Below are 72,089 nucleotides of genomic sequence, written 5' to 3' on the forward strand. Positions count from 1 at the left end.
CTCCTGTGGGCTCATGAGAGCCATTTACTAAATTTTCAGGAATTTGTAGGTTGTCAAAAATTAAATGACATACATGTAAAATTAAAGAACTTATACTGGGGCACCTGGGTGGCTCAGTGGGTTAAAGCCTAGGCCTTCGGCTCAGGTCATGATCCCGGGGTCCTGGGATTGAGCCCCGCATCAGGCTTTCTGCTCGGCGGGGAGCCTGCTTCCTCCTCTCTCTCTCTCTCTGCCTGCTTCTCTGCCTACTTGTGATCCCTCTCTGTCAAATAAATAAATAAAAAATCTTAAAAAAAAAAAAGAACTTATACTAAAAATAAAGGTGAAAAATACTCAAATTCATTTTGTTCTAGTAATTTCACTATTTTCTATGCTATTGTATCTGTACAGCGGAAAACTATATACTGTGCATTTCTTCCTAACATGTGGTCAGTGACATCATGTTTGTAGCTTGAAATAGGCTATGTTGGGATTATTTACACTACAGGAATCAGCAAATGCTACAAATTGGGGCTTGTTTTGTCCATTGTCTGGACTTGGGAAAGTGACAGAAAATATGTTAATAATGCCAGTTAAACTTAAAAGTGTGTCATTTCTGTAGCTATTACACTGTGAAGGCAGCAAAATTAAATATTTTTTCCAGTATTCCAAAGCTGTTATTATTCAATTCAGCAAGGAAGTTGCTCACTTAACTGATGAATAAGTGAAATTCCTCCACTTTCGCCTCACTCTGCAGTGTAATAAGGTATTTATTTGCTCTCTGATTCCTGGCACAGAGCTCTAAAACCTTTGTCATTTCCCAAGTAATAGAAATGTCTTTTGTTATTCATAACAAGCCTTTTCTTTTTAAAAATATTTTATTTATTTGACAGACAGAGAGAGGAGAGAGGAAACACAAGCCGGGGGAGTGAGAAAGAAAGAAGCAGCCTCCCGCTGAGCCTGATTTGGGGCTCGATCCCAGGACACTGGCATCATGACCCCAGTTGAAGGCAGATGCTTAAGACGACTGAGCCACCCAGGCACTCTCATTCTTTTCTTTAAGATTTTATTTATTGATTTGACAGAGAGAGGATACAAGCAGGGGGAGCAGCAGGCAGAACAGGAAGAAGGAGAAACAGGCTCCCCACTGAGCAAGGAGCCCAATACAGAACTCATCCCACCACCCAGGGATCATGACCTAAGCCTAAGGGAGTCACTTAAACAACTGAGCCACCCACATATCCCGAGCCTTTTCTTTCAACTGAGTTTATGCTAATGGTGAGTTAGGGTGGGGTCCTTAAGTAGCCTGAGGATGGGGCTGGTTACCAGAAAGACCCAGTGACGAGGGGGTTGGAAATTTTAGCTCCACCCACCGACCAAAGTGCCAAAGGGAAGATGTGATGAGCTTCATCCATCTGCCAGGAAAGGTAGCACACTCCAGTTGGCACTCGTTTACTCAAGGACCCTTCTGGACTACACTCTGTGTACCTCTTCATCTTCTTATTCATCTGCATCCTTTAAAACATCTTTTATAATAAACTGATAAATGCAAGTAAATGTTTCCCTGAGCTTTGTGAGCTATTCTAACAGATCACTGAACCCAAGGAAGAAGTCCTGGGAACCTCCCATTTATAGCAGAAAATATGTTAATAATGTTATATAGCAGAAAATATGTTAATAATAGCAGGTCGGTCAAAAGCAGAGATGACAACTTGGACTTCCAGTTGGCATCTGAAGTAGGGGCAGTCTTGTGAGACTGACAGAGCTAGATAGTGTTAAAACTGAGTAAGTTGTAGGATACCCAATCTGTATACACCTGAAAATCAGAGAACTGCTTGGTGGTGGTGTAAAACACTCCACCTGTAAGTGAAGATCTCAGCCACATTTATGTTGAAACTACACTTATTAGTTGCAGAGATAGATTGGCTATGGTTACAAGAATTTGGCAAATAACAAAAGCATTAAGAGAAAATAGGGAATTTACAATAAAGAGTACGTTTTGCGATTATTTGCAAATTGTGTTGTATACATCTTTATATCAGTGAAATTTATAAATACAATTATGCGTGTGTATCTATGCATTCATACTTTCCAGAGAGCTGGTTGCTAAACATTTTAACAGCACAACCACTGGAAGAAACAGACAATAAACAAATATAATGTGAGGTGTTAGGCACTAGGAAGAAATCATAAAGCATGCTGTCTGGGGACAGAGTGTCAGAAGAGTATGTTATTTTGCATGGACAGTCAGGGAAGATCTCCTTTTTTTTTTTTTTTTAAGATTTTTATTTATTTGTTTGACAGACAAAGATCACAAGTAGGCAGAGAGGCAGGCGGGGGGGGGGGGGGGGGGGCAGGCAGGGAGCCTGATGTGGGGCTTGATCCGAGGACCCTGAGCCGAAGGCTGAGGCTTTAACCCACTGAGCCACCCAGGTGCCCCAGGGAAGATCTCTTTAAGAAGATAGGAACTAGGCAGAAACCTGAATGGACTCTGCCACGTGCAGAGTGTCTTAAGTAGAGGAACCAGCAAGGACAAAGGCTGTGAGATAGGAATGTGTGTGTTCAGGGAAATAGCAGAATCTGGTTTAGCTAGAGCCTGGTAAGCCAGTGAAAAGGAGTAGAGTGAGATCCAAAAGATGGAGAGGACCTTGTAGGCCAGTAATAGAGACTTTGAGGTCAATTTTACTCTAAGAGACAGTAAGCCCTGGAGCGTTTTACATAGTTGCATCCTGACCTGAACATGCTTTTTTTTTTTTTTAAGAGAGCAAGCACATATGAGTGGGGAGGGGCGGAGGGAGAGGGAGGGAGCATCCCAAGCAGACTCCATTGCAGTACTCTGAGATCATGACCAGAACTGAAACCAAGAGTCAGATGTTTAACTGACTGAGCCACACAGGTGCCCCTGAACTTTTAGATCTTTAAAAGATCACTCAGGCATCTGTGGGAACAGACTGTACGGGTGGAGCATGTGAATGTGAGGAAGCTGGAGACCAGTCAGGTGAGATGATGTGGCTTGGACCACAGAGACAGCAGTGGAGTTGATGAGAAGCAGATTTTTCAATTTTATTTATTTTATAAATAATATACATTATACATTAATATATATTTCACATACATTTATATATTTATATACATTTATTTTTATATATTATATTTATATACATATATTTTAAATATATGTTATATATAAATATATTTATTTATTTATTTATTTAAGATTTTATTTATTTATTTGACAGAGAGAGATCACAAGCAGGCAGAGAGGCAGGCAGAGAGAGAGGAGGAAGCAGGCTCCCTGCTGAGCAGAGAGCCCGATGTGGGGCTCGATCCCAGGACCCTGAGATCATGACCTGAGCCGAAGGCAGCGGCTTAACCCACTGAGCCACCCAGGCGCCCCTAAATATATATATTTAGCAGCTAGTTTTTTTTTAAGATTTTATTTATTTATTTGACAGAGAGAGATAGCAACAGCAGGAACACAAGCAGGGGGAGTGGGAGAGGGAGAAGCAGGCTTCCTGTGAAGCCGGGTGAGCCGAAGGCAGATGCTTAATGAGTGAGCCATACAGGCGCCCCAGCAGGGGTACAGTGAGATTTTAGATATATTTTGAAATCTACCTAACAGGAAATGCCGATGGTTTGGATGTGGGATATGAGAGAAAAAGATGAGTTTGGATGTGGGATGTGAGAGAAAAAGATGAGTTAAGGATGACTCCAGGGTTTTTGGCCTGAGCAACTGGAAGACTGAAACATCATTGAAAGAAATAAAAAGTGGTTGGGGGGCACCTGGGTGGCTCAGTGGGTTATAGCCTCTGCCTTCGGCTCAGGTCATGATCTCAGGGTCCTGGGATCAAGCCCCAAGTGGGGCTCTCTGCTCAGTGGGGAGTCTGCTTGCCTTCCTCTCTCTTTGCCTGCCTCTCTGCCTACTTGTGATCTCTGTCTTCAAATGAATAAATAAAAATATTTATAAAAAGAAAGAAAGAAAGAAAGAAAGAAAGAAAGTAAGTAAGTGGTTGGGGAAGAGCAGGTTTGTAGCCATGGTGGAAATTCACTGGTTAGAGGCTTGAATGAACTTTCTGTGGTCAAGGAAATGTTCTATGCCTTATCTGGAGAAGTGGTTGTCTGTGTATATATATACATTGTGAAAACAAAATGAACTGAATATTTGATAGCTGTGTATTATTTTACATAACTTATGCCTAAACACAGCCCCACTGGAATTTACCAATTATTGATACGAGGAAGACTTAAGAAAAATATGGTTTTTTTGTTTTTTGTTTTTTAATATTCTCTATACCCAACATGGGGCTTGAACTCATGACACCAAGATCAAGAGTTGCATGTTCTTCCAACTGAGCCAGCCGGTACCCTAAAAGGATTTTACTTTTACACATGAGGGCGCCTGGGTGGCTCAGTCAGTTAAGTGGCTGTCATTGGCTCAGGTCATGATCCCAGGGCCGCAGGATCAAGTCTTGCATTGGGCTCTGTGCTCAACGGGGAGTCTGCTTCTCCCTTTCCCTCCGCCTACCGCTGTATCTACTTGTGTTATCTCTGTGTATATAATAATAAATAAATAAATAAATAAATAATAAAAAATAAATTAAATCTTGAAAAAAAATTAAAAAGAAATAAAGGTTACACGTGTGGGAGTGAGTGCCATCCATCTGGAAGCTATTCAGATTCAAGGCTGTTTTGGGGGTGATCCTCCCATCTTTTTAATGGGGTCTCTGCATCTCCCTAAGCCTCTTCATCTACATCACTTTTTTTTTTTTTAAGATTTTATTCATTTATTTGAGAGAGAAAAGGAACCAGGGGAGGGGCAGAGGGAGAGGGAGAAGCAGACTCTCTGTTGAGCACAGTGCCTAACAGGAGCTTGATCCTAGGACCCTGAGATTGTGACCTGAGCCAAAATCAAGAGTCCGAAGCTTAACTGGCAGATTCATCCAGGCACCCCACATCACTTTTTTAAGACTTGATAATCAAGAAAACAAGCCCTAATTTGTAGCATTTGCTGATTTTTGTGACATAAATAGTCCCATCCCACCTATTTCAAATTATAGGACACATCAAGCTACATCAAGTTATAATATAATCCTGGTGGTGATAAAGTGAGGTAATAGAGAACACAGATTCCAGTGCAGGCAAGTTTCTTTGCCCAGTGAACCTCAGTTTCCTCATCCGTAAAATGAAATGATAATAATGAATGTTTCCTCTAGGGAGCTGTTGTGAAAATTTAATGCACATGAAAATTTAATGCATATGAAAAGCACTCAGAGCAGAGCCTGGCATTACATACCTTTTAACTGTTATTAGCTCTACTCTTTTTTTTTTTTTTTCTTTAAGATTTTATTTGACAGAGATCACAAGTAGGCAGAAAGACAGGCAGGGAGAGAGGAGGAAGCAGGCTCCCCGATGAACACAAAGCCTGATGCGGGGCTCAATCCCAGGATCCTGAGATCATGACCTGAGCCAAAGGCAGAGGCTTTAACCCACAGAGCCTTCCAGGCGCCCCAGCTCTACTCTTGATTAATTTGTGTGACTTTAAGCAAAACCCTTCCTCTCTCTAGATCTTAGTTCCTTTATTTGTAAAACAAAGAGGTCTATTATATATAATCTTTGAAGTCCCTTCAGCTCTAGAAATCTTAGGGCAGCCCATGACTCTAGTTAAAGAGAGATCTCAGCCTCCCTTTTTGCTTTTTTATTTTTGTTTTAAGATTTCATTTATCTGAGACAGAGTGAACCAGAGAGGGAGAGCATAGTGGGGTGGAGGGGCAGAGGGAAAGGGAGAAGCAGGCTCCCCACTGAGCAGAGAGCCCGATGCAGGGCTCAATCCCAGAGCCCCAGGACCACGACCCAAGCCAAAGGCAGACTCCTAACCAACTGAGCCATCTAGGCGTCCCATCTGGTTTTTAAGCAACTTTTCCTGAAATCACAGGTATAAGGCACCTGAGTGGTGCGAGACAGCCAGGTGAATTCTGTCCAAAATAAATTCAGACCAATGTGTAGAGTTAAAGTAAATGGTCAACCTTGGTCTTAGCCTGGGAAAACTTCTTCAGGGGGAAGTTTCCAGCATCTGGGACTTCTTCACTCTAACTGGCAGCTCCAGGTGCTGGTCAGTTCTGGCTGTCACATTTGTATGCCTGCCAGGTGCCTTTGTTTAAGAACTTCCTGATTCTCACCTGCTAAGGAGGTGCTAAGGGAAATGTCTTTTTTTTTTCCTTTTGTTTAATGGAAAGAAACAGAAATAGAAAGAAGGAAACAAATACAGAGAGAGATCAGATATATAGAAACAGATTAAAAGAAATAGTGAAATTGAGAAAAAAGCAGTAGGAGAAAATTTCTCTGCATTTTCCTTTAAAAAAAATATGGAGGGGCACCTGGGTGGCTCAGTGGGTTAAAGCCTCTGCCTTCGGCTCAGGTCATGATCCCAGGGTCTTGGAATCAAGCCCCACATCGGGCTCCCTGCTCAGTGAGAAGCCTACTTCTCCCTTTCCCACTCCCCTTGCTGTGTTCTCTATCTTGCTGTGTCTCTCTCTGTCAAATAAATATATAAAATATTTTTTAAAAATTTAAAAAAAAAAATAAGGACTTTATTTTGAGAGAGAGAGGATGTGAAGGGGGAAGGAGCAGAGGGAGAGGGAGAAGACTCTCAAGCTGACTCCATGCTGAGCACAGAGCCCCACTCAGGGCTCAATCACAACTGAGATCATGACCTGAGCCGAGATCAAGAGCCCAACACTTAACTGAGCTGATTCCTCTCATAACTCTAGAGAATTTCTTGAAAGACTGTTTAAAGTAAATATATGCAGGGGTGCCTGGGCAGTTCAGTGGGTTAAAGCCTCTGCCTTCAGCTCAGGTCATGATCTCAGGGTCCTGGGATAGAGCCCCACATCGGGCTCTCTGCTCAGCGGGGAGCCTGCTTCCCCCTCTCTGAACTCTGCCTGCCTCTCTGCCTACTTGTGATCTCTGTCAAATAAATAAATAAAATCTTTTTTTAAAATTTATTATTATTTTTAAAGATTTTATTTATTTATTTGACAGAGAGATCACAAGTAGGCAGAGAGGCAGGCAGAGAGAGAGGAGGAAGCAGGCTCCCTGCTGAGCAGAGAGCCCGATGCGGGGCTCGATCCCAGGACTCTGAGATCATGACCTGAGCCGAAGGCAGCGGCTTAACCCACTGAGCCACCCAGGCGCCCTAAATAAATAAAATCTTTAAAAAAAAATAAATATATGCAGCATAGATGGAGGCATTTCTTGACTTTTTCCCTACCAACTCCTAAGTCTGGGGTAACCCCCCAACCCTTATACCGAAATGCTCAATGCAATAATTCTACGTAATTTTCCATTCAGGTCCATGTTTCCTGGTTGAATTCTGTAGCTACACTTATCACCTTAGAACCAAAGATTTGGAGAGATCAAAGTGACCTCAGAGCACCTCTTCACTCCCTGTAGTATTTTAAAATTATTTATGTATTTATTTATCAGAGAGAGAGACAGAGAGAGACAGAGAGAGAGAGAGAATGGCAGGCAGAGGGAGAGGCAGGCAGAGGGAGAAGTAGGCTCCCCACTGAACAAAAAGCCTGACGTGATGGGACTCGATCTCAGGAGCTGGGATCATGACCCAAGCCAAGGGCAAAAACCTAACCAACAGAGCCACCCAAGCATATCTCCCTATAATATTTTATATATGAAGAAAATGAGGCTCAGAAAGGTTGGGTTACCTGTCAAGGTCCAATGGACAAGTGACAGAGCTAGATTAGGTGGTGAATTATATATCTCTGTGGAATCTGTCCTATTTTTTCAGGGTTCCAACAAGAAAGGAATAACTGAAGAGGTTTTTGTTTTGTTTTGTTTTCTGAAGAGAGTTTAACAAAGGAAAGGCAACTAGAGGTGGTGCAAGTATCCCAAGGCTAGTGACCTTAGGGAAACGTAATCACTGCATAGTATATGGGAAGGGATACCTGACAGGGGTCTGCAGGGACCCTGCTTTTTAGGAGGTGGACTGTATGGTGGAGAATAAACACTCTCACATCCCTCTCCTTCTTCCTCCTTGTCTCCATTGGCTAAACATAATCAAAAGCTAGGGACAAGGAGCACTGTTACTAAGAGACCAGACAGAAGCACTCCTCAGTGCTTCTGAGATTGAGGGGTACAAGGAAAGCATATCTCTCATCATTTTATTTACTGGAATTTTTCTTTTTTTCTTTCTTAAGATCTTATTTATTTTTTTTGTCAGAGAGAAACAGAGAGTGTACAAGCAGAGGGAGCAGCAGGCAGAAGGAGAAGCAGGCTCCCTGCTGAGCAAGGAGTCCCTATGCAGGACTTGATACCAGGACCCTGAGATAATGGCCTGAGCCAAAGGCAGACATTTAACTGACTGAGCCACCCAGGCACCCCTGGAATTTTAAAATAATTCTGTTTATGACCCCTTAATTTGTCCTGAAAGTGTGCAACACAGCAAACCATCAGGAACATAGGATAAAACAGGAGTCAAGAAAGCTAGAAGTTGGGCTCCTGCTCAGAGGGGAGTCTGCTTCTCCTTCTCCCTCTGCCACTTCTCCCACCAGGGTTCTTCCTCTCTCAAATAAATAAATAAATGATCTCCCTCTCTCTCTGCCCACCCCCTTGTGATCTCTCTTTCAAATAAATAAATACAATTAAAAAATAAAAAATAATTTTAAAAAGCTCAGTTCCTGACCTTTAGGAGCCTGAATCTAGTCTTACAGAGAGTACTGACCATAGATGACTGCTTCTAGAGAGCTGTGCAATGGTAACGTGCATGGCAGTCTTCTCTAAGAGCACAACTTTATGGAGAATCAGAAGTGATGCAAACTATAGGAGGCTGGAGTCTCTGTTCTGGGACCCGTAAGGCGATAGGTTGGTGGAACCTCAGGGAAGCCTGAGGAATCCTCCCGTCAGAATAAAGTTACCTGTCCAGGGATTTCCAGACTTCGTGGTTCCCTTTGGCTGTATCTTGTCTCCTCCTCCCCCCGCCCCCCAAACCTTCTTCCCTGAAGCTAAAGGAGTTTGGGGTGGAGTCAAGACTCTCAGAAGCCTGTTAAGCCAGTTCCTACAGGCCTGAACATGCCCTGCTGAGGAAGAGCCCCTGGCAGAAAACTGCGTCCCCAGCTGTAGCCACAGCCAGCTACAGAAGGTGAGACCTGGGCTGGGAAAAGAACTCAGGAAAAACACAAACACAAATCAGCACCTACTCCAAACACAGGTGGACCCAACCTGGACCTGTAGATGCCCAGTGGGACAAAGCTGGTGCTGGTCACTCCCTAACCCTCATCAGCAATGATGTATGAGAAGTATGAGTACCAAAGTCTGTCTGTCTGTCTTTTTTTTTTTTAAGATTTTATGTATTTGTTTGACAGACAGAGATCACAAGTAGGCAGAGAGGCAGGCAGAGAGAGAGGGGGAAGCAGGTTCCCCGCTGCTTCTCCCCGAGCAGAGAGCCGGATGCAGGGCTCCATCCCAGGACCCTGGGATCATGACCTGAGTCAAAGGCAGAGGCTTTAACCCACTGAGTCACCCAGGCGCCCCCCTCAATGTTTTTCTCTAATTCTCCCATTTCAGCTCTTAGCAGAGTCTGTAGTGTTATCTGAGAAGCTGCCTCTCCATCATCTCTCAGAGAGCCCAGAGCTCTCTCCAGCGTTGCTTAGACTACCTGTGTATTGGGGGAAGGGCCACACATGGATTCGGACTTCAGCATGGGCAGTCGGGCTAAGCCTCTCACCTCTCTGGTTAAAAGGGGAGGCTGCAACCAGGAGGGATACAGAGGCTCACGGTTCCTGCTTAGGTAAAAGCCTGGCTGGATGCTTGAGTTGAAGCTTTTTGTCAAAGTGAACACCAGCTAGTCCCCATGCTCCTGGCTGCCCCACAGTCACAATTACTCAGACTGAGCTTAAGTGAGGGAGATCTGCTACATCCTGGGACTGTAAAATCTCAACAGATGGCTCAGGCTGTTGGGAGCCATGGGAAAGCTTTACAGTTGTGCGCTATTTCAAAGCATCTTCATATCCCTTATCTGTGAAGAGAGATTCAAACAGCTTAAAGCCAACAAGCTGGTTAATCATTAGAGACAGGATTTAACTAAGAACAATGACCTCAGATCCAGAGCTCTTTCTCCAAGCTGCCTCCTACCTAACTTTAATCCAGGTATGCCTTTTACCCAGGTCCTGATCCTAGGTCCTAGGATTGAGCCTCACATCAGGCTCTTTGCTCAGCGGGGATCCTGTTTCTCCCTCTCCCTCTGTGCTCTGTCAAAATAAAAAATGTTAAAAAAAAAAAAAAGCCACATACACATATACACACACTTTTTAGAAGTTGAGTGCATATCATTTTGTAAATAACCTGTTCATAAATGTAAAGGGGAGGTTGGTTCAAGGACTGCTACTCTGAAAAGTTCATTATAGCAAACCCACCCCCAAACAAACAACAAAACCCTCCTTCAAGACTGATATTAAAGCTCTGTCTGCCCCTTTTCTTTCCCTCCTCAAAAATCACATAGTGTACGTGTCTTTGCTTACACCATACTGAGTTTAGGTGGCAATGATATCTCCTGAGTTCGGGAACTAAGTTCTGCTCCCCCTACTGGGTGGATGATGGATTCACTGGCTCAAAGGAGAACTTACCCAGTCTCCCTAGAAATTTCTGGGTTTCTCAGGAAAATCCTGTATTTGCATGTAATGGCATGCCCATTATACCATTAATATGTTCCTCTAGCCACTGTATTTTCTTAGAAATGATAGATCTGTGTTTGTTTAAATCAAGTTTGGTTTTCTAGCAGGAACACTTCTTAGGTACTTCTATTAAGTTTGTGTCATGAGGGCACTGGGGTGGCTCAGCTGGTAGAACATGTGACTCTTGATCTTAGGGTCATAGGTTCAAGCCCCATATTGGGTATAGAGATTACTTAAAAATATAATCTTAAAAACGAGCTTCCTTTTGCAACCCATCAGGAGGCATATAATATCTAGTGGTCTTTTTGTGATGAGATTGACCTGCAAAAAAATTTAAGATTTATTTCTTTGTGAGAGAGAGAGATCACAAGTAGGCAGAGAGGCAGGCGGGGTAGGGGGGGAAGCAGACTCCCTGCTGAGTGGAGAGCCTGATGTGGCCCTTGATCCCAGGACCCTGATATCACGACCTGAGCCAGGGGCAGAGGTTTAACCCACTGGGCCACCCAGGCCCTCCTGCAGATATTTTAAGTAGGCTCCACATCCAGTGTGAGCCCCACATGGAGCTTTAACTCACAACCCTGATTTAAAGACCTGAGCTGAGGACGCCTGGGTGGCTCAGTGGGTTAAGCCGCTGCCTTCGGCTCAGGTCATGATCCCAGCGTCCTGGGATCGAGTCCCACATCGGGCTCCTTGTTCTGTAGGGAGCCTGCTTCTCCCTCTGCCTCTGCCTGCCACTCTGTCTGCCTGTGCTCGCTCTCTCTCTCTGACAAATAAATAAATAAATAAATAAATAAATAAATAAAAAAGACCTGAGCTGAGATCAAGAGTTGGATGCTTGGGGTGCCTGGGTGGCTCAGTCTGTTAAATGACTGATTCTTTTTTTTTTTTTTTTTTTAAGATTTTATTTATTTGTCAGAGAGAGAGGGAGAGAGAGCGAGCACAGGCAGACAGAATGGCAGGCAGAGGCAGAGGGAGAAGCAGGCTCCCCGCCAAGCAAGGAGCCTGATGTGGGGCTTGATCCCAGGACACTGGGATCATGACCCAAGCCGAAGGCAGCTGCTTAACCAACTGAGCCACCCAGGCGTCGCTAAATGACTGATTCTTGATTTTGACTTAGGTCATGATCTTATGGCTGTAGGATTGAGCCCTGCATCAGCCTCCCTGCTTGGTGAGGGGTCTGCTTGAGATTCTCTCTCCCTCACTATGCTGCTTCCCCTGCTCATATGTGTGTGCCTTCTAATAAATAAATCTTAAAAAAAAAAAAAGAGTTGATGTTTAACCGAGCCACCCAGGCACCCGATGACCTGCAAATACTTTACATTTTCTTTTCCTTTTTAATTTTCATTTAACCATTTCCTTATTAACAGACTTAGGATACTCCCAGGTGTTTTTGTTTTTTGTAATTAATGCCATGACAAACCATCCTTTTTTTTTTTTTTAAGATTTTATTTATTTGTCAGAGAGAGAGGGAGAGAGAGAGAGCACAGGCAGACAGAATGGCAGGCAGAGGGAGAAGCAGGCTCCCTGCCGAGCAAGGAGCCCGATGTGGGACTCGATCCCAGGATGCTGGGATCATGACCTGAGCCGAAGGCAGCTGCTTAACCAACTGAGCCACCCAGGCGTCCCATGACAAACCATCCTTATACATCTATATTTGCATGCTTGCCTAAAACATTTCCTAAAATTCCCAGAAGTGAAACTGCTGGGTCAATAATAATTTTTCAACACAATACATCCATTTCGATAGGCTAAGGGTTCCTTAAAAAGTCCACAGGCACAAGTTAGATTAACCGGTAGCCTAGAAACAATAAAGTCAATAAATGCCAGCTTTATCTAATGACTCATGCATCCTCCATCCTTGACTCATGCATGTATCCTTGATCTTGGGGATCTTTTCTCACACTCTGGGTAGTAACCAGGTCTGCACAGGCAGGTACAAGGCAGATCCTACAGTAGAGCAGATTTAGGTATGATGGGCCTCAGTTAGATCTATATCTTCTACAATGAAGGGGGAGTGCAGATAGCTGTATGTGTTACTGGCCAATAAACTCAGGATGGAAAAGCATCCTGACTCTATAGTCTGCACTGTGAAAAGATGACCTTGAGTAGAAGTTAAAAATATTCAGACAGTTTGAAATAGGTAGGAAAAAAGAACCAGCAGTGAGCAGTTTGGGGATTACTGCCTTGGCCCTAGAAGGAATGGATCTTCCAGGCAGAATCAATTCAAGTGTGGTTCTGGGCTTTTTCTTTTCTTTTTTTAAATTTTATTTATTTATTTGACAGAGAGAGACACAGCGAGAGAGGGAACACAAACAAGGGGAGTGGGAGAGGGAAAGCAGGCTTCCCACTGAGCAAGGAAGCTGACTCACGGCTCGATACTAGGATCTTAGGATCATGACCTGAGCTGAAGGCAGACGCTTAACAACTGAGCCACCAAGGCGCCGCCTGGGCTTTAATTTTTCTTTTACAAGTCTTAGCACTATTATGTGAGTACTGTTCATCTTTGTATTATCAGAAAATTTTTTCTTCTGCTGGCTACTGGTCTTCCTTTGCTTAAAGAAATATCACCCCAATCTCTGCTTCTCTCTTCACATTATCTTCTTTGTATATTCCTGTATGTCCTTTCCTTTTTTTTTTTTTTTTTTTTAAGATTTATTCATTTGAGGGCTCCTGGGTGGCTCAGTTGTTAAGCGTCTGCCTTCAGCTCAGGTCATGACCCCAGGGTCGTGGGATCGAGACCCACATCAGACTCTCCGTTTGGCGGGAAGCCTGCTTTTCTCTCTCTCTCTGCTTCTGCTCCCTCTCTTGCTGTCTCTCTCTCTGTCAAAAAAAAAAAAAAAAAAAAAAATCTTAAAAAAAAAAAGAGATTTATTCATTTGAGATAGAGAAAGCGAGCACACATGTAAGAGAGGGACACTCATTGCAGTTAGGGCCTACCCTAACCCAATATGACTCCATCTTGATTCTTACCTTAGTTACATCTACAATTCCAAATAAGCCACATTCTGAAGTTCTAGGTAGACTTGAATTTTGGAGAGACACTATTCAACCCACAATTCTCAATGTTTTATTGGAAGTCACTAGGAAAATAAGAAATTTAACAAGCCCTGCTATAATATTTACCTGCTTTGAGGACAAACAGCTTGAGGAGAGGGATTGCTTCCTATTCTTCTGAGACTTGCCTGCCCTAGAATAGTTGTGGATGTTAAAGACCCAGGAAATCATCTAATGTCTAATCTCAATTCTTCTCCTCATTGTAGAAGATGAAAAAACAATCCAAAGAGAGGAAAAAACCTGTTCAGTCTTGGCCACAAGCAGCTGCAGTATAACTAGAAAAGAACCCATACCCTTCCCTTTTGGTTCACACTTACCCTGAGAGGTTGGTCAGCACTTGGGGGGTGGCATGGATCCCCCTTGCGGAATAACAACTTTATCTCTAATCAGTGGTAGACTATTCCTCTTCCCCAGCTGTGGGTGAGGTGGAGGGGGAATCTAATGGGGGAAACTAAAGCATGGTGGTTGATGCAATAATCTTTTGTGTTTTCAGCAGAAGATCCTAGAGGAGCAGAGAGAGTGTGGTGGTGGTGAAGATGGAAGGATGTTTCTTACATAAGAGGTGCACTGCCTCCACACCTCAGGCCATGGTACAGTGTTATTATCTGCAATAGGCAAATGGCCTTGACCCTGGAGCCTCATTATTATTTCCAGTCCTCTGGTTAGGCTGCCACCAGCTAAGGAAAAAAGTAGCTACAAGTGAGGGAAGTTTGTTTTCTTTAAGACTGAAGTTGATCATTTGTTTTCTTCCTGTCCATAGCACTAGGGATGTTAATTACAGCTCTGAATGGTGCTTAACAAGAAATGCAATAAACATGTGGCTCTGAGCTCAGTTAATGAGTATTATTATCCTTTAAAAAAATTCTGACTTCGGCAATTACACACTAATCAAGAGGAGTGTTCCGATGTGAGGCTCAACCCAGCAGGAATTTGAGAGGACAGCTCACAGCCCTATCTTGGAGAGCTGAATCATAAAAGGGCTTATAGCCCCATTTGGAGCAGCTTGGTTCACACCTCTCTCTCTAGTGGTAGCATAGAAACAAATTTCTCACGTTTCTCTGGATTATTGCTTGAAAGAGTTGAAGTAAGGGCAGAAGAACCAAGCTAAGAAACCCAAACTTTCTTGTTTTCATTGGTGGTTCCAGACTTAGTGTATGTCTCTACCCTTCCAAAGCTTCAAGCCATCTCAGCACACTATCATGAAATGAGATATGGTTAATGGCAAGTAATATTGAGTGATTCTTCCCCAATCCTGATTCATTCACTCCCAGACATCAGCCAACTGGAATGGAAAAAACACTTGGGTCATAGGCTGACTCTTGTAATTGACCCCAATGCTAAGCCAAGGGTCTTGACACCCTGACTTGTTATTTTCTGTGTGGCAGCTGGAACAGAGAAGCCTAGCTTGACAGTCGTTATTAGAAATACTGATCGGGACACCTGGGTGGCTCAGTTGGTTAAGCAGCTGCCTTCGGCTCGGGTCATGATCCCAGCGTCCTGGGATCGAGTCCCACATCGGGCTCCTTGCTCGTCAGGGAGCCTGCTTCTCCCTCTGCCTCTGCCTGCCATTCTGTCTGCCTGTGCTCGCTCTCTCTCCCTCTCTCTCTCTGACAAATAAATAAATAAAATCTAAAAAAAAAAAATACTGATCAAGGGCGCCGGGGTGGCTCAGTGGGTTAAGCCGCTGCCTTCCGCTCAGGTCATGATCTCAGGGTCCTGGGATTGAGTCCCGCATCGGGCTCTCAGTGGGGAGCCTGCTTCCCCCTCTCTCTCTGCCTGCCTCTCTACTTGTGGTCTCTGTCAAAAAAATTAAAAAAAAAATAAAATCTTAAAAAAAAAAAAAAAGAAATACTGATCAACATGGCATGGGTAGGGAACCTAGAGCACGAATGTTTCCAGAGCCGTCTGTAAAAGGATCCACAGGACGATGAGAGGAGCGAGCAGACCATTTGGAATGAGGCATGTGGCCTGAGGGAGAACAAGGAAGTTCTTTCATGGCTTGGGAATAGGGACTGCAGCAGGAAAGGGAGGGAACCTATCAAGTCCACGAAGTTTTTCTGTGAGATAAATACTTTGCTGCAAAGTCTGGCTAGAAAACAGGAGCAGGCCAAGATTGCACAGAGGACAGGAGCCTAAGTCAGGTCGCTCCTGTATCCCGTCACCTTTCTTGGAGCATATTCCATAAACGTTAAGTCCCATAGTAACCAAAACTTGAGGTTGGGAAGTAAAGCAGCATGTCTTTGCTTAAATCTGCATTTCTCAGGAATAACTTGACCATGGAACATTCTGCAAATACCCATCACTATACCATGGATTGGGTATTCTAAAAATCTCATTTTGGGAAAGGCTCTTTTCCTCCAGGAAGCCCTCTTGATCGCTTAATTACTTCCCCTTTCCCGTTTTATGGCCTTTGATCATACAGGCAGATACCTGCATGAATTACTCTGAGGTAGTCAGCCTCCAAGGCAGGTGCAAAGGGCAGCTCTACCTAGCTTGCCTAAAAAGGAACAAGTACCATGTGACAGAGGAATCTACTGCCTTGCCTGGCTCTGTGGCCCAGTACTGATGGGTCTTCTAGAATCAGCTGAGGAAGGTGGTATGATTTAGCAGTCTGCGTTTCTCTCAGCTACAGCCCCAAACAAGCTCTGGGAAGAGCATCATTCACTATGGTCACTGTTTCCTCCTCTTATAAAGGGCAGCTAGGAGCTGTGGTGCCAACTTAAAAAAAATGATATCCTATTCCCTAGGCACTGTGCAGCCACCTTTAGTCATTCCCAGGGAACCCTCCACTGAAGCAGATAGAACCTATCACCAACCCTTTTGAGGGAGAGGAGCTGGTCACCTTACTCAAATCCAGTCATTCAGAGCAAGGACTAGCAGCCTTCTTGCTCATCTTCGGCCTGGGCATATTCATCTTCCACTGGTCTCCAGAGCAACTGATCTTGGGCCAGGGCTGGGGACCAGAAGCAGGCAGGTCTTAGTATCTGTGTGTTTGCACTTGACATGTCTTTAACTGTGAGGGAACTCTTGTTCCTCTTCTGCTCCAAGCAATCCTACCCCGCCAAGGTAAACCTCCAACCATCATTTGGGATCTTTTTTCTTGCTGTCCCTTGGCTATACATGCTCACTCAAACCAATTTGCAACTGGAATAATATTTATTTTTACTTGGCAAAAAGTCAAGTGCTACATTTTTAAAAACAAAATCTCAAACAATCAAACATATTACCCATCACAGAAGAGGGTCTGGCAACAGTACAAAACATCCTACTTAAGATCTTTTTTTTTTTTTTAATATAGAAGTTGGTTTAAAATGATAGAAGTTCTGTGAGAACTAAGAAATCTACAGACTGTAGTTTAATAGAAAAAAAATTAAGACAATTAAAAGATCTATAGTATCCAGCATTTTACTTAATTCCCTGTTTATAGCACCTATTTCTCTAGGTTAGATGAGAATTCTAGAACCTGTGGTGTGCACCTGGTGTATCACCAAGATAGGGTGGATTTGCTGTCTCCCCCACCAGCCCCCATTATCAAGGAGAAGGCACTCTTTTTTTCAATCACCCCACTTAGACCCAGAGCAGAGGGGGATAACTGGGAGAACAATTTAGAAACTAGAGTGCAGGAATAAATATGACTTTTCCTTTCCCCAGGATAGGTTGCTGACAGAAGCAGAGTATGTGCTTAGAATGGAGGAGGAATCGGTGGGTGGGAACAGCTGCTATCTGCAACATGATGCATAAAAAGCAAGGAATAACTGGACATCACGGTCAGTCGCCTGCAAGTTTCAAAACCTCAGACTAAACACAGTTCAAGGGAGGAACAAATTACTAGTCACATCAATGCTTTTACATGCACAATGTTGCTGGCTATAGGCCACCCACCACCATCCCCAGGGCTGAGCCAACAGAGAGGGAGAGGTGGCTTCAACCCCAGCCCCACTGTAATAAGAAAATGAACATTCCACACATGAAGTACTCGCTACACACAGATAGACCCCCCTGCTTACCCCCACCCTCCTGGACTGAACCCAATTTAGAAAAGCAAAGCAAAACCCATTGGGGAGATTAGAAGAAAGGCAAAGGAGACGTTTCTCCCCAAAGCCAAGGGGGCTGAGTATGAGAATGTTAGCAGACTTAAGGCCCGCTGCTCCAGGCCCCTGAGATACCAGATCAGGTCTTGTTCGAAGAAGGAAAAGGAAGACTGGGATGGGGATTCTCTTTACCAAGTTCTACCAAGCCTTCTGCAGCCTCCAGAACTGCATCCAGATGGAAACCCTGATGTTTTAGGGGAGTGGCCACTGGCTAAGCAGATGGGAAGTTAAAGTGGAAATGACACACAGAAGTATTCTCACCTGGGCAACACCAAGTTGGGAAGTTAGATAGGGGACGGATCACTCTGGAGTCCTGGGATGAGCGTCACTAGGAAGCCTGCAATCTAACTCAAAGGGTTTTCCTGGTGGTGATTGTTTTTCTGTTTTTAATTCCTATAATCAGTGCTGTTAGACTTTTACAAAACAAGATAAAGACTAGTCCCAAAGCTGACTCTGTGAATAAAGTTGTTTTTTTTTATAAATATTTTAATTACAAGTAATTCTTACTCCAGGTACTTTCAGTGACACACAGTGTTTGCAGGCATCCAAGTTCTCTTTCTCACACAGACACACACACAACAGACACACACACAGCCCCCAAACTTTCACAGAAAGTCTGACAGCAACCACATAATTATAAAGGAGCCCTACCTCTCAAGAGTGAAGTAAGGGTGAGAATGAGTACGCCAGCCTAAAGAACCAAAAGGGGAGAGTGTGTGTCACTTAAGGAAAAAATAAGAATTAACAGTGTTTGGTTGAGAAGCCAGAAAGAAAAAAGACAGTAAAATTCTGATTACCAAAAGCTGAAGAAAAAAACCAACAACAAAAAAGGCTTCGGATTTCTGTACAGAGCTTCCTGTCAAGTGCCTAAACCATAGGCAAACTCTCCTGTTTCCACTAACATAAGGGCCTCACACAACTGGAAGAAAATAAAAAGAAACAAGAAAACTAAGAATGGAAGTTAGTGTAAATCTCTGCATTTTGGGAGAGAGTTAGTTGTCATTAACTCCAGAGCCCAGCATAGTTTCCATGGAGCCCTGAAGGGAGGGGTCCTCCTGCCACAAAGAGTTCGTTCCGGACGAATCGTAGCAGTGGGTGTAAACAGCATTGGGGAAGAAATCAATGTCCGAAAAGTAATTCCTCCAGGTTTCATCATGATTCTATGGGAAGAAAACAAGACTCTGTTAGCACCTCTAGGCCATGGGGCAGAGAAGAGGACAGAAAGGGACAGGAATGCCTTCTGGTCTTAAGAGGAGAGGATCCTGCATTTAACCTGATGCCAGGAGACTGTGATTGGTGTTCATGGGAAATGGAGCTTCATGCTCCCAAATGAACATGAGGTAGGAACAGGCTGAACAACTGCTATACCAACCCAAAGTCTCAGGACAGCCGGAACCGAACTCTTTAGTAATTCAGTGGCCACCACAGTGGGGGGGGGGGGGGGGTCCTTCTCCTTCCGGATCTATTATCACCTGGGGGGAATCCCGAGTCAACTAGCTTATCTTACCAGGCTTCGGTTTTCTCATGGACATGTAGACACAGAAGCAAAATCAAGGGAGAGTGCCTTTCTCTGCTCTAAGGAGTGCCTCTTACCATTGAAAAAGTATGTGGGTGGCTAATGTTATCAGTGGGGGTGGGAAGAGGTGGGTAGACTGAAGGCAATTTTTCTGTCACTATTCAGTAACCATGTCAGTAAAGGGCTTACTCACCAGCCAGCCTTTGCCAGTGGTCAGTTTCAGATTCTCCCCTGCTAGTCTGGGCTTCGACCCATAACAAGCTGAGAGCCTCTCTTCCAGGAATCTCTGAGCTCGGATGTCATAGAACAGCAGGGAACCCTGCCCTGTACCCACAGTGATGATGTGCTCATAAAAGCTCACTGACCGGATCCCTGAGAGAGACAAAAGTAAAGGGCAATGAGTAGGGAGAGCACACACTGACAATCTGCTAACCTGTATTTCTCTGGCACTGAGGTCACATGGCACCTCCACCTACTAGACAGTGGCTTTCCCAGGTGTTTATGGCAGGAATAGCTCATGTGAAAGCCTGAGAACCCTGATGGCACAATGCCCATTCAGACACTAACAGGAACCTTTCCATAAGCCTTAGAGAAGTGCCAGAGGCCTGATGATGCCTAAGATGCCTTTGGCCTAAGATCCTAAGTATACCCAGAACCTCCCTCCCCTAGACTCGTTGTGGAGTCATCTTTCTGAACTCTAAACTCTCTTTCAGTATGTTTCCAACCTATACTGAAACAGGGTAATCTGCTATTTACAAATCATTATGTTAAGAAGGACTTCTTCCTATCTGACCTAAAACCACTACCGTGCCAGAGGTCTTTATCGGATACTGCATCTGTGGATCAAATAAGTGCATGGGATACAAAGATGTCTCTTGGCACATCAGAGGGGCTCAATAATATCTATGGAATCAGTATTTCCTTATTAGGCATGAAAGCTACTCCTGTAATAGTAACCAAAATCTCATGAAGCCTTTTTTTATTTTTTATTTTTTTTTAGGGGTGCCTGGGTGGCTCAGTTGGTTAAACATTAGACTCTTTGACCTCAGTTCGGGTCTTAAATCTCAGGGCTGTTAAGTTCGGACCCTGCATTGGGCTCCATTTTGGGCATGGAGCCTACTTTAAAAAGAGATTTCATTTGATTTTTAAATTACATATTTTAAAAGATTTATTTATTTGATAGAGACACAGTGAGAGGGGGAACACAAGTAGGGGGAGTGGGAGAGGGATAAGCTGACTTCCCGCTAAGCAGGGAGCCCCACTCGACTTGGGGCTTGATCCCAGAACACTGGGATCATGAACTGAGCCGAAGGCAGACGCTTAACGACTGCGCCACCCAGATACTTCAAATTTTTAATTTTTTAAGGATTTTTTAAGTAATCTCTCTATCCAACATGAGGCTCAAACTCACAACCCCAAGATAAGAACTGCATGCTACTGAGCCAACCAGGTACCCCTAAAGATTTTATTTTTAAGTAATCTCTACACACAATATGAGACTTGAACCTATAACCCAGAGATCAAGAGTCGCATGCCCCATCGACTGCGCCTGACAGGCGCCCCTCTTAAAGCTTTTCATTGCAGACATTATTCTAGCCAAGCCTATTTATTCTTCCCCTTACAACTCTCACTGCACACATTATTCTCTGGGGGCTGAAACATGAGTGTCTTAACTATAACTGAAAACCAACCCCAAACAAAAGCCACCTTTGCAGTGTCTGCATGAAAATAAACAATACGGGGTGCCTGGGTGGCTTAGTGGGTTAAGCTTCTGCCTTTGGCTCGGGTCGTGATCCCAGGGTCCTGGGATCGAGCCCCGCATCAGGCTCTCTGCTCAGTGGGGAGCCTGCTTCCTCCTCTCTCTCTGCCTACCTGTGATCTCTGTCAAATAAATAAATAAAATCTTTAAAAAAAAAGAAAATAAACAATACTTGGAAGAGAGAGGCTAAATTGTAATCCATAGTGTGTCTTTTAGGAATTCCAGGATAATGTAGCTACATTTTTTTTTTTTTAAATATGGAACGCTTCACGAATTTGCGTGTCATCCTTGCGCAGGGGCCATGCTAATCTTCTCTGTATCGTTCCAATTTTAGTATATGTGCTGCCGAAGGGAGCGCAATGCAGCTACATTTTTGCATGAGAAGGGGAACAGTGAGATAAAATATATTTTGTTAACCTGAATGATCTGGATTCTAGTCTATGGCTGTTCTCCCACCCATCTGTATGATGTTGAGCACGTTATTTTAACTGCTCTGGGTCTCGGTCTCCTCATCTATAAAAATGGGTTAACACAAACCTTACGTTTTTCCACTCGCTTCCCACAGGGTTCCAGGTAAGATGAAGTAAGACCGCAGATAAAGGTATTTTGAAATCTTAAGGTACAATACAAACTTAAGTCTTTTTATTCCTTGATAAATAAAGAGTCCTCTCAGAGAAAATATATGGTAAAAGATGGGAGGCTGGGTGCCTGGGTGGCTCAGTGGGTTAGGCCTCTGCCTTTGGCCCTGGTCACCATCCCAGGGTCCTGCGACGGAGCCCCACATCTGGCTCCCTGCTCAGTATGGAGTCTGCTTCTCCCTTTCCCTCTGCTGTGCCCCCTGCTTGTGCTCTCGTTTGAGCGCTCTCTCAAAATAAATTAAAAAAAAAAAAAAAAAAAAAAAAAGATGGGAGGCTGAAGCTGAATTCACTCCCAGTGGAACTAAACTAAGTGGGGTGCCTGAGTGGCTCAGTGGGTTAAACCTCTGCCTTTGGCTCAGGTCATGATCCTGGGGTATGGGATCAAGCCCCGCATCGGCCTCTCTGCTCAGCTGGGAGCCTGCTTCCCCTGCTTCTTTCTCTGTCTACTTGTAATCTCCCGCTGTCAAGTGAATAAATAAAATCTTTAAAAAAAAAAAGCAAAAAAAGGGGGCACCTGGGTGGCTCAGTAGGTTAGGGCCTCTGACTTCGGCTCCGTCATGGTGCCAGGGTCCTGGGATCGAGCCCTGCATCCGCCTCTCTACTTGGCAGGGAGCCTGCTTCCCCACCCCCCCATGCCTGCCTCTCTGCCTACTTGTGATCTCTCTGTCAAATAAATAAGTAAAATCTTTAAAGAAAAAAAAAGAACTAAAAAAAAAAAAACTAAACTAAGTATTTTCTTCAGTTTTTACTGAGGTATAAATGAAAAACAATACACATCACATATTTAAAGTAGGATCCTGGGATCATGACCAGAGCAGAAAGCAGCGGCTAAGCCCAGTGAGCCACCCAGGCGCCTCCAATCTGAAGTTTTAACATATGTATATAGCCACGACACTACCAGAACGATCAAAGTAACGAATATATCCACCACCTATCCGCCACCCTCAAAAGTTTCCTCACGCCCTCAGTAAACTCCCTCACTGCACATCAACCCTTAGCATAAATGAAGTTTACTGTTCAGGCAAGGCACCAGCAAAAAAATGCCAAAGGACAGAAAGTCAAGATATGTAAAAGAATATGAAAACCACCAATATCCTACTGGTTTCCACTAAAGGCTTCACGTGGCCACAAATTTGCCTCTGGTGGCTTGAGGCTCTGCTGCCATTTGCAGGTTCATAAGCTCCCTTCTTCTGTCACCAAATACCTCCACCAGGTTTCATAAATATCACTATACTTGTTCTGCAACCAACGTAGAAACTTAAAGTCAAAACCCATCTGCAATGCACTTCTAAGGCGGGGCCCAGTGGGACACTCTTTTTGTTTCTTCTTCTTTTTTTTTTTTGGTGCAAATTGGTGGTTTATTAAAGCACAGGGACAGGACCCATGGGAAGAAAAGAGCCACTGCCCCAGGTCTTGAGGAGTGGCTGATTATAGACTCCTGAGGTGGGGGAAGTAAGGAAAAGGGAGGTTTCAAAAGAACTTTCATATGCTAAAGAGGACCCATCTACAAGATACCCAAGATACCCAGGGTTTTGCCATTGTCAAGTTGTTTTCTCCTCTAGCAAGGTATTAACATTTAGCTCGGAGATCCCCGGAAGAATGCCACATAGGTCCCACCCAGGAGTGAGGAGTTGGGGGTGAGGAGGAGGTTGCAGGGTGTCAGCTTGTGCTTTGTCTTCGGCTAGCCTTCGGATTCCTCATCATCTACCCCTGAAAAATTATATGACCCTTCAATCTTTAAGGCTGTTTAAGGTGGAAGGTCTCATCTTCTGCAATATCTTCCTACTGAACAGGGGCCATACCACGACTCTTACCACTGCCTCGCTCCCTGGAGCAAACAGACTTGACGTTGTATGACGGCTGCCGTGGATCCAAGAAGGAGACATGAGCTTGGGAGCCCACTGCATATACTGACCATTCACTACCATAGGCCAGGCACACATTCTCACGGCAATATGGCAGTTTGGTGGAGAGGAGCTGAAACAGAGAAAGAAGCGAGGCAGGGGAGTGTTCTTAGTTAGATGACCAATTCCGTGGGCTTCCTTCAAAAAAAAAGACAAAAATAATGCCCTGTTTCACCACTAAGTAAGAGAAAGAGAGGGTGACTAATATGCAGTAAGATCTCAGTAATGGGAAGGACTGATTAGGGAAAAAGACTAATTTGGAATTAAATAATTAGAAGCAGAAAGGCTTAGACCTACAGGTTATTTCCAGCCATGGTCACACTGTTCTTTGCCATGACTCTCTCGGCTACCACCCTCCTCACTGTTCTTCAGATAAAGGGGCTGATTTCTGGCTACTCTCAGCCTAGCTTCCCAATTATACGTATGGGAGTTACATACCACAAACAGCACACTCATGGGACTGGGTCAACCTCAGCTAACAACACTCAGCCTTAATCCTGGATCCTTGTCATTCACCCCATCCTTAGTGGGTGCCTATAAGGCACCAACCAAGGTCAGTGGAGCTCAAAGGCTGCTTGACATGAAGGAACTGGAACTCTGCTTCCTCTTGAGAAAGAGTCTATCACAGAAGTAATAAGCAGCAAAAGTCTTTGGGACAAGAGGGACCCACAGGTAGGTTTCACTCTGTGCAAAAGTTGCTTGTAAAGATTGTAAATATTCTCATTACTTATTATTTCAGAGATAGTTTATCTTAGTTTAATTGATTTTCAGTAGCTGGTAATTCTAACTTCTAGGTTTTCCTGCCCTTTCAACAGGATAAATGGCCAATAATCCATAAGCTAATACTTAAATGCCTTGTGGACTAGAGGACTGCTTGTAGACAGCAAGTCCTTGAAATGTGAAAGATTCTCCCCCTCTGATCTCTTTAAAAGACTTTTAAGAGAGGCATGTTAGACTCAGAGTTCCATGCACTGTGCATTAACATGCCCAGACCCTTGGAAAACTGGTGACTTAGATAAGAATGAAAAGGCTCAGGAAGAATAAAAGTATTTTAACCAAAAGGTGAATTTTCAGGTAAAACCACTAAGTCATGTTCATCACACCTTAGACAGTGTATTTTCAGCCTTCCAGAGATGAAAATAACCATCCAGAGATACTGCTCCCAATTCCTACAAGAGCAATGAAAAACAGGTTATATTTCAATCTGTAGCAACTAATACATAGTAGTAAGCAGGGGAGGACCCTGAAGGTTGGGGTCCTCCCACTCTTCATTCATTCTTATCCCATGATTCCAGCAGGGAGGCCAGGGATAGTCAGCCCATCACCTCACTCCATGGAATGCAGCTGGACAGCATATTAAATTAAGGTTGCTATTTGGGAGAACTCAAGAAGGAAGCCAGGTTCTAAATTTTTTTTTTTAAAGATTTTATTATTTATTTGACAGAGATCACAAGTAGGCGGAGAAGCAGGCAGAGAGAGAGGAGGAAGCAGGCTCCCTGCTGAGCAGAGAGCCCGATGTGGGGCTCCACCCCAGGACCCTGGGATCATGACCTGAGCCGAAGGCAGAGGCCTTAACCCACTGAGCCACCCAGGCGCCCCATGAAGCCAGGTTCCAGCAGTAATATAAACACCCATGATTCCAAAAGCTCTTACTATGCAATCATTCCCATGACATCCTGTTAGATAGTTCCAGCAGAATAAACACATGAAGGACAGTTTCATAAATGGCAGTATGAGAGCTTCTATGAGTGGAGAATCTCAATCTATCTCTAGGCTACAGTTATGGCCAGAAGTTAGGAGATTAAGGGAACTACCCTTCAAAATGTGGCCTGATTGAAATTTTGGGAGCTTTTCCTCTCTTTTGGCTCTGAGTCCCCATCCCAACATTCTACTTAATATCCCCAGTTTCAGATCTGACTAAATGATTAGGTAAGACCTGCTGGTAGGTTGAGAAGAGGCAGTGAAGCATGAAAAGAAACTGAATACCAAACAGAAAAAAAGCCATCGTCTTCAGAGGTATGTATGAAAATCACACCCAAAATAGAGCACCTGCAAAGGCATGTGCAAATGAGAGACAGTCAAATCAAAGTGTCCTTAGTGTCCCTAGGGTAACTCTGCGTGGCTGACCCACAAAGATGGACCCTCCAGAGAAATACTGCAGAGCTCAGTGCAAGGGATGGGTTTCATAATCTCAGTTATCATTTCTCACCAGCAACCCTCAGCCTTCAATCCTCCATGGGCTCAGAACTAAGCTATATTAGCAAGTATTGACTTGGAAGGAGAAGCCAAGTGCCAAGATATAAGCCCAGAAGCTGAAGCAATAGAGTGAGTCTTCCTCCGTGGCGAGCTCATACCTTGTTCTTGTTGTTGAAGGCCAGAGCCCGGACCTTGCAGTTGTCAGGGTTTGTGTCCTCCTTGGGAATGTCCTTTAAGGCCTTGTGAGTAATGTGAGCATACACAGGGACCCGTGACACATTGTGCCTTGCATCACTTTTGGTCAACACGTCATCTGTCACCTCCCAGAGTCCCATAGAGCCATCACGTGAGCCTATAGGGCAAGGAGACCACAGATGTCAGACATAACCCAACTCTCTATGGGATAGTCCTACAGAAACCAAGATCTTTGTACATCATCCTCATACGTGCTAAAAGCTTGGTCAGGTGGCCCACTGCAAAACAGATAACAGTATACATTAAGAGCTACAAGAGGAATGATTTAACTAAGATGTAGGAGCTAAAATAGAACCTTTAACCTTTGGTGAGATTTTTAATTTTACTATTTATTTATTTTTAAAAGACTTTATTTACTTGACAGAGAGAGACAGAGAGAGAGGGAACATAAGCAGGGGGAGTGGGAGAGGGAGAAGCAGGCTTCTTGCTGAGCAGGGAGCCTGATATGGGGCTCAATCCCAAGACCCTGGGGTCATGACCTGAGCCACCCAGGCATCCTTTGCTGATTTTTTTTTTTTTAAGATTTTATTTATTTAGGCGGCGCCTGGGTGGCTCAGTGGGTTAAGCCGCTGCCTTCGGCTCAGGTCATGATCTCAGGGTCCTGGGATCGAGTCCCGCGTCGGGCTCTCTGCTCAGCAGGGAGCCTGCTTCCCTCTCTCTCTCTCTCTCTGCCTGCCTCTCTATGTACTTGTGATCTCTCTCTGTCAAATAAATAAATAAAATCTTAAAAAAAAAAAAAAGATTTTATTTATTTATTTGACAGACTGAGATCACAAGTAGGCAGAGAGGCAGGCAGAGAGAGAGGAGATCAGGCTCCCTGAGGAGCAGAGAGCCCAATGTGGGGCTCGATCCCAGGACCCTGGGATCATGACCCAAGCCAAAGGCAGAGGCTTTAACCCACTGAGCCAACCGGGTGCCCTCCTTTGCTGGGAATTTTTAAGAGACTTTTTTTGTTTAAAGATTTTATATTTTTATTTATTTGATAGAGAGATCATAAGTAGGCAGGCAGAGAAAGAGGGGAAAGCAGGCTTCCGGCTGAGCAGAGAGCCCAACTCAGGGCCCTATCCCAGGACCCTGAGATCATGACCTGAGCTGAAGGCAGAGGCTTAACCCACTGAGCCACCCAGGTGCCCCAATTTTTTAAGTCTTATGCTTTACCGACTGAGCTAGCCAGGCACTAGATTTTTGAAAGAGAGTACTACAGAGTTTGAGAAAACTCAGAAATTTTCCAAGCCAAACGTTTGGCTTGGTCACCTGGGCATGCACGCACAACCAATGTCTGGCAGTAGGGTTTGGGACCCTCCACCTGAAATCAGTGGTGCTTAATCTTTTCTGACTATATGCCTCTGAGAGACCTAGGAATGTTAAAGACCCTCTTCCCTAGAAAAATACACCAAACACCACACTGTGCATTCAACTTCAGGGAGGTTCATGAACCTCTCGAAGGCTTTCCATGGGTCCACAGGGATCATAAGCCCCAAGTTAGGAATGACTATATGGGGCACCTGGCCAGTTCAGTTGGTATAGCATGCCACTCTTGACCTCGGGGTTGTGAGTTTGAGCCGCAAGTTGGGTGCAGAGATTACTTTAAAAAAATAGGGGCGCCTGGGTGGCTCAGTGGGTTAAAGCCGCTGCCTTCGGCTCGGGTCATGATCCCAGGTCCTGGGTTCGAGCCCCACATCGGGCTTTCTGCTCAGCGGGGAGCCTGCTTCCTCCTCTCTCTCTGCCTGCCTCTCTGCTTACTTGTGATTTCTCTCTGTCAAATAAATAAATAAAATCTTTAAAAAAAAATATTAAAATAAAAAAAAATAAATAACGACTGTTCTATAAAAAATTAATACTTAAAAAGATAGTTTTCCTTAGTATACAAAAATGAAGCACCTAATTCGTTTCTAGGGGCACCTGGGTGACTCAGTTAGTTGACCATCCTACTCCTAATCTCAGCTCAGGTCTTGATCTCAAAGTCCTGAGTTCAAGCCCCACACTGGGCTCCATGCTCCATGCTAGAGCCCAGTGTGGGGCTTGAATATTATTATATAAATATAATATTTATATTATATTAAATATAATAAATAGATAGATAAATAAAAATAAAATTCCTTTCCAGTAAAGTTATTCACCAACTCTCCTTTAGACTAGAAGGTACCCTTCCCACACTGCAAATCTATTGAATAAGCCATAAGGCTTATGGGCAGGGATTTAATGCAGAGGTTTTATCACATGTGAAATCTAGAAAAGGCCAGAGAGAAGGACATATCTGGAGAACTATGCATGGTTTACTATGCAAATTAAAAGGGGCGCCTGGGTGGCTCAGTGGGTTAAAACCTCTGCCTTTGGCTCAGGTCATGAGCCCAGGGTCCTGGGATCGAGCCCCACATCGGGCTCTCTGCTCCGCAGGGAGACAGCTTCCCTTCCTCTCTCTCTCTGCCTACTTGTGATCTCTGTCAAATAAATAAATTTTTAAAAATAAATAAATAAAACTACACAAGTTTTATAATGAAAAATTCAAGCATACTGAAATATTGAAAGAATTTTACAATGAACTGTTCGATTACATCTATATTCTACAATCAACATTTTATTGTACTTGGCACATTTATCTACATATCCATCCCTCTGTATGATCCCATTTTAACCAACTAAAAAAATAGGTACAGAAAAATGACTGGCAAGGTATTTTTAAAATATTGACAGTGGTTATCCCTGGGTAGAGATATCGAGGATAATTCTTACTGTCTTTTTTGTTTATCTGTATTAAAAAAATTTTCTTATGGGGGCTCCTGGGTGGCTCAGTCAGTTAAGTGTCTGCCTTCAACTCAGGTCATGATCTCAGGGTCTTGGGATCAAGTCCTGTGTCAGGCTCCCTGCTCAGCAGAGAGCCTGCTTCTCCCTCTCCCTCTGCTTCTCCCTCTGCTTGTGCTCTTTCTCTCAAAAAAAAAATAAATAAATAAATCTTAAAATATATGTATAAAAAATTATGATAAACACATATTACTTTTTAATAAGGAAAAATATTTTTTTAAAATTTTATTATTATTTTTCAAATATTTTACCCACATATTTGCCAGAGAGAGAGAGAGAGACAGCGTGAGTGCATATGCAGGGGGAGCAGCAGGCAGTGTGAGAAGCAGGCTCCCCACTGAGCAAGGCGCCCAATGCAGGACTCGATACAAAACTCTGGGATCATGACCTGAACTGAAGGCAGATGCCCAAACAACAGAGCCACCCAGGAGACCCGGAAAAAATTTAAAGAACTAGTACGGCAGCATCATGAAGATTGATTGGAGAAGACAGAACAGAAGCAGAGAAAAAATATGGATGGATATCGGGGGTATTTCAAGATATAGATAATGAGCATGCTAGCAGAGAAGATAGTAAAGAAACTGTAGCTAAGAGGGTTTTTGTTAGGTTTTTCTTAGTGACAATCAATGTTTATAAGAATCTAGAACTGGGGGCGCCTGGGTGGCTCAGTGGGTTGAGCCGCTGCCTTCGGCTCAGGTCATGATCTCAGGGTCCTGGGATCGAGTCCCGCATCGGGCTCTCTGCTCAGCAGGGAGCCTGCTTCCCTTCCCCTCTCTCTGCCTGCCTCTCTGTCTACTTGTGATCTCTCTGTCAAATAAATAGATAAATCTTAAAAAAAAAAAAAAGAATCTAGAACTGGGGTATTGTATTTTTACATATGGGTCCCGAGCAAAACTGGTTAGCACTCTGAGCCTACTTTCTAAGGTGCTGTGGGTATCTAGAAAGCATTTGTGTATCTCTAGATTACCTTCTCTACACTCACTTCCATGTATTTTTTTCTGATGTCTTCCACTGGGAAAGAAATTCCCCCCAATCCTATAGCTTTTATGAACAAGAAACACACCATATAGTTGTACAGAATATAACTACTAATACTTCACATCAACTATTCCAAAACACTTTCAAAACCATTGTCACAATGAAGCCCACAAAAACGTTGTGGATAACATGCTGTCACACATACTTTTGGGAACAAGGCAGAGTATGAATAATAAATGAAGAATGCTGGTAACTCCTCTTTCCAGATCAGGAATATACAGGGGAAATGACTTATCCAAGGAGACACAGTAAGTTAGAGAAAGAGCCAATACTGGTAATAAGATCTCCTGGCCAATGGTCTGTTTACTGGGCTATTTCTAATCACACTGCTACCCCTTTTAACTTCTAGTCTCCCTCCCTCCCTGACACATCAAAACTCCATACAAAAGGTCAATTTTACCAGACACTGCCATAGTATCACTGATCCATGCAATGGAAAAGATCCAGTCCTTGTGTCCATCCTTGGAGAGGGGAGAAAAAAAGAAATTAGTAAAAGAGGATTACAAGTCACACTCTTTAAAGCTTACAGTCTGACTGAAAATATCTTTGTAAAAATTACAATTCTGATCTCTGATGAGCTTAATCCATAGGGCAGGATCACACCATTTTTAACTTCTTTTTTTTTTTTTTAAATTCTTTTTTTTCTTCACAATTTTTAACTTCTGTCTTGAGGAGCTCAAAGCTGAAATGAAACTAGCATTCCTACAGGCAATGAACATGTCTGGTAGACACACAGGTCTTGCCTTCTAACCTCTGGATGTCTTATTTTGGGCTCCTACACATGATCACCCACCTCTAATCCCTCTAACCTCATCCTACCACTCTTCTCTGTCCTTCCTGGTACAACAGCTATACCTGACCTCTTTGCTATTCCTCCTATCTGTAACTCTTCTCCTCCAGACATCTATATGACTTGCACTCACTCTCACTTCCTCTGTGTCTTCCTACTCAAATGTCATTCTTATCAATGAAGACTTCCCTGACCATCCTCTAAACAGCATTCTCCACCACTATCCCTTTAATCTGCCTTTACTCTTCTCCAGGGCACTTATCACATTCTGATATACTGCTGGAAAATATTTATTGGTCTATGTATTGGTTTATAGGTTTCCCTCCAAGAGGTGAGGAGCTTTATCTGTTTTATTCACCGCATTGTCCCCAGCTTCTGAAACAACGCCCAGACATAAAAAGCTCAATAAATAGTTGCTGAATGATTTAATAAACTTTGGCAACTATGGGCAATGGGAGATATACGGACACTGCATTAAAACACCAAACCACTGCTGCTGGCCCTAAAGTATGCTGCTCATCCCTTTATCAAACACACACTGTCAATATACTTCCCTATGGGGTGTTCAGTCCCCATTTTGGTATTTCTACCCTCACAATTTACCCCCATACCCTTGTAGTCAGCAGAAATTTAGAGGAAACTATTCTTTCCCAGGGGGCATGTGGGAGGAGGGTCCATGTTACTTACCAGGCTCTGCTTAAGAACAAAGCTACCTCTACAGTTACTAGGGAACAAAACTACCTCTACAGTTACTGGGGAAACTTACATCACCCACACACACAGGATCTAGTGTAGGTAGCCGGTAGATGGCAAGACTGTTGGGGTTGTCTCCTCCAGTGGCTAACAGAGTTCTAGAGGGATTCAGCTCGATGGCATGGATGCCACAGCCCTGCTGGGTTACACCTCCAGGCTCCCGGTCCTTTAGAATGGGGATCTTGGTGATCTGGCTTGTCTGCACATCCACTACAAATAGCTACAAGAAAAGGGACACACATAAGTTGACAGTTTCTCTTCCATGTGGCTAACCTGGGGTACAAACACCCATTCACTCAATTATCCCTTAAACTTTAATTAATGTCTACTACCTGTTCACTCAATTATCCCTCAAACATTTTAGACCCCGGGAATTGCTAAAGGCATAGTCAGGGCTATTAGTCAAATGAAATATGAAAATAAGAAAATACAATAGAGACAAGGATAACATGTTACATGAACACAGATTAGCAAGCAATAAATTCTGCCTGGGATTCAAAGATAGCTTCAAAGAGGACGTGCATTAGATTGTGGACCTAGGGATGCCTGGGTGGCTCAGTTGGTTAAGCAGCTGCCTTCGGCTCAGGTCGTGATCCCGGCGTCCTGGGATCGAGTCCCGCATCGGGCTCCTTGCTCATCGGGGAGCCTGCTTCTCCCTCTGCCTCTGCCTGCCATTCTGTCTGCCTGTGCTTGCTCTCTCTCCCTCTCTCTCTGACAAATAAATAAATTAAAAAAAATTTAAAAAAAAAAAAAAAGATTGTGGACCTAAAGAACCCGACTAAAGGTTTTCTGCCAGTTTGGACATTTTTTTTTTTTTTTTTTTAAGATTTTATTTGACAGGCAGAGATCACAATAGGCAGAGAAGCAGGCAGAGAGAGAGAGGGAAGCGGCTCCCCACTGAGCAGAGAGCCCGATGCGGGGCTCGATCCCAGGACCCCAGGATCATGACCTGAGCCAAAGGCAGAGGCTTTAACCCCCTGAGCCACCCAGGCACCCCTTGGACATATTTTATATATCTAATTCTCATCTACCCATGTATAGAAACTTAAAAACAAAATTCCCAGAGCCCATCACAATTACTATTAAATGTACTGTAAACATTAGGTTTGTTGGAGTGACTAGAGATATGACAAGCTCTTTTCCACCTCTTTTCCAACCTAACCCCTTTCTACTCTGCCAGATTTAACTCAAAGAAACGTTTTATGGAAAAGATCAGTCTCTAAGAAAGAACATTCCTGAGTTTTTATTAAACTCTTTATGGGATTAAATGATTCACTCTCATTCATTCAGCACCAACTAAAATACCAAGTACTGTTCTAGGTGCTAGCAATGTGACCATATACCTTAGTACAGGAAGGTAGCTTAAAATCCTCTCAGCAATTCTTGTGATGAAGCCAAATCATGTCAAATCTCTGTATAAAGTAACCTGCTTGCACCGGAAGGAGATCTATGAAAGGAGAAACTATTCTTTCAGTTGGCTCCTGCCTCTCATCCTCTTTCTCATCACCTCTCTGGACAACTGCAACTGGTCTTTGCGCCTTCAAGCAAGGCCACCATCAAAACTATTCTCTATATTGTATCGGTCATCTTTATAAAAACAGCAATCAGTTAAAAATATCCATAGGTTGGGGGCGCCTGGGTGGCTAAGTGGGTTAAAGCCTCTGCCTTCAGCTCAGGTCATGGTCCCAGGGTCCTGGGATCGAGGCCCGCATCGGGCTCTCTGCTCAGCAGGGAGCCTGCTTTCTCCTCTCTCTCTGACTGCCTCTCTGCCTACTTGTGATCTCTCTGTCAAATAAATAAATAAAATCTTTAAAAAAAAAAAAAATCCATAGGTGGGATGCCTAGGTGGCTCAGTGAGTTAAGCACCTGCCTTTGGCTCAGGTCATGATCCCAGAGTCCTGGGACAGAGTCCCACATCCTGCTCTCTGCTCATCCAGGAGCCTGCTTCTCTCTCTGCCCCTCCCCCAAACTCAAGCATGCTCTCTCTCATGTGCAAAAATAAATAAAAATACTTAAAGTTTATATGTGTGTGTGTGTGTGTGTGTGTGTGTGTGTACATACATAAGATATAAATATCCATGGGGCGCATGGGTGGCTCAGTTGGTTGAGCAGCTGGCTCTTGATTTCTGCTTGGGTCATGGGCTCAGGGTTGTGGGATTGGGCTCTGCATTAGATTCTGGGCTCAGTGGGGAGTATCCTTGGGGATTCTCTCTTCCACTCCCCTTGCCCTCATGCACTTGCATGCAAATGCTCTGTCTAAACTAAATCTTTATTATTTATTTATTAAAAGATTTTATGTATTTACTTGACAGAGATCACAAGCAGGCAGAGAAACAGGCGGGGGTGGGTGGGGTGGGGTGGGAGCAGACTCCCCGCTGAGCAGAGAGCCTGACTTGGGGCTCGATCCGAGGACCTCAAGAACACAACCCGAGCCGAAAGCAGAGGCATTAACCCACTGAACCACCCAGGTGCCCCTGAATCTTTCTTTTAATCTGAGAAAGAGAGAGAGAGAGAATGAGCAGGGGGAAGGGGAGAGGGAGAGAATCTTTCAAGCAAACCCCCCCACTCAGCAAGGAGCCCGACAAGGCGCTCAATCCCACAGCCCATGAGATCACCACTTGAGCTGAAACTGAGAGTCAGATGCCTAAATGAATTAGTCACCCAGGTGCCCCAATAAATAAATATTTTTATTTATTTATTTTTTTTAAAAGATTTTATTTATTTATTTGACAGACAGAGATTACAAGTAGGCAAGAGAGGCAGGCAGGGAGAGAGAGGAGGAAGCAGGCTCTCCGCGGAGCAGAGAGCCTAATGCGGGGCTCGATCCCAGGACCCTGGGATCATGACCTGAGCTGAAAGCAGAGGCTTTAACCCACTGAGCCACCCAGGCGCCCCCCAATAAACAAACATTAAAAAAAAAAATTGGTTTCTCTTTACCTAAATCTAAACTCCTTATCATGGCATCAAGATTCTTCAATCTGGCCCCAACCTTTCTCTCTAGCTTTACATCCTGCCATGGATCTATGCTCTAGAAATAACAGCTTATTAACTATTATTCACACGAAAATCTGCAACAAAATGTAATTTTTTTGTTTTGTTTCATGCTCATGCTCTTCACAATACCAGAAATGCTTCCCCCCCCTTTTCTGTACCTGGACAGGATGTACTTATCTTTCATGATTCAGTTCAGACATGTCCTCTCTGAATATTCCCTAAATATTCAGGCTGGTTAAATTTTTCTTTTGTAGGTTTTCCAGAGAGCTAACTACCCACAACACTTAGATTGTATCACACTGCTTTAAAATCTTGTCTTTTTCCCCCTGCAAGCTAATAATGCCTTCCCAATTCAAAGAGCAGGGGACTATCTTATTTGGTTCTATGATCCTGCCTCAACAATGCAAAGCTATGTGGTAAGTGCTTGTAGAAGACATCTTTCAGGCAGGCTGCCCAACAATGTTAGGGGGACCCCACATCTAGGTGTCTGTTTGATATAAGACCAGACCTCCAGATCGGAGAACTACCCAGAGAGGAGAACTATCCCTCCTCGCTCAGGGAGGACCAGTCCAGAGGCTATACTGGATGGATCAAATTCTCTCGGGAATGTGAAACTGGCTCGGTAGCACTAGATCAAACTGTATGGATGGCTAATTTCTACCAAAGCCAGTCCCCAAAGAGAAGGAAATAGAAGAACAATAGCATGAACACCTTTAGTTCTAATGGTTTTCCAAGTTCTGTTTCATTCTGAGATCTAAAGATACTTCCTGCTTTTGGGGTTTGCGAACTATCCCTTCCAATAAACATGAGTGGGTTTCTTACTCTTTTAGAGCAAATGAACTCTATACAACATAGCCCCTCAAATGTTTAATGAAGGAAAATTAACTGCTCACTTAAGCCTTTGTGGTTTTTTTTTTTTTTTTTTTTTTAAGATTTTACTTACTTATTTGACAGACAGAGATCACAAGTAGGCAGAGAGGGAGGAGGAAGCAGGCTCCCTGCTGAGCAGAGAGCCCGATTTCTCCAGGACACTGGGATCATGACCCGAGCTGAACGCAGAGGCTTTACCCCACTGAGCCACCCAGGCACCCCAGCCTTTGTGGTTTTGTGGGACAATACCTCCATAACATGTTACCTTCTAGACTGATGATTCCCAAACTGATAATCACTTGGGTGAATTTTTTCTCAGAAAAACTATGAAACAAAAACAATTTCTAGGCCCTACCCTAAAACTACTCCAATTAGAAATTTCTCACTTTGGGGCCTGTAAAACTAACTTTTTTCCCCAAGGATCTCCAGGTGAATCCAATGACTGCCCAGGTTTAACAATCACTAACCTAGACAGACCCTTGCTATTCAAAGTTCCCCCACTGGGGAACTTGTTAGGACCCAAGAATCTCAGGCCCTGTCCTAGACCAATTAAATTGGAATCTGGAGTTTCCCAAGATCTCCAGGTACACTGAAGCTTGAGAAAAACTGATGTAGAGAGAATTTATTCTGTACGCTAGGAGGAATGAATCTTGATAAGATATAAGAGTAAACTAACTGACCTGCAACCTGGAAAAATCCATTTCTCCTATGAAATCTGAGGGCTGGCAAAGGCTTATTTTAGTCTACTGTGTTAGGCCATTCCTTTGTCATTTTGGTTTTTGTTTTTTGGGGGGAGGGGGGGCATTCCTGTTTTAAAACAGGGCTCCATTCTGCCATCCAGAAAAGGTATGGAGATAAGGTTTCAACTATTCATGTCCAAGAAAGTGTTAAGTCCAACCTCTCCAGTTTGGGATTGGGAGAAATCTAAATTTGAACTCCATATTTGTTATCTATTAGCTATGCAATCTTAGACAAGTCAGTTAACCTTTTCAAAATCTTGTTATCTATAAAACCAGAATAATATCTGCCTTCTAGGGTGACTAAGAGATCTAATAAAACCTAAAATGTCTAGCACAGGACTCAGCACAGAACTGGTGCTGAACAAGTAAAAGTTAATAGTAATATACTATTCTAAAGTTTAGTTTTGTATGGTGTAGTTTCATCTACTCTTGATGTGAAAAACACTTGACACAGGGAAATGAAAAAGTTGGTAACATCTGAGTCTCTAGAGGGCCTAGGAAACCATGAGTTTACCCACAACCTCACTCTTGCAGAGGAATGACAAAGCACCATGTGAAGGACAGAATCCTTTTGCTTTTTCAAAGCAAGGGAAAGGGTTGTGAATGAGCTGCCACAGAATATCTCCCCAAGCTCATTGACAAGGGGCCAAGTCTTCATGAAGCTCCTGTTAACAAATCCCAGAATGGGGCTGTTCTACATTAACCTACTGGGATCCCTGCCAGGAATTAGCAGCATGGCAAGGTAAGTTTGAGTCTCAATGGCTCCCTGCAGCTTACATTCTAAAACAGAGAGGGGAAAAAAGAAAGCAAAGTCCTTACAATCAGGAAGCTTATAAGACTAGAGAGTACATCTCCGAATGCATGTAAAGTGTATATAGATGCATGCAAAATGCACATAGAGAGATCAAGACAGCTTAATAAGATAGAGGAGCTCACAAAGTTTCTAAAACTGCAAAGTGTTTTAGCTGCAGCCTAATGAAGGAAAGGAAAGCAAATCCACATAGATCAGACAACAAGATAAATTATACTAAGTCAGACAGGAAAAGGAAAGTGGACAGCCTGAATCTGCTGAAAGTTGGGCAAAGAGAAGACAACTGAAAATGAAGCAGAAGAATCCATTCCCTATCCCAAACCAAGAAGATGGGTAGGAGCAAAGAAAAGAGTCAAGACAAAGAACAACAACAGAATATGTTCAGACAATATGTATCAAAAATTGAACAGTGTAAACACTACAGTTTCAATTTTAGAAACTTCTGCTAAGGAAATGAGTAAATGTTTGTTTTAACTAAAGTGCATTAATTTTGGGGCACCAGGCTGGCTCAGTCAGATGGAGCAAGCAATTCTTGATCTTGGTATTGTTGAGTTTGAGCCCCACAATGGGCACATTGGGTGTATCTTTAAAAAACTATAAAATGAAGGGGCACCTGGGTGACTCAGTTGGTTAAGCCTCTGCCTTCGGCTCCGGTCATGAGCTCAGGGTCCTACAAGTTGCACATTGGACTCCCTGCTCAATGGGTAGCCTGCTTCTCCCTCTCCCTCTGCCTGCCACTCCCCCTGCTTGTGCGCGCTCTCTCACTCTATCAAATAAATAAATAAAATATTTTAAAAAATAAAGTGAGCATTTATCTTTTACTTACTTAGAGAGAGAGGAGCGGGGAAGGGAGAGAGGGAGACAGAGAATCTTAAGCAGGCTCCCTGCCTAGTGCAGAGCCTGACACAGCGTTTGATCTTACAACCCTGAGATCATGACCTGGCTGAAATCAAGAGCTGGATGCTTAACCAACCAAGCCATCCAGATGCACCTAAAAAAATTTTTTTTTAAGATTTTATTTATCTATTTGACAGACATAGACCACAAGCAGGCAGAGAGGCAGGCAGAGAGAGAAGCGGAAGCAGGCTCCCTGCTGAGCAGAGCGCCCGATGTGGGGCTCAATCCCAGGACTCTGAGATCATGACCTGAGCTGAAGGCAGAGGCCCAACCGACTGGCCACCCAGGCGCCCCTAGATGCACCTAAATTTTTAAATAGTGAGACACCACAGGGGTTGGGTATAGCCACACAATAGACTATTACAGAGCTTTTAAGAATGGAGTGCCCAGGGGTGCCTGGGTGGCTCAGTGGGTTGAGCCTCTGCCTTTGGCTCAGGTCATGATCTTGGGGTCCTGGGATCAATCCCCACATCAGGCTCACTGCTTGGCGGGGAGCCTGCCTCCCCCTCCCCGTCTCTGCCTGCCTCTCTACCTGCCTGTGATCTGTCAAATAAATAAATAAAATCTTTAAAAAAAAAAAAGAATGGGGTGCTCAAGGGTGCCTGGTTGCCTCAGTCAGAAGAACATACAACTCTTGATCTCTAGATGGTAAGTTGCCCCACACTGGATGAGATTACTTAATAAAAGCTTAAAAGAAAAAAAGAAAAAAAAGAATGGGGCGCCCAACTGACTCGCGACTCTTGATCTTGGGGCATGAGTTCAAACCCCTTGTTGGGGGTAGTTTACTTAAAAAAAAAAGTCCTTTTAAAATTTTTATTAATTTTATTTATTTTATATTATTTTATTTATTATTATTTTATTAATTAGGATTTTTATTAACATGGAAAACTGTTCGGAGTGCCTGGGTGCCTCAGTTGTTAATCATCAGCCTTCAGCTCAGGTCATGATCCCAGGGTCATGGGATGGAGTCTCACATGGGGTTTCCTGCTCCACGGGTAGCCTGCCTCTCCCTCTCACACTCCCCTGCTTGTGTTCCCTCTCTTGCTATCTCTCTCTGTCAAATAAATAAATAAAATCTTAAAAAAAAAAACAAAAACAAAAACAAAGCATGGAAAGCTGTCCATGCTGTGGTATTAAATAAGCAAGATTTTGTTTTTTTTTAAAGATTTTATTTTTAATTAATCTCCACAACCAACATGGGGCTTGAATTTACAACTTCAAGATCAAGAGTAGCATCCTCCACTGACTGAGCCGCTAGATGCCCCCAATAAATTGATTTCTAATCCCTGATTTTAGAGGGCTCTATGAAAAATGACGTCACCTAGCTGCCTCAGTTGGTAGAACATGCGACTATTGATCTATGAGTTGTTGAGTTCAAGCTCCACGTTGGGCATAAAGCCTACTAAAAAAATAAAAAATAAATTTTAAAAAATCGTAAAAATAGGGGCGCCTGGGTGGCTCAGTGGGTTAAAGCCTCTGCTTTCGGCTCAGGTCATCATCCCAGGGTCCTGGGATCGAGCCCCACATCAGGCTCTCTGCTCAGTGGGGAGCCTGCTTCCTCCTCTCTCTCTGCCTGCCTCTCTGCCTACTTGTGATCTCTGTCAAATAAATAAATAAAAATCTTTAAAAAAATAAATAAATAAAATAAAATAAAATAAAAAAATCGTAAAAATAAGTCCCAAAGTCACCTTTAGCAAGACACCTAAGATTCTGCCAAGTACCTACCCAAAGTCAACCAGTAAAGAGTCTCTGACAGTATACCACAGAGGTTCAGCTACTTGAAGCACCCTGACAAACATTTGGTTAAAATAAAACTCTTAAACTGTAAAATCAGAACCCAACAGAATGGATGCCTGCCTGGCTCAGCCAGTTAAGTGACTGCCTTCAGCTCATGTCATTATCCTAAGGTCCTAGGATCAGGTCTCGCGTTGGGGTCCACGCCTAGCTTTAAAAATAACCAAATGAATAAAAATAAAAAATAAAAAGAAAAGTAGAAGGTAAATAAAGAACTGGCTTACTGTCTGTCTTTACACAAGTCCTCATTTCTTCCTATGGAAGACAGAAAGTGATTTCTATAGCACTCAAAGATGCTAATATTTATATACAGATTATTCAGAAGAAAACAATTTCTGTACAAGATATTCTCACCTTTTTCTTCCCCTACAGCATTTTTAGGTATAGAGCCATCTAATCAGAATTATCAGGGAGCCTTACATCTAAGCCACAAATTACTGGAGAACAGAGTTTGTAGTCCCATATTAATTATTTATCTGGGTATATTAAGAAATTGTAAGCTTTCAGTAATAACAGTATTAAAACAATGATAATACTATATAATCCTTTTTCTTTCACTTTTACTTCCTGAGCATTATAGCATAAAGACTTAAGGACAATATGGTTGTGTACTTGCCCAATAAGAAGCAAGATCTCTAGATGTTATTTTGGGCTCCAAAAAATTCCTGTGTGACTCAGAAAGGAAACTCCTTTTGTTATATATCCTACCACCATATTTTATTCCCTCTCCACAAAAGAGATGTATAATATATAACTCTGTCAAATACATAAATAAAATTTTTAACAACAACATTCATCTAGCTGAAGTAATATTAAAAAAAAAAAAAAGTATAGGGTGCCTGGGTGGCACAGTCAGTTAAGTGTCTGCCTTTGGCTCAGATCATGATCCCAGGGTCCTGGGATCGAGTTCCACAATGGACTCACTGCTCAGCAGGGAGTTGGCTTCTCCCTTTGCCCCTCACTCCACTCGTGCTCACTCTCTCTAATAAATAAAACCTTTTTTTCCCCCAAAGATTTTATTTATTAGAGAGAGAGAGAGATAGATCACAAGTAGGTAGAGAGGCAGGCATAAGGGGAAGAGGGAAGCAGGCTCCCGCTGAGCAGAGAGCCAGATGCAGGGCTGGATCCCAGGACCCTGAGATCATGACCTGGGCTGAAGGCAGAGGCTTAACCCACTGAACCACACAGGCCCCCCAATAAATAAAATCTTAAAAAAAAAAGTTTATTAACATTATTTTATCAACAATAATGGAAATTATAAAATGCAAGACAGAGCACTCCGAATCCTTTTAAAAAAGAATTAAAAAAATTTTTATTTATTTATTTGACAGAGAGCAAGCAAGAGCATAAGCAGGAGGAGTAGCAGGCAGAGGGAGAGGGAGAAGCAGGCTCTCCACTGGACAGGGAGCCCAGTGCAGGGCTCGATCCCAGGACCCTGGGATCATAACCTGGGTTAACAGCAGACACTTAACCAACTGAGCTACCCAAATGTTCCTTTTTAAAATTTTTATTAAGTAAACTCTTTGTCTAACATGGATCTTGAATTCATGATCTCCAGAATCAAGAGGCACACACTCCACTGACTGAGCCAGCCAGGTGTCCCCTCTCTCTTTTCAAATCTGTTTTTTTCATTTGTCCAGTTCCTGTTTAGTCCTTAACCACATGCATGCATAATTGTGTACAGCTATAATAAGCAGAGATAAGAATTTTGGTATCTTGGTGCGCCTGGCTGGCTCAGTCAGAGGAGCGTGCAACTACTGATCTTGAGGCTGTGAGTTCCAGCCCCAGGATGGGTGTAGAGATTGCTAAAATAAGTAAATTTAAAAACAAATAAAAATTTTGTGTCTTGTTACATTTAAGGCATCGAATGCTTTGTGTGTTCAGCCTCCTGGGTGGCTCAGCTGGTTAAGCAGCTGCCTTCAGACTCGATCATGATCCCACAGCCCTGGAATCAAGCCCCGCCTTGGGCTCCCTGCTCACTGGGGAGTATTCTTCTCCTTCTCCCTCTACCTCTCCTCACTACCCACCACTCGTGGTTTCTCTCTCTTTCAAATAAATAAATAAAATACTTATTTATTTGACAGAGATAGGGAGAGCACAAGCCAAGGGGAGCAGCAGGCAGAGGGAGAGCCCGATGTGGGAGAGACCCCGATGCAGGGCTTGCTCCCAGGACCCCGGGATCAGGACCTGAGCTAAAGGCAGACTTAACAGACTAAGCCACCCAGGCGCCCCTATTTTTTTTTAAGATTTCATTTATTGGGGCGCCTGGGTGGCTCCGTCGGTTAAGTGTCTGCCTTCAGCTCAGGTCATGATCCCAAGGTCCTGGGATGGAGCCCCACTCAGGCTTCCTGCTCACCAGGGAGCCTGCTTCTCCCTCTCCCACTCTTCCCGCTTGTGTACTTGGTCTCGCTGTGTTTCTCTCTGTCAAATAAATAAAATCTTAAAAAAAAAAAAAAGATTTATTCATTTGAGAAAGAGAGAAAGCATTGGGGGCGGGGGCAGAAAGAGAGAGAAGTAGACTTCCTGCTCAGCAGGGATGCAGGGCTGTATCCCAGAACAAGGAGATCATGACCCGAGCTTGAAGGCTGACACTTAACCATCTGAGCCACCCAGGTGCCCCAATAAAAAAAATCTTGGGGGGAAAAAAAAAAAAAGAAAAGCTGTGTGCTATTAGTATTCACAATTATTTTAATTTCTGCATAATATCATGCAGATGTGATTTACCATAAAGTACTCAAGTATTCTCCTTTTATTAATTTTTTTAAAAGATTTTATTTATTTGAGAGGGAGTGTGCATGGGCAGGAGCAGGGGGAGGAGCAGGAGAGGAAGAGGGAGAAGCCAACTCTCTGCTGAGCAGAGACCCCACAGCAGTGCTTGATCCCAGGATCATGACCTGAGCCAAGTGGAATGCAGACATTTAACTGACTGAGCACCCAGGCACCCCTCCTTTTGTTATAAAATAGCTTCCAATGATTGTCTCTGTCAAACAAGTAAATAAATAAATAAATAAAATCTTTCTTAAAAAAATGAAGCTTTGCATTCATTATCACCACTACTATTTTCGTGTAAGAATGATATTGCTAACATCAAGAATTTCCCAAGATGTGCACAGCCACCTTCTCAGTTCTGGATATTACTACTCCCCTGTTACTGATGGGAAAACAAAGGCACAGATAAGGGAATCATTTCCCAAATGTCAGAAAGTTCAAAGAGCAGCATTCCTGGTTCTCTGCTTTGGTTCTGGAAGCTAAGCAAGTAACAAGACAAATTATAAAGAAAACAGGACCTCACTTAAACATGTTAGGTTATGAAGAAACAGGAAGACAGAAAGAGGTAGGTATTAAGAGTACATTAGATTGTTACTTAACATTATGCAAACTTTCAAAACACGGTCAATAAATTCAAGAAGAAGACTACGATTAACTTAGTTTATAATTCAACATTTGCTGGGCAAAACACTATAATGGTGTATGTGGAGAGTATAATGAAGTCCTCCAATGGGAGACTCTTTTTCTACTTCAAGTGACAATAGTAACAGTTCTCTTAAACCATGAGTGGTGGCCTGAGAGACTAGGAAAAGGAAGTTTTGTAGAGGCTTGCTACCACTACTCAGTTTTGAAAGGCTTCTGTATGATAAGCTGCAACCTTCAACAGAAGAGGAAATGCCAGCTGCGCCCCAACCACCACCATTATTATTGCCTTCCTTAAAACTCATGTTTAAATCTTTGCCTGTATCCTTTATAAACACTTCTAATGCTTAAGACACTCTTCATCTAGAGCAACCTTTTCTCTTTCAATTAATCCAAGATGTGTTCCTAAGGTGAATTTACCCAACCACCATGACACAATTTGTCTATCCACCCAAGCTAAGGTGAAAACAGAGAAAGCAGTTGGGTTTATAACCCATCTTTTTTCATGCTTCATTTGGAATCATTTTTCACCTCCAGGTGCTGCCTCTTGCCGTTCCTCTAACATCATGGTATTTGTGTTCTTCTGTTCCAGTCATATCTGCAATATCCAATCCTGGATTGACATATTTTATCTATGCCTACAATTGTGCTTATTATATAAGTGATAAATTTTTCCTTTCATTCACTTATAGCTATTTTCTAACTCATTCTGTGTAAAAACACTCTCCTCCTCATGTAATACTTAATTCTTCTCTTTTGAATCATTTTCAGGAGGCTACTTTGCCAAGAACAAACATTTACATCCTGAAATAGATCACCAAACACACATTCTCTTCCCTTTCTTTTTTTTTTTTTTAAAGATTTTATTTATTTATGACAGAGAGAGATCACAAGTAGACAGGGAGGCAGGCAGAGAGAGGGAGGAAGCAGGCTCCCTGCTGAGCAGAGAGCCCGATGTGGGACTCGATCCCAGGACCCTGAGATCATGACCCGAGCCGAAGGCAGCAGCTTAAACCACTGAGCCACCCAGGCGCCCCTCTCTTCCCTTCCTTAAAGGATATCTTTAAATCTACTTTAGATTCTACTCCCTGAAAGAGAATGTTTAGGGGGGAAAAAAGGTTTGCGTTATTCCTATCCTGAACGAAGTGCTACCTTATTTATTTTTTTAGATTTTATTCATTTATTTGAAAGAGAGAGAGAATGAGTGAGACTGAACATGAGGGAGGGAGAAGCAGTCCCCCTGCTGAGCAGGGAGAGCAACGAGGGACTGGATCTCAGGACTCCAGATTCATGACCGGAGTTGAAGGCAGTTGCTCAACCAACTGAGCCACCCAGATGCCCTACTTTATTATTATTTTTTTAACGATTTATTTGTTTTAGAGAGAGAGAGTGCAAGCACATGAGCAGGAGGGGCCAAGGGACGGAGTGAGAATCTCAAGCAAACTCCATGCTAATCGTGGAGCCCAACCCAGGGCTCAATCTCATGACTCCGAGATCATGACCTGAGTCAACACCAAGAGTCGGATGCTTAACCAACTGCATCAAAGTGCTCTCCAAGTGCTACTTAAAATATTTTTATATATGCCCTTAGTTTAGCAGATAAGATCTAGGTTTCCACTTTTATGTATCCTGAATGATGCCCTGAGCATCATTCTTTCCTAAGTCTTTCCTCTAAGATCCTCTAAGATCTCTGACTTAAAAAGCAACATAAAAAGTTGAGGCCAAAAAAACTCTAAAAGCAGTGGAACAGCTGTATGGCAAGAGGCCTAAAGAAACAGACTGCTCTGAAGATTTATCAGGAAGATGAGGATGTGGAAAAAGGGACAAAAGAGAGGAAGAGGTTATCAAAAGACAGGAGAGAACGGAAAGCAGAGTGAGGCGATCTCCTCCCAAACGAAACTGATAGGAAAATGAGCAGTGAGAGGTTCTACAACATGTAGAGCCAAAATGTATCCAAGCCCCTAGATAAGGTTCACTTACCCCCCAAACACTTACCGTGTTGCATTTTGTGCCACACACCACTTGCCTATGATTTAGCCACTGAGATGCAAACACTTTATTAAGGGTCCCAAGGTGAAACTCTCTCTCCTTCAGGAGACTGGGAAGTTGCTGTGCTGCATAGCCATGCAACACTCGAGTATAGCTGGTTTCATTCTGAAGCCTGACTTCTCGATTCTTCAGGTAGTACACTAAGGATCTCTTCACTGGGGGGAGTCTTTTCCTTTTGTGCAATGAGTGATCCCAGCCAAACTGTGGAAAGCAACGTTAGAAATTAGGGATTTGGCTACCTTCCTTCAGAACAAGGGATCCTTCTGTATCAGAGAACTCACCAAGAACTCATCCAGAAATACAATTACAACAGAACAGAAATCTGAATATAGCAAGTCCAGTTTAACTCTTCCAACACTGAGAAGATGCTGCTCATAGACAAACCTACCTATGAGAAACAAGGGCTGAAAGACAACGGAAAGGAAGCAGAAAAGAGGTCAAAAGGTTTACTAGCTCTGTTAGGGCTGAAGGTTTCAGAGCCCCTTAAGTTATCCTTGATAGAGAACAGAATGAAGTACCAAATAATTACAACACCGACCTGGGCTACATGTCTACCCAGGACCCTTCTTACTCTCAGTCTGTACTCCCTGTGGAGCATGGAGAGTGCAGCTGGGGCCAGCATGGGGTACCAGGCCTTCCAGGGATGCGCTATAAGGGCGACCCCGTCCCCAGGCTGAGGCTCCAGGCCGTTGAAGAATTCGAAAAACCAAACACCAACGGGGTAGGAAGCATGAGAAATCAGAGACCGAATACGCGTTCAACGAGAGCGTTATAGGGATGATATATGAGAACTGATGTTTTTTATACAGGTCCAAGAACCAAAAAGCCCACCTCAGGGCTTGAGGTATCCAGAGGGAAACTCCCTTCCCATATAAGGGACGCAATCATCTCCACTTCCCAGGGCCCCGGAAGGGGGACTTCACTCTCCCTCCCAGTATCCTTCTGTGAGGTTTTGTTCCTGATCCCCCTCGACGTCGGTTTTCTTCCTCCAAAGCCAAGATTCTAGTTTCCCCTCAAGCCCCATTACCGGCTGCAGGCCTTTCGCGGAGTATGCCTCGTTTCCAAGTTTCCCTTTAGCTCCTAATTCCTCCGGCTTTTCTGATCTCCTATGAACTCTCGAGGGCCCGGACCTGTCCCAAAAGGCTGGGGCTCCGCTCTTGCCCACTTCTGACTACACACCTCGGTCCCCGGTTCCAGTTCCCCGACCTTAGAACCCTATTTCTCTCTGGGTGCTTCGGTGATATAACCCGGGTCCTGGCCTCTTAGCCCTCACCTGCGGGCACTGAGCGTCGCTCCCAGCTCCTGGCGAGGCGGGCGCTTTCCGCTTCCTGCTAACTGCTTTCCGGGCCATAGTGGGCAGCGCCGCAGCGGCCCCGCAGCCACATGGGGCGGGGGTAGCGAGGGTTAGCAAGACGGCGGGTCATATACTGGGCCCCGGGGCCGCGCACTTTTGTGCGTCTGGCCCGGAAAACGGCCCGGACCCGGGAAGGCAAGCAGAGGGAAAGGAGGGAGGGAGGACTGGGGCCGGGAAAGGGAAGGGATAGGGTAGGAAGGAACGAGAAGCTTTCAGACGAACGAGTCTGAAAGGACGGCGAGCGGCTAAAACCAAAACACCCCCTCCCCCTCGCCCGCGCTCCGTCACCCTTGCGCAGCCGCACTTCGCAGCCTGTCGCCACGGAGACGCTGCCGGGCCTTCAGGGGTGGGGTTTAGGGCCTGCAAGAGGAGAGTCCGCGGCAGTTGTTTTGCGGCGGCCCGCGCATTTCCAACGGTCGTCAGACGGTCGCTGTAGGTGGAAGACCTGGGGTCAGAGGAATCTGCGTTCTGGAGGTCGACCTCAGACCCCCGCCTGCCCATCCGCAAGCACCCGGAAGTGAGGACAACTGTCCTCGCTCCGGGAAGGAATGCCTCCCAGCACACGCCTTGACCCGGCAGCTGCCACTGGTTATCTCTTATTGAGCGCCGCACTTTCCCGGAACCTATCACAAACGTAGCGCTGACACCAAGGGCTGGACTCTGTGCGGGGAGGCAGGACCTCCTTCCCCCACCCTCGCAAGGTGGAGTCAGGCCCGGAATCAACAACCGCGTGGCCAGACTTTTCCTCTGAAGAGTACCTACCTGCCCTGCCTGGCATGACCAGCCCAGACTGCTCCCCGGGCCTCTGGCCTCTTCCCACCCCTCCAGAGCCCTCAAGCTCCATTCTCCACTCAGTCTCCTGCCTCCCTGCTGGCCACCTGCCCCGCCTAACCCTTTCTCCTGCTCTGACCGCAACAGCCCCTCAAATCATCTTTCCCTCAGCTACAACCTCTCCTCCCTTTAGATTCTCATGACCTGCTGGCCGTAACTGTCTTTTGTGCTTTCTGCAATAGACCTCACGCCTTAATTCATCTGTTTCTTACGCCTCCCATGCGGTCCTAAATTGAGGACAGGAGCAGGGGACTGCCGCTTCCTGCCTCTCAGGACGCTGGTTACATCTCAATGAGGGCAGATTGGGTATACTGAACCACAAAGAGTGGACGATGCTTGTCAGTCAGATAAGGGGGCTTCTTCAGGATCACCCTTGCCTCCATTCTCAGAAGATCTTGTAGGAATTTGCTGGCTTCCACTTTCCTCAGGCAAAGAAACCCTTTGAGGAAACAGGATGTTCTTGCTTAGGGTTGACCGGCCTCAGGCTGTAGTGCCCAGTTACCTGCTGCTTGCTTCAGGCCTCATACCTCCAGGGAGTTCTGTTGACCCATCTGAAGTTCTGCCTACAAGATTTGGATTGTTTTCCAAGTCGAAACAAAGACCAGATTGAGACAGGGTCCTCTGCCATCCCAAGTGGGCACTGCCACTAATCTCTAATGCCACCTTGGGAAAGGCAACCCCATCTTACTTGGTCAGGCCTATCCCTTCAGAGACATGCACAGGGTGAATGGGTCAGAAGTGGTTCACCTTCCTTTTTGAGCCTATTGTTCCAGTTCTGTCTTGCCTCACAATGCCCTCGGTGACCCAGGAGCCCATTGGGCAAGAGCCTGGAATCCCTTTGAGAATCTCTAGGTTCATGATGAGCCACACTTGGATCCTGGTATCTGCCCCTGTCAGAGGCTGCAGGCTCATCCTCAAGGTTAGTGCACTTCATCTTGGCATCCTAAGAACTAGCTCCAGTTTAAGCTCTCAGCAGAGCTCACAATTTCTGTGGAATGAAGATTTACCTCGAAGTTTAAAAGTCCATGTTGCTTTTATTATTATTATTGTTTTAAAGATTTATTTATTTGACACAGAGAGAGATCACTAGTAGGCAGAGAACCAGGCAGAGAGAAGGGGGGAAGCAGGCTCCCTGCTGAGCAGAGAGCTCCATGAGGGGCTCGATCCCAGGACCCTGAGATCATGACCTGAGCCGAAGGCAGAGGCTTAATCCACTGAGCCAACCAGGTGCCCCTCTTTTATTATTTTTTTAAAGATTTATTTATTTGAGAGAGAGCATGCACAAGTGTGGAGGGACAGAGAGAGAATCTCAAGCAGACTTCCTTCTGAGCACAAGAATCCAATATGGGGCTAGATCTCACCACCCTGAGATCACTACCTGAGCCCAAACCAAGAGTCAGATGCTTAACCAACCATTCTTTCTCCCTCTGTCCCTCCTACTCACGCTCTTTCTCCATCTCTCTCTCTCTCACTCCCTTTCACTCTCAAATAAATAAATAAATCTTTAAAAAAAAAGACAAAAAAATGGAGCGCCTGGGTGGCTCAGTGGGTTAAGCCTCTGCCTTTGACTCAGGTCATGATCTCAGGGTCCTGGGATTGAGCCCCACATCCAGCTCTCTGCTCAGCAGAGAGCCTGCTCCCCCCTCTCTGCCTACTTGTGATTTCTCTCTCTCTGTCAAATAAATAAATAAAATCCTTAAAAAAAAATCCTGTTGATGATACCAAGGATTGGTAAGGAGGTAGAATGACTGGAACTCTCATACATTGCTAGTGGGCATATAAATTGGTACAATTTGGAAAAATCTATGGCAGTACCTACTATAGCTGGGTATGCGTACGTTATGATCCAGAACTTCTATTTCTGGGTAAACTACAGAAATAAGTGTTTATGTCCACTAAAGGGCAAAAGAATATTCATAGTTTTATTCATAACAGCCATTAACAGGAAATAGTTCAAATGTCAATCAATAGTAGATAAACTGAGGGTTCCCATGATGACCTAATTAGGTCTGGTAATTTGCTATAATGGCCCAGAGAACTCAGGAAAATAAATACTATTACCAGTTTATTATAAAGGATATTATAAAAGATACAAATGAATAGCCAGATGGAGAAGTATATAGGATGAGGTCTGGAAGGGTCCTGAACACAGGAACTTCTGTCCCTGTGGAGTTTGGGGTGCACTACCCTCATGGCATGTGGATATATTCACATAATTGGAAGCTCTCCACACCTCATAGTTTAAGGTTTATATGGAGGTTCCATTATGAAGGTATGATTAATTAAATCATTAACCTTTGGTAATTAATTCAATCCCCATTCCTTTTTCCCTTTTCAGAGGTTGAGGGGGTGAGCCTAAAAGTTCCAAACCTAGAATCACATGGTTGGTTCCTCTGGCAACCAGCCTCCATCCTAAAGCTATCTGAGGAACCATCTTGAGTCACCCCATTAACATAAACTCAGGTTTGGTTGAGAAGGACTTATTATAAATATCAAAAGATGCGCTTTTTCACCATTATCACTTAGAAAATTACAAGAGTTTTAGGAACCCTTGTGCCAGGAACCAGAACAAAGACCAAATAGGTATCTTATATTCCAATACCATAGTAGTAGAAATCAGAGTAGGGGCGCCTGGGTGGTTCAGTCAGTCAGGTATCAGCTTTCAGCTCAGGTCATGATTCCAGGGTCCTGCGATCGATCCCCATTCCCCACAAAGCAGGGGAGCCTGCTTCTCTCTCTCCCTTTGCCTGCTACTCCCCCTACTTATGCTCTCTCTTTTTCTGTCAAATAAATAAATAAAATCTTAAAAAAAAAAAAGTCAAGGTAGTCATTACTAATTCTACTAACTGGTTACTAATGGGAAGGAGAACACAGGAAGGCATCTAGTGTGCAATAAATTTTTTTCTTTAATATTTTATTTATTGGGGCACCTGGGTAGCTCAGTCTGTTAAGTGTCTGCCTTCAACTCATGATCTCAGGGTCCTGGGATGGAGCCTCACATCAGGCGTCCCTGCTCAGTGGGGAGTCTGCTTCCCCCCTCCCCTTATGACTCTCCCCCCTGCTGGTGCTTTCTCTCTCTCTCAAATAAATATCTTAAAAAAAAAAGATTTTATTTATTTGAGAGGGAGAGAGAAGCAGACTCCCCACTGAGCTGGGAGCCCAAGGCAACATGGGGCTCAATCCCAGGACCCTGCATATACAACCAGAGCCAAAGGCAGATGCTTAATTGACTGAGCCACCCAGGCACCCTACATATTGTTCTTTTTTTTGTTTTGTTTTTAGATTTTATTCATTTATTTGATAGACAGAGAGGCAGGCAGAGAGAGAGGAGGAAGCAGGCTCCTGCTGAGCAGAGAGCCCGATGCAGGGCTCTATCCCAGGATCCTGGAATCATGACCTGAGCCGAAGGCGGAGGCTTAACGCATTGAGCCACTCAGGTGCCCTCATATTGTTCTTTTTAAAGATGATTTCAGGGGTGCCTAGGTGGCTCAGTTGTAAAGTGCCTGCCTTTGGTTCAGGTCATGATCCCAGGGTTGTGGGATGGAGCCCTGCATGGGGCTGGGCTCCCTGGTAAGCGGGAAGCCTGCTTCTCCCTCTCCCACTCCCTCTGCTTGTGTTCCCTCTCTCGCTGTGTCTCTGTCAAATAAATAAAATCTTTTAAAAAATAAAGATGAGGGGCGCCTGGGTGGCTCAGTGGGTTAGGCCGCTGCCTTCGGCTCAGGTCATGATCCCAGGTCCTGGGTTCGAGCCCCGCATCGGGCTTTCTGCTCAGCGAGGAGCCTGCTTCCTCCTCTCTCTCTGCCTGCCTCTCTGCTTACTTGTGATTTCTCTCTGTCAAATAAATAAATAAAATCTTTAAAAAAAAAAATAAATAAAGATGAGGGGCACCTGGGTGGCTCAGTGGGTTACAGCCTCTGCTTTCAGCTCAGGTCATGGTCCCAGGGTCCTGGGATCGAGCCCCGCATCGGGCTTTCTGCTCAGCGGGGAGCCTGCTTCCTCCTCTCTCTCTCTCTCTCTCTCTGCCTGCCTCTCTGCCTACTTGTGATCTCTGTCTGTCAAATAAATAAGTAAATAAAATCTTAAAAAAAAAATAAAGATGATTTCAAACTTACTATTTTATGGCTTTAAAAAAATATTTTATTTATTTATTTGACACAGAGAGACAGCAAGAGAGGGAACACAAGCAGGGACAGCAGGAGAGGGAGAAACAGGCCTCCCACTGGCAGGGAGCCCGATGTGGGGCTTGATGTGAGGCTCCATCCCAGGACCCTGGGGTCATGACCTGAGCTGAAGGCAGATGCCTAATGACTGAGCCACCCAGGCGCCCCTATTTTATAGCTTTAAATAAAAACGTTGACAATTCTAATCGTCTTTACTCCCACCCCTCCAAGTCAGTCCTTGCAGCCTTTCCCTCACAATGTGATGTGCAGAAGGAGGCCCATTGATGGTCTGGGGACCGAGGACCTGCTTACCTTTTATATTCTCTTTGACTTGGTCTTGCCAGGAAGAATAAATAACAAGAACATAGTCTAAAATATTTGGAGAAATATAATTATGTTATATATGCTCAGTAACAGTAATTCCTCCTGTTTATTTGCACAGATTCCTTGGAACAAGCAAAGCAGATGTTGCCACAATTCCCTGTATGACTCTACCCTTAATGTGTTGGAGCTAATTAACTATCCTTGCTAGCAAAGGGTTTGGGAGGAAAGCATTTCTGTTAGGAAAAAGGATTTGGGATTTTAATTCATACCATAATAAAAACAGCAAGATGAGACCTGGAGGACATGGGAACATGAACAGGGACAGATGGTAAGCACTCAGTAACTGCTCTCTGGTGATGTAAAGATGTTAGAGGTCTCTAAGGCCTGTGGATGATAATATTTTTCAGATCCTGGGGCATAGATTACTAAAGATGGAAGATATTAGAGAGAAAGCACATCTCGTTAAATTCATACTCTTACAGAAAACTGAAGCCAAAAAAGTCAAGTCATGCAGTCAGACAGTGGATAAGTGAGGACAGGAACCCAGGATTTCTGCTCTAGTTTATTTTCAGTTCTGCCACATTAAATATCTGGGTCCAGTTGAAGTTGCAAGTGGTCTTTGTTTTAGCATTTTCCTAGTACTTTCGTAATTTTTCTTTTTTCAGAACCTGAAATATTTTATCTAGAGCATCAACTACTTTGAGAGTAAAAATTCTATTTCTATATTTTATGTAATTTGGTGCACACTGTTGGACTTTGTGGGTTTTTTTTTTTAAGATTTTATTTAATTATTTGACAGAGAGAGACATAGAGAGGGAACACAAGCAGGGGGAGGGGCAGAGGGAGAAGCAAGCTTCCTGCTGAGTAGGGAACCTGTTGTAGACCTCAGTCCCAGGACCCTGAGATCATGACCTGAGCCAAACGCAGATGTTTAACGACTGAGCCACCCAGGCGCCCGGATTTTGTGTTAAGTACAGACAATTTCCAGTCCTTCAGGAACTGATTATAAATTTTGTAAATTACCCAGTTTCCTGGTTATGCCTTCTGCCTTTTTTTTTTTTTTTTAAGATTTATTTATTTATTTTAGAGAGAGAGAGCGTGCAAGTGAGGGGAGGTCCAGAGGGACAGAGAATTCTGAGGCAGACTCCTTGCTGGGTGCAGAGCCCTATGTGGGGCTAGAACCCTGGGATCATGACCCAAGCTAAAAGCAAGAGTCACCTACTCAACTCAATAATTATTTTAAAATGGAAAGTTTAGACCATCTGGCTGCCTCTCAGTAGAGTGTATGAATCTTGATCTTGGAGTTGTAGGTTCGATCTCCACATTGGGTGTAGAAATCACTAAAAATAGAAATCTTAAAAAAAATAAAAATAAAAATGGAAAGTTTAGGGGTACCTAGGTGTCTCATTTGGTTAAGCATCAGACTTTTAATTTTGGCTCAGGTTATGATCTTAGAGATTGAGCCCCTTGTGAGGCTCAGGACTGGGTGTTGAGCTTGTTTAAGATTCTCTCTTGCCGGGGCGCCTGGGTGGCTCAGTGGGTTAAAGCCTCTGCTTTCGGCTCAGGTCATGATCCCAGGGTCCTGGGATCAAGCCCCACGTCGGGCTCTCCGCTCAGCGGGGAGCCTGCTTCCTCCTCTCTCTCTCTCTCTGCCTCTCTGCCTACTTGTGATCTCTGTCTGTCAAATAAATAAATAAAATCTTAAAAAAAAAAAAAAAAGATTCTCTCTTGCCCTGTCTCTGCCCCTCCTGCCCACACTCTCCCCCTCCTGCCCACACTCTTCCTTTCTCTCAAAAAAAAAAAAAAAAAAGAAGAAGAAGAAGAAGAAGAGGGGACGCCTGGGTGGCTTAGTTAAGCCTCTGCCTTCAGCTCAGGTCATGATCTCAGGGTTCTGGGATGGAGCTCTGCACCGACCCTGCACCCTGCACGGAGCCCCACCCCCCCGCCACCCCTCCCCCACTGGGTTCCCTCTCCCTGCTCAGCAGGAAGCCTGCTTTTCCCTCTAGGCACTCCTCCTGCTGTGTTCCTTCTCTCCCTGTGTCTCTTTCTGTAAAATAAATAAAATCTTAAAAAAAAAAAAAAAAAAGGAAAAGGAAACTTTAGAGGTGCCTGGTTGACCCGGGAGAGCGTGTGACTCTTGATCTTGGAGTCATAAGTTCAAGTCCCACAATGGGTATAGAGAGAACTAAAAAAATAAAAATAAAAAAATTTTTTTAAATTTATTTATTTGACAGAGAGAGATCACAAGTAGGCAGGCAGAGAGGCAGGCAGAGAGAGAGAGGGGGAAGCCGGCTCCCCACTGAGCAGAGAGCCCAATGCAGGGCTCTATCCCAGGACCCTGAGATCATGACCTGAGCCAAAGGCAGAGGCATTAACCCTGAGCCAAAGGCAGAGGCATTAACCCACTGAGACACCCAGGTGCTCCCCCCAATTTTTTTAGTGGAAAGTTTAAAAAATAAATAAATGAGTCAATTAAAAATTCCAAAAAGTTTTTCCTAAAATGGAAAAGTACAGCTGTTGGTACTGAGTCCAAGCTTGTTCTGCTCACTATAAGAAAGGCCAAGTTGAGAAGCAAGATACTGCAGCAAGGAAAGCAACTTTACTCAGAAAGCCAGCAAACCAGGGAGATGGTGGACTATTGTCTCAGAGAACTCTATCCCCTCAGCATGAAATTCACTCTTCTTTTCTTCTTTTACATTAGCAAAAAGGAGAAGTGGGGATGGGGGGTTGAAATCAAAAGGTGATTGACATCTGTAAACATAGGAAGGTCATTAACTTCTTTGTCCTTGGCCAGTTGATCTTTGTGTACAGACAGGACTCTGGTCATGTCATTCCTATAATTCTTAAATACAGCAGTGATTTTTTTTTTTTTAAGACTTTATTTATGGGGTGTCTGGGTGGCTCAGTCATTAAGCATCTACCTTTGGCTCCGGTCATGATCCCAGGTTCCTGGGATCAAGCCCCACATCCAGCTCCCTGGTTGGTTAGAAGCCTGCTTCTCCCTCTCACACTCCCCATGCTTGTGTTCTCTCTCTTGCTGTGTCTCTCTCTGTTAAATAAATATATAAAATCTTAAAAAAGAATATTTTATATATTTATTTATCAGAGAGCACAAGCAGGGGGAGTAGCAGGCAGAGGGAGAAGCAGACTCCCTGCTGAGCAGAAAGTCCACTATGGGACTGGATCCCAGGACTCTGGGATCATGATCTGAGCCAAAGGCAGACACTTAACCAACTGAGCCACCCAGGAGTCCGTAATTTTTTCAACATTCTAATTATATTTCCAACTTACTCTCAAAAGGTCCATAAAAGAGAAGAAGTTTCACTGATTTAGTAATCATTTCTTCGGCCCTATTGTGTGATAGGTGTGGTAGATGTCAGAGATCTGACTTAGATCTCACCCTTGCCCTCAAGGAACAATAGTAGGAGAAACTGTTGAACTAAAATATAGTCTAAGGACTTATGGGAGCTCAGTGGAGCAAGAGGATCTTGAATGGCTTCTTAAAAGAGGTCATCCTGGGGCACCTGGGTGGTTCAGCTGCTTAAGTGTCTGGCTCTTGATTTTGGCTCAGGTCATGATCTCAAGGTTGTGAGATGGAGCCCAGGGTGGCTCCTGCTCAACAGGGAGTTTGCTTGAGATTTTCTCTCTCTCTCTCTCTCTCCTTCTGCCCCTCCCCTCTGTTCCCCTGAGCTCTCTGTCTAAAAAAGAAAAAAATAAATAAATAAATAAAAGAAAAAAAAAGAGGTTACATAAACTAATTCTTGAAGGATGTAGAGAGTTTTAAGGGAGAACGATGGACAGAAACTGGCATTGATTAGAAGAGTGAAGGACAGTGACTGCTAATTGTTCCTAATATGCCCATCTTCCAGCTGGTAATAGATTCCTCTTAAGCTTAGCTAGGTGCTTGGCAGTCAGCTATTCTACGATTTAAACTTCTTTTGCAGCTGAGTCGAACAATATGACTATCTTTTGGCCCAAAAGGGAAGTCAGCTGAAATGATCTTGGCAACTCTCAGGTCACACCTTTAACAGGAAGCTGGTTAGCCTTCTCTTCCTCTCCGTGGGATGATGTAATGGTGAGTCAACTTTGACCTTGTGGATGAGGATAATAACACCACAGTGGAGTAACAAGATGGACAGAATTGAGTCCCAGGAGGACCTTGGGTAGCAGAGCCCTTGATCTGACCAGTCTTCATGGTCTACCAACTCAGACTTTTACCTAGGAGAGGAAGAAACTTTCACCTTGATTAAGCCACTGATGTTTTTGTCTCTACCTAGTCAATATGTTAAGAGAAGCAGAAAGAAGAGAAGAAAGGCCATGAGAATATGAAACCTACTTAGGAAGCCAAAGTCTCTTTCTCTTTTTTCCTTACCTTCCTTCTTTTTTTTTTAGATTTTATTTATTTATTTGAAAGAGAGAGAGTGCCCACATATGTGGGGGGAGGGGCAAAGGAAGAGGGAGAAGCAGACTCCTGGCTGAGCCCAGAGCCCAACCTGGGGCTCAACCCCTCCACCCAAAGATTATAACCTGAGCAAAAATCAAGAGTCAGACTCTCAACCACTGAGCTACCCAGGTGCCCACCCATAGTATTTTTTTTTAACATTTTATTTATTTATTTGACAGACAAAGATTCCAACTAGGCAGAGAAGCAGGCAGAGAGAGAAAGAGGGAAAAGCAGGCTCCCCGCTGAGCAGAGAACCCGATGCCAGGCTCGAACCCAGGACCCTGGGATCGTAACCTGAGCTGAAGGCAGAGGCTTTAACCCACTGAGCCACCCAGGCATCCCCACCCATAGTATTTTTTAATATAAACACTTATTTTTGTCACATGTACAGTTGATAAAAATTTTCCTTGTTTGTGGCTTGTATTTTCTCTGGGTCAGCTGCTGCCTTTAGAAGAGAAATTTTTTTTTTTTTAAAGATTTTATTTATTTATTTGACAGAGAGATCACAAGCAGGCAGAGAGGCAGGCAGAGAGAGAGGAGGAAGCAGGCTCCCCGCTGAGCAGAGAGCCCGATGTGGGGCTCGATCCCAGGACTCTGAGATCATGACCCGAGCCGAAGGCAGCGGCTTAACCCACTGAGCCACCCAGGCGCCCCTAGAAGAGAAATTTTTAATGTTAAAGTTACTTATTAATCATTGCAATTTTTTGCACCTTTTTTAAAAAAAGGTTTTATTTATTTATTTGAGAGAGAGAACAAGTGGAACGAGGGGGCAGAGGGAGAAGCAGGCTCCCCGCTGAGCAGAGAGCCCGATGCCAGGCTCAAACCCAGGGTCGTCTGGGATCATGACCTGAGCCGAAGGCAGAGGTTTTAACCCACTGAGCCACCTAGTTACCTCACATCTTTTAACTCTAAGAAAATCATTACTGTTAGGTAAAAATTCCTCTGTACAGGGTGAAAAAATGGCCCTATTGTTTCCTGAAATCTGTAACTTTGCTTTTTGTGTATTATTACAATATTTATAAATTGTTTTTTTTTTAATGTGAGAGAGTGAGGCAGAGTGAGAAACGGCACAAGGTGGGGAATGGGCCGAGGGAGAGGGAGAACCAGATTCTCCACTGAGTGGGGAACCTGCTATGGGGTTCAATCTCGGGACCCTGGGGTTATGACCTGAGCAGAAGGCAGATAATTAACAACTGAGCCACTCAGGGGCCCCCTTCCCTTCCTTTCTTTTAATCCATCCTCCTTTTCCTGTCGTTATTTATAAATGTATTCACACATACACACACGTAGACGCACGCGCGCACACACACACACACACACACACACACACACATCTTTGCTCTTTCATATCCCACTGGTTTCATATTTTTAGCTCTAGACATATCAATGGACTCATATCTTCTGTGTTTTTCCTGCTAATTCCACCTTCCAGTAAAATATACCTAAGGATGGAAACCATTTCCTCCCTCAGAAGCTCTCCCTACAGCACAGCAAGGCAGTAGGCATCTGGCCAGGCAGTGGACAGGCACATCTCCCTTGTCACAGAGAGCAGAGGAGATTGCCTTCCTTGTACGGTTGGATTCGTAGGGAATAAAGGAGCTGTCTTCTTTCTGGGAAGCTTTCTCTCTTTTTGTAAAAGGGCATTTGAAAAAGTCTTCAATATGGGAATTACAGATGCCTTATGTTCTCTTTTTCCATCAAAACTTCTGCTTTCTTCGGGCATCTGAGTGGCTCAGTGGGTTAAAGCCTCTGCCTTCAGCTCAGATCATGATTCCAGGGTCCTGGGATCAAGCCCCGAATCGGGCTCTCTGCTCACCAGGGAGCCTGCTTCCACATCTGTCTCTGCCTGCCTCTCTGCCTACTTGTGATCTCTGCCTGTCAAATAAATGAATAAAATCTTTAAAAAAACCAAACAAACAAAACAAAACAAAAAAACCCCTTCTGCTTTCCTTTCGCCAAAACCTCTAACTTCTCCTTATTACAGTACAGGATCTTGTATTATTTTGATCTTCACAGTATCTGTGCTTTTGATACCAGAATCCTGATTTTACTCTCAATTTTAGTTCACATGGTTTGGCCTAGAGTTGACGCAGCCATTTGACTCTAGGATTGGATACATAATCTAGTTCTGGTCAAAGCTGGAAGTATTAGGGACAAGGCTTTCATAATGCAGGAGTTATACTATACTAGAAAAAAACAAGGCTGGAGCAGCTGGAATCAGCTTGCCATCCCATGGGGGAAGCCCAAGAATACAGTCAACACTGAGGAAAACAATCAAGAGATAGAAACCAGCCCTGATGAATCTGTCTGGGAACCTCCTGCAGTTTCAGTAGACTTTCTGTTACTTGCAACCAAACATGTTTTGATAATCCAGGGGGAACATCAAAACCATTTCTCAACTCCCTAAGTGACCTTTGGCATATACTATGCGTACCCAAATGTTTCTTTTTCTTTTTTTAAAAGATTTTATTTATTTATCAGAAGAGAGAGAAAGAGAAATACAGAGACAGAGAGCTCGAGCGGGGGGAGGGGCAGAGGGAGAAGGAGAAGCAGACTCCCCGCTGAGCAGGGAGCCCAACATGGGGTTCAATCCTTGGACCCCAGGATCAGAGCTAAAGGCCGATGCTTGACTGAGTCATCCAGGCGCCCCCTAAATGTTTCTTTTTTTAAAAAATTTACTTATGCTCTATCTTATTCCAGAAAGTATTGTCAGTCCCTTCTAGCAAAGAACTCCTTTCTCTATGTCCTGAACATTTTGTTTGGGAAAAAAGTATCACCCGGAATTTAGGGTTCTTAATCCTGCCTCCACCACTTGTTAACAATGAGCCTCTGAACAAATCGGGGGGGGTGGTAAATCTGAACCTTGGTGGTTTCTTTATCTGTTAAATGGATATATGATTATGTACGTGTTGTTGAACTATACTGCAGATCATATGAGATCACATATATAAATTGTAAAATGCTTTAAACATGTTCAGAATTATAATAAAATGGGGTTTCAGCATCTACGGATATCCTTCTTCTTTTCCATAGCCTGATTCTGCTGTGAAATTTGGGGTGGAGTAGAACGGATATGGGTACATCATCCTCCAAAGATTCTACTAATTTATACTTTGTCAGAGTGCCCATTTTCTCAAATCCTAGCCAATAGTGACTATTGTTACTGTCTTAATATTTGCTAGTTTGGAAAAAAAAAACCCAGCTACTTGCTACATTTTAACCTGTTAATGATGTTTCCAGTCACCTGGAGATAGTTTTTAAAAATCTCCTAAATCAACATCCCAAAGCCTTCAGAAAGAGCAGACCAGGGGCGCCTGGGTGGCTCAGTGGGTTAGGCCTCTGCCTTCAGCTCAGGTCATGATCTCAGGGTCCTGAGATCAAGTCCCGCATCGGGTTCTTTGCTCAGCAGGGAGCCTGCTTCCTCCTCTCTCTCTCTGCCTGCCTCTCTGCCTACTTATGATCTCTCTGTCAAATAAATAAATAAAATCTAAAAAAAAAAAAAAAAGAGCAGACCAACAACTGCATTTCTCCTACCCAGGCACCAGCTGATTGCTCAGCATGGTAGTTAGATAAAGCAGTTGGCCAGAGCCCTTTGCAAGTGTTGTAGCAACAGAAAAGAAGACCTCTGCTTCTGCCTTACTTGTGTGAATGAGTGAACACATGCCCCCAGTGAACCTGTTAAATCATGGCCCAATGATCTATATCTCTTCAAGTCCATTTCAGTTCATGCCTGGTGCCTTCTGAAATCATTGCATAATCCAGTTCAACTTTCTCCTGTTGGGAGTAAGCATCTGGGTGAGGGACTCATTCATATATTTAAAATATAAAAGAGTGATGGGGGAGAAGACAGGTAAAGTCATATTCTATTCTATTTTGTAATCCTTTATGCTTTTTTTTTTAAGATTTTTTTTTTTTTTTTACTTATTTATTTGACAGAGAGAGAGAGAGAGACAGTGAGAGAGGGAACATAAGCAGGAGGAGCGGGAGAGGGAGAAGCAGGCTTCTGGAGCAGCAGGGAGCCTGATGTGGGGCTTGATCCCAGGACCCTGGGATCACCACCAGAGCCAAAGGCAGACACCCAACGACTGAGCCACCCAGGTGCCCCTATGCTTTTCAAAATATCACAGCACTTCTTCTACTTGAGCCTTTCAAAATCTCTGAACACTATTATCCCTATTCTAAAGAGGAGGGATTTGAGGTTCAAAGAAGTGAGGCAATTTTCATAAAACACATAATGGGTTACTGGCAGAGGCAGGACTGAAACCTTATCAATTGCCATCTAATTTTCCCCCATATCACACTGTTAGGGCATCATTCACCCTCTGTAGTGATGCGATCAATACTCACAAAGGCCCGGGGGCACCTGGCTGGCTCAGTCAGAAGAGCATGCGACTCCTGATTTTGGGGTTGTGAGTTCAAGCCCCACGATGGATGTAGAGATTACTTAAAAAAAAAAAAAAACAAAAAACCTCATAAAATACGAAGACCCATCACACTCTGGGAAGTTCATTCTACACACAGGTAGCTCAGCTAAGATCATTTATCTCTCCTGTCCTTTTTGTTTGTTTTTGTTTTGTTTCAAATATTTATTTGAGAGAGAGAAAGAGTGCACAAGCAGAGGGAGTGGCAGGCAGAGGGAGAAGCAGGCTCCCAGCTAAGCAAGGAGCCTGATATAGGGCTCCATCCCAGAATCCTGGGATCAGGACCTGAGCTGAAGGTAGCAGCTTAATCAACGGAGCCACCCATGAGCCCTACTCCTGTCCCTTGTAAAGTCCCCTCTCCTTGGCCAGAATCAAAGGGTACTTCTCGAACCAGATCCTGCACTCTTGTCACCATGAGTTTGTAATCAGCTCTAGTGATAAATAGTTAAGGGTCGGGGTAGTTATCCATTCCAACTAGTTAAAGGTGGGGTCAAAATCAAGTGGTAATCACCAGTCCAGACTCCTAGGTCAGGTTGTAACATTACTGAGTATGTTGACAATGGAGTTTTTCTACCGTTAATGGGAATTCAGCTGAAATAATCAGCAAGAACCCATAAGAGAGAAATTTCTGGCTACAGCCAAGAGATCATATTTCAGCCAATTCTCCTTAATATATGAGCCAGATGGGAGAGAGTGGGGTCCCAGAAGAAGAGCAAGGGATGAAATGACTCAGGAAGGGTACCTGGCTGGCTCAGTTGGTAGAGCATGTGACTCTTGATTTTGGGGTGGCCAGTTTGAACCCCATGTTGGGCATAGAGTTTACTTAAAAAACAAAGCAAAGCAAAACAAAATAAAACAACAATGATTCAGGAAATTGTAAAAAAGGAAGATGAGGGGATGTCTGGGTGGCTCAGTTGGTTAAGCACCTGCCTTCAGCTCAGGTCATGATCTCAGGGTCCTGGGATTGAGCCCGGCACTGGGCTCCCTATTCAGCCAAGAATCTGCTTCTCTCTCTCCCTTTGCCTCGTTGCCCCCCCACCACATGTGTTCTCTTGCTCTATCTGAAATATATAAGCAAAATCTTAAAAAAAAAAAAAAAAAGGAGGATGAGAACCCCTAGTGCTTCTGGAAAGGAATGTCGAGATGTAGCATCTTAGCTAAGCAAAGATTCAAAGGGCTTTTCACATCTTCCCTTCCTTTTTTTTTAAAGGATTAAAAATACTGGGGATTTAATTTCACTAATTACTTGGAAGACCATCTGTGCCCTGCCTTGATGCATGAACCCCTGCTCTGATGAAGAAACCACGTGCTAATCTGGCCAATCCTCCCTTTCTCCAGCCTTCCTCACTCCCATCCCTACCATCTGGCTATGGGATCACTTTTTTCAGAGGGCTGGGAGATGGAGCTCTAGGCTGAAATCCTCCCCATCCAGCTGTGCTCCTGATACCCTGGAGACTGGCAAACATCAGAGAACCATTTGACATCAGCTCACTCTTGCCCACTAACCAATATCCAAGAGCTGCATGTGGGTGAAAAAGTGAACCCCCCAACACACCCCATGGAGACTTTTGCAGCCTTATCTCCCTTTTGCAGACCTGACTTAAGTTCAAGGCTGAGTCATCAGGGTGAGGATGGGAATATCTTTTCTACAGTTAAATACAGGTTAGTGACATTATAGCAGAATTCTAGTAAAGACAGTATATTGGTCTGGTGGAAATTTATTCTCTATAGTGAAAAATCATGAGCAAAAACTTTCTGATTACTATTTATCATCTAGAATGAGGACAAAGTTGGTTTAAGTTCTTGCATCTTTTTTGCCTTTGAGCAATTTCCCCTCAATTTCATCTACTTCTCCCTAGTCTCCAAAGAATAGGGGGGGGGGGAAGAAAATAGAGCTAAAAATGAGGGCAAGAGGGGCGCCTGGGTGGCTCAGTGGTTAAAGCCTCTGCCTTTGGCTCAGGTCATGATCTCAGGGTCCTGGGATCGAGTCCCGCATTGGGCTCTCTGCTCAGCAGGGAGCCTGCCTCCTTCTGTCTCACTCTACCTGCCTCTCTGCCTACTTGTGATCTGTCTGTCAAATAAAAAAAAAAAAATCTTAAAAAAAAAATGAGGGCAAGAGGAAATAGAAAAGGAAGAAAGTTGCTTATTTCAAAAGGTGGTCTGCTTTTCTAACCCACTTCTCTTTTATATAGCACTGTTCACTCTACCCAGCCATATCTAAGACTGATCTGCCTTCCACCTCTCCATCCTCAGTGTTCCAGAGAGTGCCCCCCCCCCCGCTTTCTAAAAAATAATCTCTAGCCCAACATGGGACTTGAACTCAGAAGCCCAAGATTAACTGTCTCATGCTCTACAGACTAAACCAGCCAGGTGCCCCCAAGAGTCTCCTTCTTTACTGGAATAAGCCACACCCCTTGGTTCAGAACGCCTGGCTGGTCAGGGCACAAAGTCCATGAAGTGGGACCTTGCCCTTCCCTCTGCCTGTGTTTTAGGAGAATTTCGTTGTGTTTGTGAGTGTAATGCCCCCAGGGAATCAGTGTGAGCTCATAGTTTTGTTGTTTTTTTTTTTACAATCACTCTCACTAGTTAGAAATGCTCCTCCTTTTTCTGGTAAATCTTCCGGCCTGAGTTACCATCAGAAGAGTCACAGTGAATCACCTGATGGCCGGGCTGTTTCTGGGGCCTGGAGCTATAGTAGCAAGGACCTCTACCCTCTGAGGAATTGATATCTGAAGTACTTGAAGCACAAATTTTAGGTAATATTTTTAGGAAACAATTTGGATAACACAAAGTATAGCTCTTTGCCTTGTCTGTGGAAGCAGAAATCAGGGGGGCCCTCAAAGATAAGCAAATCTGACTCTCTTATTATGTCAGAGAGGAAACTGAGAACCCCCTCCTCTTGCCAAGAATGACCAGTAAAGTGAACGTCCTCTGGCCCCAGTCCAACCAGGGCAGGAGGGTGCTGTGCAATGGAATGGTTGAGAGTGCCAGTTTTGGAGTCAGAGGAACTTGGGTTTGAAAGCCAGTGATCCTGGGAAATAACTCCCATTCTCTAAACCTGTATTCTTCACTATAAATTTGGGTTAATGATATTAGCTATCTCATGGGACTATTAGGAGAATTAAATGCAAAGATGGATATAAGGCACTACGTTCAGAACATATTAAGCGTTTGAAAAATGGCTAATATTATGTATCTCATTAAACTATTTTTTTTTCTACTTCTCTTCTAATCAATAATGGAAGGAATAAAGGGAATAGCCGCTCACTGCCAGGGGAGCTCTGGCTACTCCGCAAGCCTGTTAACTTGAACAGTCAAGCTACTTGGGAGACTCAGAGAAAGTAATTACTTCTTTCCAGTGATGGGAAAACTGAGGAATAGTGGAAATTTAATCTTCTGCCCAGTAGAATAGCGTCGTGTAACAGAAAGAGCGTAGGTTTTAAAGACAGGGTTTTGACCTTAGTTCAAATGCTGGTTATACTGCCTAGCTCCTTCATGATCTTGGATAAATTACGTAACCTCCTTGACCCTTTCTTCTTCTTCTTCTTTTTTTTAAGATTTTATTTATTTACTTGACAGAGATCACAAGTAGCCAGAGAGGCAGGCAGAGAGAGAGAGAAGGGAAGCAGACTCCCAGCTGAGCAGAGAGCCCGATGCAGGGCTCGATCCCAGGACCCTGAGATCATGATGTGAGCCGAAGGCAGAGGCTTAACCCACTGAGCCACCCAGGTGCCCTCCCTAGTAGCATATTTTGATTTTTCCTTGTGGGTACTACCTTTCTCCTGCTGCATACTCTAATGGTAGATCTGTCAGTTAAGATGCCTTTCTGCTCTGGCTGAGTGGGCAGCTGACCTGATTGAGGCTAGCCAGATCCTTAATTCCTGTAATTTGCGTCCTTTGAAGGGTGAATCAGAGATGGGCATGGGTTGGAGCTGATTCATGCCAGGTGTCACCCTGAAGAGACAAGCCAATAGTTCTTGCCTTCTAGATTCCTGGAGCCATCTGGTTCTTGGCTTTTCTTTTTTTTTTTTTTTTAAAGATTTTATTTATTTATTTGACAGATAGAGATCACAGGTAGGCAGAGAGGCAGGCAGAGAGAGAGAGGAGGAAGCAGGCTCCCCGCCGAGCAAAGAGCCCGATGCGGGGCTCGATCCCGGGAACCCGAGATCATGACCTGAGCTGAAGGCAGAGGCTTTAACCCACTGAGCCACCCAGGCGCCCCAGGTTCTTGTCTTTTCTAAGGCCTGGTAGTTCAGCTGTTCTTTCAAGACTGCCAGCACCTGCGTGTCTTTCCAAGAACTTCCTTTCCTTTTCTTTCTTTCTTTTTTGGTTTAAGACTATTTATTTATTTGAGAGAGCAAGAGAGAACAAGCAGTAGGGAGGGGCAGAGAGAGAGGGAGGAGCAGACTCCTCTCTGAGCCGGGAGCCCAATGCTGGGCTTGATCCCAGAACCCTGGGATCATGACCTGAGCTGAAGGCAGATGCATAACTAAGCTGCCCAGGTGCTCCAATAACTTCCTTTTTCTGTATCACATTAGATAGAATAAGTTTCTGTTACTTGCAACCTCAGAACACTGCTGCACGGATGTTAGAGAAATGCTGGTTCTATCTTATTTGTTTACCTACTCCTGGCAATCCCCATACTCTCGTATTGCCAACACATATGGAGTATTCTGCTTCAGGACAACCTAAACAGTGGACTTTTTATTGTACTTAGACTGGAATCAGTATATATTGTTGATTCAGGTGATATTCCCAATCTATCAGCAAATCTTATCAGTTCTACATTTAACACATGTGGAATCTGGGACACCTGGGTGGCTCAGTTGGTTAAGTGGCTGTCTTCGGCTCAGGTCTTGATCATAGGGTCCTGGGATCAAGTCCTGCTCAACTGCTCAACAGGCTCGTTGCTCAGCAGGTAGCCTGCTCCTCCCTCTGCCTTGCCACTCTCCCTGCTTGTGTGCTCACTCTCTCTCTCTCTCACTGACAAATAAATAAATAGAATCTTTAAAAAAAAGGATAAAACATGTAAAGTCTGATCACCTTTCAACTCTTTACTACTTCACTAGTGTAAGCTACTGTCATATCTAGCCTAGAGTACATACTATAATCATTTCTTAACTGTTCTCCATGTTTTCATTCTTGCCCTTTTATGATCCATTCACCACCCAGGAGCCAGTGGGATCTTTTTTTTTTTTTTAATTTTATTTATTTATTTGACAGACAAGAGATCACAAGTAAGCAGAGAGGCAGGCAGAGAGAGGAAGGGAAGCAGGCTCCCCGCTGAGCAGAGAGCCAGATGCCTGGCTCCATCCCACGACCCTGGGATCATGACCTGAGCTGAAGGCAGAGGCTTTAACCCACTGAGCCACCCAGGTGCCCTGCCAGTGGGATCCCTTTAAAATATAAACCAGGGATGCCTGACTGGCTTGGTCAGTAGAACATGGAATTCTAGATCTTGGGATTGTAAATTTGAGCCCCACACTGGGTATAGAGATTACTTAAAAATAAAAATCTTGGGGCGCCTGGGTGGCTCAGTGGGTTGGGCTGCTGCCTTCGGCTCAGGTCATGATCTCAGAGTCCTGGGATCGAGCCCCGAGTCGGGCTCTCTGCTCGGCAGGGAGCCTGCTTCCTCCTCTCTCTCTGCCTGCCTCTCTGCCTACTTGTGATCTCTCTGTCAAATAAATAAATAAAATCTTTAAAAAAAAAAATAAAATAAAAATCTTTGGGGCACCTGGGTGGCTCAGTGGGTTGAGGCCTCTGCCTTTGGCTCAGGTCGTGGTCTCGGGGTCCTGGGATCGGGCCCCGCGTCGGGCTCTCTGCTCGGTAGGGAGCCCGTTTCCCTTTTTCTCTCTCTGCCTGCCTCTCTGCCTGCGTGTGATCTCTGTCTGTCAAATATCTAAATAAAAATCTTTAAAAAAAAATCTTGGGGCGCCTGGGTGGCTCAGTGGGTTAAGCCTCTGCCTTCGGCTCAGGTCATGATCTCAGGGTTCTGGGATCGAGCCCCACATCGGGCTCTCTGCTCGGTGGGGAGCCTGCTTCCTCTTCTCTCTCTGCCTGATGCTCTGCCTGCTTGTACTCTCTCTCTCTCATCAAATAAATAAATAAAATCTTTAAAAAAAAAAAATCTTGGGGCGCCTGGTTGGCTCAGCTGTTAAGCGTCTGCCTCAGCTCAGTTCATGATCCCAGAGGGAGCCTGCTTCTCCCTCTCACACTCCCCTTGCTTGTGTTCTCTCTCTAGCTGTGTCTTTGTCAAGTAAATAAATAAAATCTTAGAAAAATTTAAAAAAAAATAAAAATCATAAATATAAGTCAGAGCACGGTACAAACTAGCTCTAACCCTCCATGATTTCCCCCACTTTTAAAATAACATCAAAGTCTTTCTAGGACATTGCAAGACTGTCTGATCTGACTCTTGGCCACCTCTTCCATCTTACTTTCTTCTACTTTCATCCTCCCTCACTGTTTTTCACCAACACTGGCTTTGCTGCTCCTTGAATACATTAAGCATTTTCTTGTCTTAGACCTTTGTACTTATTGTTCCCTAAGTGTCCCCTTCTCCATGTACTTGCATGAGTTCCTACTCTTTCACTAGTACATGATGCATAGATAGCAAAAAAGTACTTGTTGAATTAATGAATGGATAGAATTTTGATACATGAATAAAATGGGATAGTGTGAAATTGTTAGAAAAGAATAAGGTAGGGCACATGGGTGACCTATTCGGTCAAGTGTCTGCCTTTAGCTCAGGTCGTGATCCTAGGGTCCTGGGGTCGAGTCCCTCGTTTTTGGGCTCCCAGCTCAGTGGAGAGTCTGCTTCTCCTTCTCTCCTTGCTCCTCTCCCTGCTCATGCTCTCTCTCTCTTTCAAATAAATAAATAAAATCATTTAAAAAAGAAAAGAATAAGGTAGAACGTCCTAGTATGTAATGACCTCTAAGATATAATGGGAAGTCACAAAGGAAAGAAAGAAATATATAGTACATTGTATGGAATAGGCTTTCATTTGTGCAAAAACAATATATATTTCTGGAAGTTTGCATAATGGGGCACCTGGCTGGCCCAGTTGGTTAAGCATAAACTCTTGATCTTGATCTTGATCTTATGGTTGTGAGTTCAAGCCCCAGCCCCATGTTTGGCTCCACTCAGGGCAGGGAGCCAACTAAAAGAAAGGAAGAAGGAAGGAAGGAAGGAAGAAAGGAAGGAAGGAAGGAAAAAAAGGAAAGAAAGAAAAAAGGAAAGGAAAGGAAAACAAAAGAAAGGAATTAGTAACATCAGGGTGCCTGGGTGGCTCAAATGGTTAAGTGTCTGCCTTCAGCTCAGGTCATGATCCCGGGGTCCTGAAATGGAGTCCCACATCAGGATGCTTGCTCATCAGGGAGTCTGCTTATCCCTCTGCCTCTTCTCCCTCCTTCTCTCTCAAATAAATAAAAAGAATCTTTAAAAAAAAAGAAATTAGTGGGGCGCCTGGGTGGCTCAGTGGGTTAAGCCGCTGCCTTCGGCTCAGGTCATGATCCCAGGTCCTGGGTTCGAGCCCCACGTCGGGCTTTCTGCTCAGCAGGGAGCCTGCTTCCTCCTCTCTCTCTGCCTGCCTCTCTGCCTACTTGTGATTTCTCTCTGTCAAATGAATAAATAAAATCTTTAAAAAAAAAAAAAAGAAAAGAAATTAGTAACATCTCTTAACTCTGGAGGTTTAGGGATGTCTGTGAGAGGGAGACTTTTCACTGTTCAGTCTTTTGTACTACCAATTATTTATTCGTTTATTATTTTTAAATTTTCAGTTCTTTTTAAAAAATTTTTAAAAAGATCTTATTTATTTATTTGACCAAGACAGAGTGAGAGAGGGAACACAAGCAGGGGGAGTGGCAGACAGAGGGAGAAGCAGTCTTCCCCGCTTGAGCAGGGAGCCTGATGCAGGGCTCAACCCCAGCACCCCAGGATTATGACCTGTGCCAAAGGCAGACGCTTAACGACTGAAACACCCAGGTGCCCCTCAGTTCTCCTCTCTTGAGAAGATGCTTTTATTGAACAGTAAGTTCATCTGCTTGCTGCTCTCCCTGCTTATGCTCTTTCAAATAAATAATAAATAAAATCTTTAAAACAAAGTCTTGATTAGTTCAAGGTAAACATTTTTTTAAGTATAATTGACATACAATATCTATACAGTATTAGTTTCAGGTGTATATCATCATAGTGATTTGATATTTTTTTTTAAAGATTTATTTATTTATTTATTTGACAGAGATCACAAGTAGACAGAGAGGCAGGCAGAGAGAGAGAGGGAAGCAGGCTTCCCGCCGAGCAGAGAGCCCGATGTGGGACTCGATCCCAGGACCCTGAGATCATGACCTGAGCCGAAGGCAGCGGCCTAACCCACTGAGCCACCCAGGTGCCCCATGATTTGATATTTTTACACATTAAGAAATGACCCCTGGGGTGCCTGGGTGGTTCAGTGGGTTAAGCCTCTGCCTTCAGCTCGGTTCGTGATCTCAGGGTCCTGGGATTGAGCCCCGCATCGGGCTCTCTGCTCAGCGGGGAGCCTGCTTCCTCCTCTCTCTCTCTGCCTGCCTCTCTGCCTACTTGTGAGCCTTCAAATAAATAAATAAATAAAATCTTAAAAAAAAAAAAAAAAAAAGAAATGACCCCTATGGGGTGCCTGGGTGGCTCAGTGAGTTAAAGCCTCTGCCTTCGGCTCAGGTCATGATCTCAGGGTCCTGGGATTGAGCCCCGTGTTGGGCTCTCTGCTCGGCGGGGAACCTGCTTCCCTTCCTCTCTCTCTGCCTGCTTCTCTGCCTACTTGTGATCCCTGTCTGTCAAATAAAAAAATAAAATCTTAAAAAAAAAAAAAGAAATGACCCCTATGATAAGCTTAGTTACCATCTGTCAGTATGCAAAGTTATTATAATATTTTTAAAAAGATTTTTATTTATTTATTTGACAGAGATCACAAGTAGGCAGAGAGGCAGACAGAGAGAGAGGAAGGGAAGCAGGCTCCCTGCTGAGCAGAGCCTGATACGGGGCTCAGTCCCAGGACCCTGGGATCATGACTTGAGCCGAAGGCAGAGGCTTTAACCCACTGAGCCACCCAAGCACCCCGCAAAGTTATTATAATATTATTTACTATATTCCCTATGTTGTACAAAGCATTCCCAAGACTTATTTATTATATTGTACTCCTCTTTTTTTCAGGTTTGATTTATTTATTTGAGAGAGACAGAGAGCATGAACAGAAGGGAAGGGCAGAGGGAGAGGGACAAGCAGACTCCCTGCTGAGCAGGGAGCCTGATGCGGGGCTGGATCTCAGGACCCTGAGATCATGACCTGATCAAAGGCGGACGCTTAACCAATTGAGCCAACCAGCACCACTGTATTGTACTTCTTAATCCCCCTCACCTTTTCATCTGTCCCATTAAATTCCCCACCCCACTGTGGTAAAATCATTTGTCTCCTTATCGATGAGTCTGTCTCTGTTTTGTTTGTTCATTTGTTTTGTTTGTTAGTGGTTTTGTTTGTTAGTGTCCACATAGAAGTGGAATCATAAGGTAATTAGCATTTACTTTTCTCTAACTTATTCTACTTAGCATTATACCCTCTAGGTCCATCCATGTTGTCACAAATGGCAAGATCTCATTCTTTTTTTATGGCTGAGTAATATTCCATTGTGTACATTTCTTCTCTGTCCATCTGTTGATGGATACTTAGGTCAAATTAAATGTTTGGGTTTTTTGTGTTTTGGTTTTTTAGATCTTTTTAAATAAGTAACCTCTACACCCGATGTGGGACTCTTAACTTATTAACCCCAAGATCAAGAGTCACAAGCTCTACCAACTGACCCAACCAGGCATCCCTTATTTCCTTTTCTTCTTGTTCTTTTTTAAAATTTATTTTTCTTGGTTCACCTTGGTGGCTCAGTTGTTAAGCATCTGCCTTTGGCTCAGATCATGATCCCAGGACCCTGGGATTGAGCCCTCCGTTGGGCTCCCTGCTCAGTGGAAAGCCTGCTTTTTCCCCCCTCTTCTACTCCCCCTGCTTGTGTTCCCTCTCTTGCTGTGTCTCTCTCTGTCAAATAAATAAATAAAATCTTTCAAAATAAATAAATAAATTTTTCTTGTGATAAGAACTTTTTTTTAGATTTTAAAAATATATATATTTGTGGGACGCCTGGGTGGCTCAGTTGGTTAAGCAGCTGCCTTCGGCTCAGGTCATGATCCCAGCGTCCTGGGATCGAGTCCCACATCGGGCTCCTTGCTTGGCAGCGAGCCTGCTTCTCCCTCTGCCTCTGCCTGCCACTCTGTCTGCCTGTGCTCACTCTCGCTTCTCTCTCTATGACAAATAAATAAATAAAATCTTTAAAAAAATATATATATATATATATATTTGTTTGAGAGGTAGTGCATGAGAGAGAGCTGAGTGGAGGCAAGGGCACAGGGAGAAAGAGAAGCAGACTCCTGGCTGAGAAGGGATCCCATTCTGGGGCTCAATCCCAGGACCGGGCATCATGACCTGACCAACCTCAGTTGGTTAAATGCTTAACCAACTGAGTCATGCAGGTGCCCCTGAAGTGATCAAACAGAGCATGTTGACCATCTCCCTCTGCTCTTCCCCCTGCTCTCTCTCCCTCTCTCAAATAAATAAATAAATAGGCACATGGAAATCTCTACAAAGATTTCCAATCATTTTGCCACTTTTACCCTATCCAGTCAGATTAATATTCCATCTTCAGTATTGGGACCAATGTGATGTTCTGAGGTATGTCCAGACGGTTCAAATCTCTTCAGAATATATTATGATACTGGGCATGAAAGTTAACATAGCTCTGGGGCAAGACTATACACATACGCTATTTTCCATTCCATGTGACAGTTAACTGTTTCTGATCCTCCTTTCTCACTGGAATGGAAAAGAATTCATTCACCAAATCAGTGGTCACATATCATGTATTTGAAGCAATGCTAATCTGCTTTAGCAAATATACTAAGCCTGGTATAGCAATTCCAATCGGGGCTACTACGTTTGGGAGTTTGCCTAGTCCACTGCCATCCTCTAGAGTCTGTTTAGGATTCTGCCAAATTAAAAATATGAGAGGGACCACTACGTCTACATCCTTTAAATCTTTAAGAATGTCACTAATTTGTCATTCCTCATAAGATGTGATACTTCTTATTGCTATCTTGGCTGGGTTAAGGGGAAGTTTCAAAGATTTCTACTTGGGCTTCTCTACGATGATAACTCTTACTTTATAGGTCACTTTACAGGACCGATGTGGTGGTTCTGTTAATTACCAAATATGTCAATTTAATTTGTACATTTGAGAATTAGGGAAATTACTCTTGGGTGTGTCTGTGTACACAGTGGATCTATTGTAAATTGAACCTGAGCCAGCACTCCATTTATTATATGATCCCCATATGTCCCCACTCTAACCGGGGGACCCTGATGATGTTTTTGGTCCCTTGATATCAATTTCATCTCATTTGTGAATTCCTTGTGCCCAACAGTCCTTGAATTCCTTGGCTAGTATTTCCCTTCCCTCT

The 72,089-nt window shown here is 43.9% G+C and overlaps 1 protein-coding gene and 1 non-coding gene across 2 annotated transcripts; both read right to left on the bottom strand.

Annotated features, from left to right (window-relative positions):
- Nucleotides 1-16,852: 16,852 nt before the first annotated feature.
- DCAF12 (DDB1 and CUL4 associated factor 12) lies at nt 16,853-46,870 on the bottom strand. The gene is given in 10 exon segments (XM_047700189.1): nt 16,853-18,891; nt 18,894-18,966; nt 19,516-19,694; nt 23,534-23,696; nt 24,727-24,792; nt 25,978-26,171; nt 30,315-30,375; nt 31,471-31,677; nt 44,970-45,224; nt 46,297-46,870. Coding segments are annotated over 10 exon segments (1,359 nt in total). The 5' UTR covers nt 46,375-46,870; the 3' UTR covers nt 16,853-18,808.
- On the bottom strand, nt 21,333-21,439 carry LOC125084124 (U6 spliceosomal RNA). Its single transcript, XR_007122485.1, has one exon. It is a non-coding gene; the product is annotated as a U6 spliceosomal RNA (small nuclear RNA).
- Nucleotides 46,871-72,089: the final 25,219 nt, after the last annotated feature.

The sequence above is a fragment of the Lutra lutra genome, chromosome 13 (genome assembly GCF_902655055.1).
Source record: "Lutra lutra chromosome 13, mLutLut1.2, whole genome shotgun sequence".
NCBI classification, from domain to species: Eukaryota; Metazoa; Chordata; class Mammalia; order Carnivora; family Mustelidae; genus Lutra; species Lutra lutra.